Source organism: Physella acuta, unplaced genomic scaffold (genome assembly GCF_028476545.2).
Source record: "Physella acuta isolate Inbredline_101_S28 unplaced genomic scaffold, ASM2847654v3 ptg000662l, whole genome shotgun sequence".
Lineage (NCBI taxonomy): Eukaryota > Metazoa > Mollusca > Gastropoda > Physidae > Physella > Physella acuta.
This window is the reverse complement of record NW_026732181.1, coordinates 131459-191812: the sequence shown is the minus strand read 5'-3', so window position 1 is coordinate 191812 and position 60354 is coordinate 131459. Positions and strand designations below refer to the sequence as shown.

General features: G+C 35.5%; 2 protein-coding genes across 3 annotated transcripts; one reads left to right on the top strand and one right to left on the bottom strand.

Annotated features, from left to right (window-relative positions):
• Window positions 1-13404: 13404 nt before the first annotated feature.
• Window positions 13405-34415, top strand: LOC131948852 (NSFL1 cofactor p47). Of its 2 annotated transcripts, none has more exons than XM_059310547.1 (10): window positions 13405-13555; window positions 22217-22359; window positions 22595-22681; window positions 25417-25494; window positions 27174-27321; window positions 29208-29317; window positions 32162-32299; window positions 33685-33804; window positions 33917-33976; window positions 34140-34415. In XM_059310547.1, the coding sequence occupies exons 1-10, from the start codon at window positions 13454-13456 to the stop codon at window positions 34270-34272; spliced, it is 1119 nt and encodes a 372-aa protein (XP_059166530.1). In that variant the 5' UTR covers window positions 13405-13453; the 3' UTR covers window positions 34273-34415. The 2 variants fall into 2 exon arrangements, with proteins under 2 accessions (XP_059166530.1, XP_059166529.1); XM_059310546.1 differs by having other exon boundaries at window positions 33664-33804.
• A 2414-nt stretch (window positions 34416-36829) lies between these two features.
• On the bottom strand, window positions 36830-49333 carry LOC131948853 (dnaJ homolog subfamily C member 25 homolog). The gene is made up of 11 exons (XM_059310548.1): window positions 49194-49333; window positions 44449-44477; window positions 42782-42847; window positions 42553-42606; window positions 41615-41669; window positions 41398-41504; window positions 40890-41027; window positions 38217-38281; window positions 37908-38103; window positions 37726-37791; window positions 36830-37639 (listed from the first exon to the last, which is right to left on the bottom strand). The coding sequence occupies exons 1-11, from the start codon at window positions 49303-49305 to the stop codon at window positions 37517-37519; spliced, it is 1011 nt and encodes a 336-aa protein (XP_059166531.1). The 5' UTR covers window positions 49306-49333; the 3' UTR covers window positions 36830-37516.
• Between the last annotated feature and the right edge of the window lie 11021 nt (window positions 49334-60354).

The following is a 60354-nucleotide window of genomic DNA, read 5'->3' as shown; positions in this document are numbered from 1 at the left end:
GCAAGAATTTTAATTTTATCTGCATGTATCTTCAAAGACCCTTACGTAAGTACAACCCCTGCACTTTTTAAAAAATAGTTTATTTTGTCTTATTTTTATTTGTTGTCAATTATTTATTGATTTTATGAAAGCTTAATCATTTTTGTTAATAGTAACAGTTAATGATGCTAGATTCAGCCTTTAATTTAGAACCGGAAAGCATATTAGAGCCGGCGTTTGGGGGTGGCGAAAGGGGCGGCCGCCCCAGGCCCCGCGCTTGGAGGGGCCCCGCGCTTCAGCATCGTCACTATTATCTGAATTAGTTTGTAAACTTAAATAATTGTAGCTGAATTCACTTGTGAAAAACTAAATGGTCGAATGCCGACGTTGTTGATTGATGTAATTGAGGCCCTGTTGATGCTAGTGAGTTATCACCCACCTGAACTGGGACAGGCCGTAAATTATAGTCACACACCTCCCTGTGTGAAGGGTATGATCGCCTCGCATTTGACCTGAGGTGACTGGGGATGGGTGGACTAGAATTAGCTCCCGACCTGACCAGGGAGGAAAATTTGGAAATCCCGTAATCAGATACCCTATTGTATGCGGGCCGATGAAGTTTTGTAGTGAACAGACGGGATGCCTGTAGTAAACAGTTAGTGAACGCTAGTCCTGACTTTCTTGTTGTAGGTAGGTGTCGTCTATGTAGGCTTCTTGTCTTGGTATAACAAAATTAACATTCACTGGCGGGCATAGGGGCGGGGTCCTCATTAGGATGGGGGGGGGGGGGTACCAACAGGGTGATTTATTATTTATATTTTTAGAAGAAAGTAAAAGTGTTGTTATGTTGTGTCATCTTAAAGATTCATGCGTTCTCAAACATAATTATTAATTTACCGAATTCATTCAATTTGTTATATACAATAGTTTTCAATGGTGCTGACATAATATAGTCATCGTATTGTCCGTGTCGCACAATTAGTATGGAGGAATGGGCATCGTTGAAGGGCAGAGATATGGTAGTCATTATTAATAAACGCACATTTTTTATTGTAGGATATCCTTTACAATAGTTAGGAGCAATGATTTTGGTTTAAAATATTGTATGGATTCTAAACAAATTTTGAAGTCCATACTGTTTTGATACTTCGGGCCGAGTTTGCTTTATTGTAAAGTTGTCCTGATTTCTCACACGTCTAAAATACCGGCATTCACGGCGGCCCGAACAGGCCGTCAGGAAACTCATAAATAAGGTGTATTTGGCTGACACGTCGTTTTCTCCCTAATTATAGTCACGATTCTTCTCTTGTGAGACCTCGATCATGGCCGGTAATTTAATACTTGTACGCTCTACAAACACAAACCTTCTTCGGTCAGAGATCCAGTAACGTAGTAGTAAAGTAGTACTCGAACTTTGAGATTTGTTTCTTAGGGTTTGGTAACCCAAGGCATAGATTTAAATACTCAGCTATCCTTTAGTTCACCCCACCAGCAGCCACCCACCCCAAAGATTCACCCTACACTGAGCGTCAGTGATTACATTTGAGAATTATTTCTTTTGGATATCCATAAACAGAGTGGGTTTTCACGATTCGTAACCAGTGTTAATTCACGATTCGAGCTAAGTCCAAAATTTACTACACCTCTCATCACTTCGACGTGAAAATTTGGGAAGTTGTTGTGAATATTCCTGGGGAGGTTTCTGCGGGAAAAAAAATTCTAATTCGCAGGGGTAGCGCCCCGGCAGGACGCGATTTGTTTTTTTCTCTATATACGGTATATAAAAATAAAAGTCGATTTTGGTTTGACAGCGCTCACCCTATAGCCTTGAGACTTTATATTGTTCATTATAAAACTCTAGGGAAGGGTTCTGTAAAAAATCATTTTTAATTTCACAAGAGCGGCGCCACAGGAGGGTGCGATTTTTCTCTATGTATGGTATATAAAGATAAAAGTCGATTTTGGTTGGACACCATTCATCCAATAACCTTAAACGTTTGGTGAGTTCATTAGAACACTCTTGGAAAGGGTTCTGTAAAAAATCATTTTTAATTTCGCAAGGGCGGCGAAATTCAATTTTTTTCTATATACGGTATATAAAAATAATAAACGTGACACCGTTCACACGATCGCCGTGAAACTTTGGGAAGATGTTGAGAATATTCCTGGGGAGGTTTCTGCGCTAAAAACATTTTCAAATTTGCAGGGGTGGCGCCCCGGCAGGGCGCGATTTGTTTTTTCTCTTTATGCGGTATATAAAAATAATAAAAGTGAATTGCGGTGACACCGTTCACACGATCGCCAAGAAATTTTGGGAAGATGTTGAGAATATCCCTGGGGAGGTTTCTGCGCTAAAAACATTTTCAAATTCGCAGGGGTGTTCCCCGACAGGGCGCGATTTTTTTTCTCTCTATTTATGATATATAAAAATAAAAGTCGATTGCGGTCTCACAACGTTCATTCGTTAGCCATCAAACTTCAGGGACTTGATTAGAACACTCCAGGAAAGGGTTCTGCTAAAAAATATATTTTTCAATTTCGAAAGGGCGGCGCCTAGGGAGGATGCGATTTATCTTTATTTACAGTATATAAAAAATAAAAGTTGGATGCGGTTCGACACCGTTCATCAGATATATAATTAAAATTTATTATCGTCGGCGCCCGGGAGGGTGCGATTTGCCTCAATACACGGTTTGGTGCCAAGAGTTCCAGAGCTCATGTTCTTCGAATTCGGACTTTGGCCGTTCCACAATGACCAAGTCCGCGGACTGGCCGGCCAAAGAACGAAATCAGGAGGGGGGGGTTGCGTCCTTAACGAGCTACTGATAGTGTTTTAAAGCAAATATTTTCAGTGGCAGCGTTGGTACTGTCGAATTCACAAATTATGAATTACTGAAAAGTAGAAAATAAAACAACTAAATAGCGGCGTAACGCCAAGGGTCGGCTCGTATATATAATTCTCTTCGTAGAGCCATAGAAAACACCATGCAGCTTAGCCACCACCCTCATCCCCACCTGTCAGGTGAGCTGTGGTTCACCCCGAATGTTTACAATCGTAGAGCCGATTTGAATACGTGACGGCTATTAGGGGCAGACAATTTACTTCAAATACTTCCCGCTACTATCGCTATTTACTTTCGAGAACGTCCATATGACCTTCCTCGAGTTTACAATCCGAGTCAACGTCTCTCCATATCCCTGCTATTTAGCGGTCCTTTGGATCATGGCCATTACGAAGTTCTCTTGCCTTTCACAAACACACGTGATGACCTTGTGGTGCCATCTGTTGACAACGTCGGCATGTGCACCAGCATTACGCACCCATGTGATCTCCACACTGGTGTGACGTCACCTGCCCACGCTCCTGTTACTGATGAACATTTTTACCCCCCCCCCCCCCCCCCCGAACGAAATGAAATTTATATAATTTATATAGAAAATATATACTTTTAACAGTGTCCACCCCCCCCCCCCCGAAGAAAGTCTACGGCCCCCCCTCCCCCCCCCCCCCCGAAAATTTTAAGTGCGCCCCCGGAGAAAAAAAGTCTGGAAGAAACACTGCAGAGGACTTTAAATGCACCATTTGTTACAAAACCTTCCGACTCCAGGGATATCTCAAAGCACAGTTAAAAACACACTCCACTTAACGAATGATGCAATGTGAATATTGCCAGCAATACTTCAAAACAATTCGCACTCTTATGAAGCACTTACAAACTAAACATGCACATGTAGAAACACATTCAACAACATTTCTTTGCAGCATTTGCGACAAATAGTAGTTTCTCGCACGCAATTATCTTATTAACCATTTGAAAAAAAAACGGGAATGGTCTCCCCTAAACTTTTTCGAATATTCTTATATAAAAAAATAGGGGATGCGAACTCCGGATATAGACATGAATTTTAATCCATTTTAAATACTTAAACTTTTAAAAATAGAATAAAATCTCGTAGAAAACAGAATTGCACACCAGTGATGGCTGTGAACGCCAAATAAAATGTGCATAATAGTGCGGAATATTATTAGTACTTTATAAATTTACATTAGTTATTTGAGAAATCGGAAATAGCGAAAATTACTACTTCCGGTCAACGGAAATCAGTCAAAATTTGAGAGAAGGCAGAGGATTAGATATTTTACTTACATGTGAAATTTCATTAATCGATCTGAGATATTACTCAAGTTATAGGCTTTTGAAAAATTCAAAGTAAAAAAGTACCACTTCCGGTTATCGGAAATCGTTCAAAAGTGATACGGATCTACGATTTTGATAAAATACTAATATATTAAATTTCAAAAATCATCAACCTAGCTGTAACGGTACTCAAGTTATCGTGTTTACAAACACACAGACACACACACACACACAGACACACACACAGACATACAGACAAGATTGCAAAATTATGTTTTTCTGTATCAGTGAGGTGTAAAAATTTCGATTTTTTTTTTGCACGATTACAAGACTTTCTCCATGCTTCGTATATACGAGAAAGTAAAAAACTCATGCCCTGATGAAATCCTTCTTTGAGTGTGTACATTGCAAACGTTCATTCAAACAGTTGCATCTTCTCGCAAAACACATGCACATTTATCACATTCAACTTTCCGCTGCGTTTCAAGAACACACTGCCAATTCCATCGAAGAACATGACATTGGACTACCTACCGCACAATGTACTTCTTGCAATGCTCTTCATTGGCCATCAGAGGTATACAAATCCGGACATTACACTAAGTGTTGTCATTATTTGTTATTACAAAACCTCTTTAGTGGCAAGAATCCGCTGTCCCGACATTTCTGTGATCATATCTGGGAATACAACTCTGCTTTAGCTTTCGCATCAATTGGCGCCCACATTGCTCAACCACCTGGCAATGGACCGTTTGCTTTCCGAATCCACGGTCAAATTTATCATCAAGTATCTCCTTTGTACACCTATCCTAACACGACCCCTCGATACGGCCAATTATATATCTTCGATTCTACTGAGGCTACCACTCAAGGTTTGTAAAACGATTGTAACAGAGCTTGCAGTTGAATGTTGTTGTTGCAACAAGACAAAATGATACGACATGTTAACCCCTTCGCTAAATTGTACATGCAAATGCACGACATTATTACTCATAGTAACCCTGTTACTACTGTACGAATGGTATTCATGGAAAATCCAACTCTGGACATGAGAAGGTACAACGCACCATCCTGTCAAACTGATGTTGCTGCTATCTTTGTAGGGGAAGACGGGGAACCTCTTGCACAACGCGATATTTGCATATACCCAAGAGGAGATGCTTGCAAGCGTATCTCAGTACTCAATATGAACTGTGAGCCCATGGTGTATCCACTGCTATTTCCTTCGGAGATCCAGGATGGCACATACAATTAGCCAATGTTTAAGAAAAGCAGACCGCGAACAGAACCCGAGTCACACAACTCCAATTTTATACTCACATGTTTGCCATGAGATCTGCATTCAGCATCTTACATTCCAGCGGCAAACTCTTCCAGCAAAATGTAGTCGACGCATATGCCAAAACAGAAGGCGCGCGTTTACATTACCTACGCTCCCATCAACAAGATTTGCGCGTAGAACAATACAGGGGACTGATTGATGCTATCGCTGCGAAGGCACAAGACAATAACATTTACCCTGGACAGTTGATCATTCTTCCCTCTACATTTCAAGGCAGTCCACGGTACATGCAACAGAATTACCTGGTACCAAGACGCGATGGCGATTGTCCGCAAATGTGGAAAGCCTGACTTATTCCTAACATTCACCTTCATCCTGCTTGGCCTGAAATCTCTAACGCCATTTCCCATCATGAGCGACCAGAACACAGACCTGATGTCGTTGCCCGCGTCTTTCATATCAAAGTGCGGGAGTTACTAACTGACATTCTGGACAGGAATATTTTCGGCAATGTAGTCGCATACATTTTCGTCATTGAGTTCCAAAAACGAGGCTTGCCTCATTTCCATATGTTACTGACACTTGATTCACAGTGCAAAATAAGGACCAAAGATGACATAGACAAATATGTCTGCCCTGAGATTCCAAATCCCGAAATACACCCTCGACTTTTCCAAATTGTCACTAAACGCATGGTGCATTGACCGTGTGGCACGCTCAATGCCAGCTCACTTTGCATGAAAGACGGCAAGCGCACCAAAAATGCCCCAAAGGACTTCAACGCCGAGACTCAAGAAAACACACAAGGGTACCCCATATACCGCCGAAGACAGGGCACAGCTGCCATTGTTGGCAAACACGAAATCGACAATCGTTGGATAGTACCTTACAATCCCTGGCTTTCTCAGAAATTCAATGCTCATATTAACGTTGAAGTGTGCGCGTCCAATCAATGTATCAAGCATCTATATAAGTACGTCTACAAAGGACACGACGCTGCATCCATTGCACTTCAGAAGGAGCCGGCCGATGGTGTTTTCCAACATGACGAAATACAAACTTTCCTTGATGTTAGGTATGTTAGTGCTCCGGAGGCTATGTGGCGTTTGAACGAGTACAGTCTTTCAGAAAAATCGCACGTTATTACACGATTACCAGTTCATTTGCCAGAACAACAAGTCGTCTTCTTTCATGAGAGTCAGGAAGAACGAGCACTACAAAGACAGGCCAACAAAAACATCATGCTCTTAGCTTGGTTTGAACTTAATAAAACTGATCCTGAAGCTGTGGAGTTACATTACACTGATGTTCCCCAACATTACACATTCCAACAATCCTCTGGAAAATGGCAAAAGATAATTAGAGGAGGTGCAAAAGTGATCGGTAGAGTGCCTGTTGTTGCCATTAACGACACCGAACGTTATTACCTCAGGCTTCTCCGTACCCGTTCCGTAAGCATCACGAGTTTCAAGCATCTACGAACTGTCAACGGCGTAGAATGTAACACTTTCAAAGAGGCTTGTCAACTATTAGGTCTTCTTAAAGACGAGAAGATATGGCATGATACACTTATAGAGGCATCTAAGATACGAATGCCAGCGTTTTTGCAACAACTTTTCGTTTTCATCTGTGTCTTCGGCGAACCACATAACGTTCCACACCTTTGGGACACGCATAAACTCTCCCTTTCTGATGACTTTCTCAGAACATATTCCACACGCACCGCTTGCTTGTATATTCGCAGAAATAAATGACATGCTCCAACCACATGGCCTCAACCTGCACATATTACACCTACCCCTCATTGACATTCTTCCAATGTGTCATTCATCTTGAACACTCAGGCTGGACACTCCCGCGCTAAGGAACACTACGACAAACTCAACACAGAACAAAAGCACGCTGTTGACACTGTTTTGGACGTTGCATACACAGACTCCCAACCGCGGCAAACCTGCTTCTTCTTAGAACAGGGAAAACCTTTGTCTATAAAACCCTGATCCATACCATCAGAGCCAGAGGAGACATTCAAATTACCGTTGCATCTACAGGAATAGCTGCAACATTGTTACCGGGTGGACGGTATTTAAAATCCCGTTGAAGCTCACTACTACTTCCACATGCAATATCAAACCTATCTCGCAGCACGCGCAACATATTCTGCAATCCAAATTGATTATATGGGACGAGGCGCCAATGACACATACATACACATTTCAGGCAGTCGACAGATTGTTACGTGATCTCACAGGTGAGACGCACCCATTTGGAGGGAAAACAATACTATTGGGAGGAGATTTCCGTCAAATACTCGCCGTCATTCTGGGTGGCTCCCGAGCACTCACTGTCGCCAGTTGCATTAAAAACAACCTTTGTGCCGTTACATGCATGTACTTACACTGACGACAAATATGAGAGCTCTTCCTGACGACAGCATTTTGCAAAATGGCTTCTCGATGTTGGAGACGGGACAATTGGAACACCTGTAACATTACCGTCACATTCTTTCCCTCTTCATTATGATCCCGTTCAACAACTATATGGCGGCCTCGACTTCTCAACTGTCACTTCGGAACAACTCAGTACGCGAGCTATACTAAGTGTCACGAACGAAGACTTCCTGCACCTGAATGAACAAGTATTGAAAATTATCCCAACCGACGAAGTAACTTTCACCAGCGTTGACTTCATCGTCACAGACGATCCCGCAGATGAACTTTCATTCCCCAGGGAATTTCTTAACAGTCTTACCCCTACTGGCATGCTTCCGCATAAACTCAAAATCAAAATTGGTTCAGTCGTCATGTCAGAAGCGTAGCGAGGGGGGGGGGGTGTGGACCGCACCGGCTGACACCATTTAATGGGGTGACACCAAGGCAAAAAAATAGCAAAATATATAGAGAAACATGATAATTTTACTTAATTAATAAGTAATTAATTCGAGTGTTAAATAGTCTTTTAGGAGGTGCAAATCGAAAGTTTGAGGGGGGGGGGTGCAAATCGAAAGTTTGAGGGGGAAGGTGCAAATCGAAAATTAAAAGTTTGTCCCCGGGAAGGGTCGCTACACCTCTGGGGGGTGACACCATTAAATGCCGCACCCGGTGACACCCGGCCTAGCTACGCCACTGGTCTCTGTAAATGTAATGGCACTTGTGATGGATTGGAATCACTGACGAGAAGCCGCGTTGATTGTTAACAGTAGTTTATTCACACCATGAGGAAAAAGAGAGAGAGAGGGCGGAAGTCATGAGACACTTATATACATAACATGTAAGGGACATCACTCAAGATAACAATATAAATATAATACTAATACAGAAGAGTGAGTTCCCTTGACTTCACAAGTCTCACTATATTACATCCCTTTACCCTTAGTAAACACAACACATCTCTCAATAGAACAATTCACAGTATCCTAAAATCACCAATGAGAAATTATATTGATTCATGAACACTATGGTAGATTACATCCTTACAGACAATGCACAATATGTTACAACACAATTAAAATACAAACAATGATGTCAAAGTCCTTTTGACCTTTAAAATCATAGGTCTAACTTATTTGGGACTTTGATTGTCCTGTTTGACCTTCTCAGTGGCTTTTGATTTGGTGACTCAATATTCTGACCATTTGGATTCTCTATCTCAGGAGGTCTAGGATTTAAATCATTAACTCCAGAATTTACATTTTCTGACTCCAGACTACTTGGTTCACTCATATCAACAGAACTTGGTTGTGGAACAAACTGAGTTGGTGTGAACTGTTCAGATTTGGTGGGATTGATAGATTCACACTTATTATCTGCACAAGTTATTTTTAACTGGTCTGCATGTCTACGGACAATAAGTCCATCATTTGTTTTTACTTTATAAGACACAGGTCCTGTACATTGAACAATTTGACCTGGTATCCATTTTTCCTTTCTCCCATAATTTCTTAGATACACATTCTCATTAACACCAAATTCTCTTTCAATGAATGTTTGTCATGATTTAATGGAACTATTTTTGAATTGGCATCTGAAAGTATTATGCTATTATTCAGATCCTTAATTGACATAGATTTCTTTGATTGATCAATTTTCTCAGGTAATCTGATAGTGCTTTCCTGGTAACCAAAAATACTGTTTATGAGTAATATTCTGGACCATATCACTTTGCAACTGTGATCCAGTATTTGAAATGGGTGTATTAAATGGCAAAAATCTTTTTTCTTTTCTTTTGATGTTACCCTTTTAGTTTCTGTAAGTGCTAATGATGTTAGCAAGGTTGTTTGATGATCACATTCCTTCTTACTTAAAGCATTTGAAATTGCCATATCACCATAATCATTTATTAAGTTACAAATACTTTGTTTAGGCAACTCTGACTGATAATGGACTGCATCTTCTCCATCTTTTATATTATCTTCACAAAGGGTTTTATTTCTTATTTAATATGGCCTTAAGTCATCATTCACAGACTCTTCAGGCCAACCATTCTTACAGTACTCATATACTTTTATTAAGCACTCATCTTTTTGTGTTTCTCTTTTAATATCATTCACATTTATATTGGAGTTATCCATGATAGTGAAGAGAACAAATACATCTTCTGGTACATAGCTAAGGCTTTGGTTTTTTAAAGGTAATCTACTAAGACTATCTGCACTATTCTCAGATCCAGGTTTGTATTTCAATTCATAATTTATGCAGTTAGTGTGATAGCCCATCTTTGAATTCTTGGTGAGGCATGCTCAGGTAGGGTTTTGTTTTCTCCAAATAAACCTAGCAATGGTTTATGATCTGTAAAGATGGTGAACTTCCTACCAAACAGAAACTTATGAAATTTCTTAACACCAAAAATGATGCCTAAGCCTTCCCTATCTAACTGAGAATAATTTTTCTCAGCCTGGTTCAAAGATCTACTGGCAAAAGCAATGGGTCTGTCACCCTTCTCATCCATGTGGGACAAGACTGCTCCTGCACCATCTGGTGAAGCATCACATGTTAATATAAGTCTTTTCCCTGGGTCATAGTGAGTTAGTAAGGTGTCAGAAGCCAAAGCCTCTTTTGCTGTATTAAAAGCAGTATCTTGTTGTTTACCCCAGTGCCAAGTTGCATTTTTCTGTAGCAGCTTGTACAGTGGTGATAGTTTACCAGACAGATTCCCTATGAACTTTGCATAGTAATTTATCAAGCCCAAAAAAGCTCTTAGTTGTTGGGTATTTTCAGGTTTGGGTGCTTCTTTAATGGCTTTTGTTTTCTCAGGTTGATGTCTGATGCCTTGCTTGCTTAATATATAACCAAGAAAACTAATTTCTGTCAGCATGAATTGACATTTATCTTTGTTTATCTTTAAACCTTTTTCACCAACTATTTTCAAGACTTTATCTAGTGTTTTAAGATGTTCAGTGTCATTCTTACCAGTTATGTACACATTGTCAAAGTACACACAAACATTTGGAATGTCCTTAAAAATACTGTCCATGACAGCCTGGAAAATTCCAGGGCTGGATGATATGCCAAAACATAGTCTTTCATATTGGTAGAGTCCTTTATGAGTGTTTATTGTCGTATAGACTTTTGAATCTGGATGCAGTTCTAGTTGAGTGTAAGCATGACTAAAGTCTAATTCAGTGAATTTGTCTCCTCCTGCCAAATTCAAAGAAATTTCCTCAATGTTAAGAATAGGGTACCTATTTAGCTCTATTTGCTTGTTCAATGTAGCTTTATAGTCTCCACAAATTCTTACAGAACCATCCTTCTTTAACACTGGCACAATGGGCGTTGCCCAATCGGAATAGTCTACCTTCTTTATGATGCCATTAGATTCCAATCTACTTAGCTCATTTTCAATTTTATTCCTCATTGCATAAGGTGGAACTCTAGCTTTGCAGTATCTTGGATTTGTGTCTTTAATGCTTATCTTCACTGTTCTATCATTTAGTAAACCTGAATTGCCAAAAACACTTTTATTTTCAGATATTACTTTATCTATTGAAGTAAGACTAGATTCTCTTGCATTGTTCAATGAACATATACTCTCCCAATTTAACTTAAGATCACTTAACCAGTTCCTACCTAGTAATGGTGGTCCATTTCCTTCAACCACAAGAAGAGGAAGTTTAACACTTTGACCATTATAACTTACATGAACCATACACTCTCCTATTACCGGAACATTGTCACCAGTGTATGTTGTTAGACACTTGTGACATGGTTGTAGAGGCACTGATCCTCCTGTGACAGCGTCAAAGTCTTTCTTTGTTATGACTGTTAGAGATGCTCCAGTGTCAAGTTGGAAGCTGATGCTCTTACCGTTGATATTAACTAGTACATTGATGGGAGCATGACTTATTGATTTCACAGAGAACAGGTTGAAATCCGGCTGCAAATCAGTTTGAGCATTTTCACTGGTAGAGTGGTTCATTGGTTGGGTTAGGTAGTCTTGGTGAGAGTTAACATAGTGCTGCCTTTGGTTGCGGTACTGTCTTGACTGGCTAGATTTAGCAACAGACGAAGACTTTGCAAAGCAGGCCTTGGCAATGTGACCTTGCTCACTGCACTTATAACAAGTTGCAGACTTGAACTTGCACCGATGAGATGCATGGGGACCTTTGCATCGATGACATTTTTGATAATTATTACTAGATTTAGATCTAGGCTTTAAACGTGCAGGCTGTTTAGCATAAGTTGGAATGCTCTGATGGGGTTGGTGTTTGTTGACTAACCTGCTGTTTACTGCATGGATCTCTGAAGACGTTAGAGATTTTGCCGCATCTGATGACTGCTGGAATGAAGTTGCTAGTTGTATTGCTTTTTCTAATGTTAGATCTGACTCGAGCAGCAACTTTCTTTGAATATCAGGACTGTTTACACCTGTCACAAACTTTTCACATAGTCTGTCAGACAGCGTATCGCCGAATTCACAAAATTCACTTAAATGACGTAAAGCAGCAACATATTCTGATATTGACTCGTTTGGTTGACGAGTCCTACCGTCAAATCTAGCTCGACATAGAAACTTTGATGGTACAGGCGCATGGTGGTCTGTTAGCAGTTTGCTCAGCTCGTTAAAGCTCTTGGTAGTTAGACTAGCTGGTGCGCATAAGTCCTTTAGTAGCCTAAATTGTTGAGGCCCTATGACTGTTAACAAAACAGCTCTCCTTTTGGCTTCTATCGTCACGTTGTTTGCTTCAAGGTAAAAGCTTAACCTATCTAGGTAATCATGAATGATTTCATCATTCGAATCAAATTCTTTTATTTGGCCATACAGCGCCATTATCCTAGAAATACTTAGCCAATATGCTCTAGCAAACCTCTTTTTTGCGTAAGTAGGTGCTCTTTCTAGTGGATTATTTATCCTCGTCGCCAATGTGATGGATTGGAATCACTGACGAGAAGCCGCGTTGATTGTTAACAGTAGTTTATTCACACCATGAGGAAAGAGAGAGAGAGAGGGCGGAAGTCACGAGACACTTATATACATAACATGTAAGGGACATCACTCAAGATAACAATATAAATATAATACTAATACAGAAGAGTGAGTTCCCTTGACTTCACAAGTCTCACTATATTACAGCACTAGACTGACTGTTACCAGCATTCACCGCAACGTACTGGAGTGTAAAACTATTGCAGCTGCTACCGCACAAACTGTCCTTATTTCCCTGATATCCCTGACTCCATCAGATTCAAATTTGCCTTTCACCTTTACGCGCAGACAATTCCCTGTTAGATTAGCCTTTGCCATGACAATTAATACAGCACAGGGCCAAACATTCAAAAAGATATGCCTGTATCTTCCAAAACATGTTTTCACTAATGGACAATTGTATGTTGCTCTCTCCAGAGTTTCTTCCTATCATTCTCTAACAGTAGTTTGCCCAAACCCACCCTATTTGGACAACTGTGTCTAGATTTCTATCAGGAAGTCTTCAGTCACTAAATAGCGACGTATGTTATTTGTTAGGCCCTACGCTGCATCTTGGTCTATGCTACTTTCACTTTCATTTCTTGGTCATGTCGATATCCGGAAACTGCCTGCGCATACCGACTGTAAAAAAATGGCCGATCGTGATAGTTTAGTTGATGAATTCGTAAATGTAACTGGTGTTGACAAAAGTAGAGCACGGTTTTATTTAGAATCATCTGCATGGAATTTAGAGGTAGGCTCTTAAGAATCTTGTTATCAAATTTTTTTAATAAGATCTCTACTCGAGATCTAGTCTAACTATTAACTAGATCTAGATCTAGTCTAGAGTGAAGTTCCACAGCCATCACACATACATGATAAAACAAACACATAATACATAGCAAACTCCCGACTTTTAGCGGACGCTATTTTGTAACCGTTTAACACAGAAACAAACCCAAAGTACTATATTATTCCTCTGCCATTCTACTCTTAATATGTATCAATCATTTTATATTCCTACGCATAGAATTTGAGATATTTATGTTTTAGTGACGTGCTACCTGCAATATTTTTCCCCCCCCTTTTTTTTTCCTGCACCCACCTGAACAATCGTATTTATACGTTTTAATCCAATGTTAATAACTAAAATAAATATTTTACACTTTTAAACGTGTTGTTTATTGTATTATTAATTAATAGATTGCAAAACCAAATAAAAAACATGTTAATTAAATTAATTAACGACACATTAAAATTGATGATGACTCAAGGGACGCAGCTATAATAATCATAACAAAGGGACATAACAAACACTAACAAGACATAATGTAACACAAGCATAGATATGCTTGTATGTAGAGACACAAACTAGATTTAGAAGAAGTAGATCAGGGGTCTCCAAACTTTTCAGTCCGAGGGCCGCATTAACTATCAAATTTCAGTTCGGGGGCCAGTTTCTTCCAGGCATGTCTTTGATTTTTCTGGGCAAAGTTCCTCAGCCATCAGCAACAAACGTTTTTTCCGTGGACAAAAAGATCTCCGCGGGCCGGATGAGAGGACATCGCGGGCCGCATCTGGCCCGCGGGCCGTAGTTTGGAGACCCCTGAAGTAGATGATTGAAATAATTTAAAACAACAGAAAAAAATAGAAATACAGATTCTGGGCTTAGTTTGAAATATAGAGGGCATCTAGAACTAGGCTAGACTAGCTCAAGTCGTTGGTTACGCAGCGATGTGAAACCACCCTAATCGACAACTAAGCTGCGGCCACCCCTATTCACCTCTCAGGTTGCTTTATTAGCCTTATCCCGCACATATTGTAGAAGCTATTTATAGTTAACCAAGTTATAAAAAGCTTTGATTGGTTGGTTTTATTCATCTCATCTGGGACCTAGTGTTTTTCAACGGGGGAACTAGAATCGCCTACGACGTCATACCTCGAAACTTTAAAATTTAAAAACTCGACTTCCAGAAGGAGAAAAACAAAAGAATTTGACCTGGATATATTTAGAAATGGACAGGTTTACAGCAGATATCGGTAGTTTCGTATAAAACATCCAAACAAATATTATACGAAGCGATAAACAGGCGATGGCTGCACCAGTGTTTTAACCGCGCGTGGAACTTTACTCTAGATCTATATTAGATAAATTGATTTACGAAGTGACTACTCGGAAGAAGACTTTTCTCCCCAATGTCTCCACTTAGTCGGCAAAAGATAGCTCTGCGCATGCGCAGTGACCTATGGCTAGGATTAGGGCTAGAATGGGGGATAGGATTAGGGTTGGTGTTACACCGCGTTTACACTTATGACATGTATACTAGACTTGACCTACTAAAGTGTATACTAAACATGTTATGGGTATATGGAACATCTTCTGAGTCGCAGTGCACAAAACCACGCCCCTTTTTATGTTCTGGGTCAAGTTTTTGTCATCGCTCGCTGAGCGAAAACATTGGACATGTTCTGAATTTTCAGATGAGTGCGCATGCGTCCAAAGTAGTAATCGCATCATAGGTCTCGGCTGATTGCAAAATTAAATGTAGATTCTAATGATTTTGAGTTTTTGAGCACATGATTTCATAATTTATAATTTCTCTAGGCCCTGCTAAAATTTACATTTTTATAATTACTTTTTATTTCTTTAATTAATTTCCATACACGTTTTAATGAAATAATGTAATGTCTAAGGCATTACAATTTTGCCTTAAAACCAGTTTAGGTATTAATTACGAAAATATTAATTCATTAAAAAATATAATTGAACCAAATTTATCTCCAATTTTTTCTTGACCAACATATTTTCAGTTTCCGTCTGACATGAATAAATCCATAGGCCCACAAGAATGTGCTCGTGGGATCACACATAATCAACTTACTATAAAAATCAGGCAGATAAAAAAGTCGTAGGCTAATTATTAAGGTTTAAAATGGGACATAATTAACATAAAGAAACGAATTGGGGTGGGGGGATGTCATATACCCTACTCTAAAAACTAGATCTACTTTTTTTCTTAATAATAGACTCAGTATAGTGATAACATGATCTCAATACGTTTAATGAACTTGGCAGATGGAAGTTTTAGGAGAAATCGGGCCTTTACTTTCAGCAAACAAATATTTAGCACTGTTCATCCAAAACTGTTTCTGAAGGATATAGACAAGCAAAGAAGCTGGGGAAATGGCTATAATGGGGTTGAAGTGGGAAAGGGTGATTCTACTGCGGGATGGGAGGGAGGGGTAATAACAGGTGGGTAATGTCTACGACCCGTGGTATTATATACAGCATTATATTTATAACATCTGTCTAGCTCCAGTAGCTGGCATAAAATTTATAAAATCTTGCATGTTCTCTAATTTTTAGATAATTCATTGTTGAATCGTAAGCACCGTGGCTACACCTTTTTCCTTTTAAAAAAAAGCTGTGTGTCCACCATCTTTTTTTTTTTACTTTGATTTCTCTTTATTTTAATTATCTGGGCCTATATAGCAGACGCTCCGGGTCAAAGGTGATGTATATTTTATAAAATGTTCTATAACATGTTCTGTAAGTGTGAACGCTAAAGTATACATGTTCTGTGGAGAAAATTGTTCCAGATAAAAATAACTTTTGGCGGGCTATGTGTTCTGGAAATGTATAGTATACATGTCGTAAGTGTAAACGCGGTACTTGGGTTCTGCGGTTGTAAACACAGGCATGCGCAGTACCATCGAAAACATCCCTGCGATGGCAAGTCGTAGTTTCTCTCCATTGCGCATGCGTATCTTATTCCAGCTAGCATCAGCCATTAATTTATTACGAGGGCCTACTATAACTATAACAATAAATAAAATGGGGCCTAGCCTAAATAGTTAATATTATTAAATAATAGGTCTAGGCCTATTGTTGTGCATACTTTCACACTTTTACTTTCACCACTTTGCATTGCATACTAGATCTAGGCCTAGAAATTTAATAAGAAATACTTTCTTAATACTAGATCTAGTTACTAGACTACTATCTAGTGTATCTAGATTCTAATTCTAATGTATAGATCTACTATACTACTAAACTTAAGGGCCTAGTACTTGTATTAAGATCTAGATCTAAGTAATAAAGTATGGCCTGTTGCCTATTACAGTACTATTACTAGTTACTAGACCAGTGTATCAGCAAAAGTATTGCAGCATCTGATATTCTAATTTATTTAGTTTTTAGGCCTATTCTTATTTATTATTATTCTGACTCTGAGCATCGTGAGAGTAATAAAATAGATTCTAGATATAGATCTAGAAGTTGTGAGTATCCTTTGTAATCCTATAGAGTTGGTATATTGACGTACACTCATGCATGAGTATTAGTAGATCCTAGATCTATCTTTATTCTTTAAGTAGGCCTATATAAGAAGTAGGGAGAATTTTTATACCAGTGTCCGATAATAATATAATGGAATCTTTAAAAAAAGGGGTGTTAGGTTACTGGTAGTTAACTAGGGTTCCCAGAAAGATGCGCAACGGAAAAAAATGCAACAGAAAAAAGCGCAAACAGAAAAATGAGCAAAACGAAAAATGCGCAAAGAGAAATTTTAGCTCAAAGACCTATATGGACTAGATGACACATTTATACATGACTGTTAGGGCTGCTGTGAGAATGTCGTGTTTGACCACGCGATCTACTACCATTTAAAGCATACCACTACCATTCACATCACCCCGATGAAGGCGATTATCGCTTTACACAATGCCAATTATTTTCTTGGTCAATATTTATTCAACTACTATTCTCGTATTAATAAACATAAAACTATCCTTGATATCGACATTCTCCCTAGTCCAAACTTCCTAGCTTGCATACCATAACAACCCGTTCCTATTGCAAAACTTCACTCTCTTTTATCTGTGTCAACAAACATGCATTCATCATATCTCTCTCACCAACATTCATTCGCACCAAAATAATGATGTATTTAATATTATTTAATCATGACACACCTACCTACCTATCTATATACCTACCTACCTACCTACATACCTACCTACCTACCTACCTAAAAAGTATCGGCAACTATCGTTAGTTTCATAAACTGCACTAGACATCTTTTTTTTTAATGAAAATTCATTGACATATGTTACATCTTTTGCGACAGCTTTAATTAGTGCGTTGGGCTTGTATGAAAACTCACTTCAAACTAACTCAATTACATGCTATTTATTTTAACATGACAATGTAAGCGTCACCCAACTGTTGTGATGTGAGGTGAGGACAGGGTTGACAATAAACCAACACGAAGTCTGTATATAATTAACTTCTTTATTGTTTGAAAGTACAAACGAGACCTAGACTGCCTATTAGAGAATCGACCCCCTAACTTTCCTAACCCCACCATTTATACCTTACCTAACCTCTAAATTTCCTGCGCTATATGTCACTTCCCTCCCAATCGTTCGTATTCTACAGAATTGTGTGTATTATTTATTTACATTCTTTAATCTCAATATAACTAAAATAGACTATAGTTTGAAGGGTAATGAAAACATGTAAACAAAAGTGACGCTACTCTAAATCTATGCTAATACTTATATATAACAATCCTACCACCAACCAAAGCATGTACTGAACAGCATAATGGGCAGAATGTAGCCTATATAACAGAAGAGCTATGGTTGTTTTGCATTCGTCCGGTAAACATTTCAGTAAAAGACCTTCCATAACCTTTTTATAAAGAATCAAAGAGAGGTGAAGTTTTATTATAACATCAGGCTTTAACTTAGACCTACTCCAATATCATCTACATTGTTAAACTGATTAACTAACCTTACGTCAAACCAGTTTGAAAGTTCAAGTTTTGTAACAGTTACTAAGCTAGCAAAATGGAAATGTGCATAATCTATATCATCTACACAAACACCCAACCACCTACCTAACTACCCACCCACACATCTACCCACATACCCACCTAACAACCTACCTACCCACCAACCCACCCACTTACCCACCTACAAATAAATATATATATATTAAAAAAAAAATTCTCTTTATGCAATTTTCGTTTTGCTCATTTTTCTGTTTGTGCTTTTCCGTTGCCCTTTTTGTTTTGCACTTTTTTCCGTTGTTCATCTTTCTTATCACCGTTAACCAGTGACCCTTCCCGGCGGCCGGTGACAAACTTGCACCCCCCCCCTCAAACTTTTGATTTGAACCCCCCCCCACGAGATTTCCATTTGCACCCCCCCTCTCAAACTTTCGATTTGCACCCCCTCAACCTTTCAATTTATTTTTCCAACCCATTTTGGCGCCCCCTAAGGTCGGCGCTCGGGGACATATGTCCCCCCCCCCCTCGCTACGCTACTGCCATTAACTAAACACACACCACATGGCTGCCTATGTGAATGTTAACCCTGTCCCTAACCCCAACCCTACCATACGCCTAACCCTAATTTCTAACCATAAAATTAGTTGAGATTACAATACTACTAACAACCCAACACCCCTATTTTAAAGAAGATTCCGTTATTGGACATCGGTATCTATAATCATCCAAGAAGTCTATAGTAGGCCGTTCAATCCACAGCTTCTGGGTTTGTTTGTTTTCATACCATCTCATGGCCTACTAAAATGGCAACCAGTTTTGCTTTCACTACACTGACTACACGGTAGAGGAATAAATTTAAGTCTGTTATTTAAGAATTGTCAGGTGTAATGCTTCGATACCAAACCAGCCTATGTGAATACAAAACTTGAAAGCATTAATTTTACACACATTACAATTAGCTGGTAATAATTTATTGTGTTTATGAGATGTGTTACGTGTAAATGATCACCACTCAATTATGCCATTTAATTATAATTTTTGGTGAAAACGTGGCTCGGGAAAAAGTGTGCAGTGCAAGATTCCAATCATTTGGCTAGATTTATGACTATTTTTTTATGTCATACCTAAAAATAGAATGTTTGCGCTTTCTTCATCAATAATATTAATATACTGTATACTACTGTAAAGTTAAAAAAAAGTGTAGTATAGTGTATAGGCCTCTTATCTTTTGAACTTTTACTTTAGTAGTAGTAGGGTGTGTTGCAGACCAGGACTACGATGTTGCCGTCCGGTTGCTTAGTCGCCGGCCGAATACGTTGCTGACACTGGCTCGGGCACTAGCCAATAAGGCCGTCGTTGTCTAGGGGTATTTAATTAATCTACCCGAGTCAGCTACAGTGAAGTAATCAACGGAACAGGAGACCTTCTTAGTTTCTGCTGTTTATTAAATTGCTGAATGCCTGTGCGAGAGAGAGAGAGAGACTAACTAACCTGCCTGTATTTATACCCCTGTCTTAACCCCCTAGCTGTTCCCACGGGACAATGAGCTCAGAACATGTGACCTAACAAATTATCCCCCCTGGCGCTAACAACCCTGGCTACTGGTCAGTATAAAGACTACTATTGTCCTGTCAGAGCAGTCAGTCTCCTTTGAACGTGTCACCTACTGTCCATCCCTACTGTGTACCCTGTAATTATCTAGTGAATAGGTGTTTGTGGGATTCTGACCTAACAGGGTGGTGCTTAGGATTTTAAAGTTTGGGGCAGCCTCAAAGTTATTTTCTGCCAATTTGGCTAGAGAAAGTTCAATTGCCTAAAATAAAGGTCATTATAATGTAAGTAATTGAGAGTACAAATGTTGCATCATTTTATAAATTAGTCGCTAAAACATCTGTTATAAAATCTGGAATTTTTCCAAAAAAGTCTGGAAAATGTCTGAAAAAAGGCAGGAATTTCTTAAGGACTGTGTAGTGTGCATAATATGAACTAAATGTCTTAAAGTAAATAAATAGTTAGCAATTTTGATTTTTAAAAATTCAGATTTTGGTTTCAGGATTGGTAAAATTATGGGATTGATTTTCAGGATTCGCTTAAAAAATGAGTTTCACCCCTGTATTCTGCATCTTAAAAGAATTATTGTTTAACTAAATCTTAACTATTTTATTGGCTGATATAGTAGCCGAGGCTATAAGGACTCAGTCTTAATAGAGGCTGTGGCGCTCCGTATAGATGCAGCTCTAGACAGTAGTCTACTTTGAAGGCACTCTACTGTAGAGCCTAGCCTAGAGACAGGTATTACTTAGATAAAAATCTAGATTAGATCTAAAATTGGTAATCCCACAGTATAGCGTCAATTATTATTTTGGAATGGTATATTCGTAAAAAAAACAGTTTAAAATAAACCGGTAGTGATCTCCCCTAAACTTTCTTGAATCTATATATATAATTCTCTTCTGGGAGACGCTAGAAAACAAGCTGCAAGCGCGCTCCCTACCACCCCCACCCCTACATGGTCTGGTGAGCTGTGGTTCACTCTAAATATTTACAAACAGAGCCGGGTTTAGTGACGACTATTAGGGGCAGATAATTTAGTTTGAAACGATTTTAAATGTAGGGGAGGGGGGAGTAACTAAGTGGAGTTTACTGTAACGGAGGGGGAAGGAGGGGAGGGGGGTTATCGTCCTTAACGAGATACTTATAGTGTTTTAAAGAAATATTTTCAGTGGCAGCGTTGGTACTGTCGAATTCACAAATTATGAATTACTGAAAAGTAGAAAAAACAACAACTAAAAGCGGCGTATGATATGCCGCGGGTCGGCTCGTATTCTTATATAAAACTACGGGTGATGGCAACTCGGGATATAGACAATATTTGTAATCCATTTTTAATTATTTAAACTTTTTATTATAGATTAGAATCTCGTAGAAAAAAGAATTGCACACTAAGTGAACGCCAAACAAAATGTGCATAATAGTGCTGGATATTATTAGTACTTTATAAATCCACATGCGTTTTTTGAGAAATCGGAAATAGCCAAAATTACTTGTTGCGGTCAAAATTTGATAGAAGGCAGAGAAATATATCTTTTACTTATGTGTGAAATTTCATTTATCTATCTAAAATAATACTCAAGTTATAGGCTTTTGAAAAATTGAAAGTAGAAAAAGTACCACTTCCGGTTATCGGAACTCGCTCAAAAGTTGATACGGATCTACGATTTTGATATAATACTTATATATGAAATTTCATCAACCTAGCTATAACTGTACTCAAGTTATCGTGTTTACAAACACACACAGAGACACACGGACAAGATTGCAAAATTATGTTTTTCCGACTCAGGGAGGTGTAAAACGTCGAGATTTTTTTTTGCACGATTACAAAACTTTCTCTATACTCTGTATATATGAGAAAGTAAAAAAAATGGCATACTGTCACATCATTCCTGAATCCACTGGAATTACTTTAAATCATACTTTGTTTGGCGCTTTCTTTTATTTTTAATACAAACCTTTTAAAATTGTGGATAGATCGATTTTTTGTTTCCTGTAGTTCTATTCTTTATTTAAAACGTACTGTTTCTATTTCCTAATTTAGTTGCAATTTTATTATTTTACAGTTGGCTATGAGCAGTTTTTTTGAAGGTACTGATAATGAAAATGTGAATGAAAGAGATTTTCCTGCAGTTGCAGATGTTTCATTGCCTACAGATACAAGAAACAATCAACCAAGTGCATCTGTGACAACAGACAGTAACCAAAGGTTATTAATTTTATTTCCAGTGAAAATGATGCTTTTAGTATTCATAGGGTCCAAGAATGACAAAGCTTCTTTCCCCCTTAAATAACCATATATCTAACTAATTGAAATACTATGGTCATTTTTGCTTTTATTTGTATTAAGAAAAACAAATGCATTTTTTCATCCCACTACATCCCCACTGGAAACAGGAATAATACTTATATCCTTAATTTTTATTAACATTCTTTTTTTAAAGAATAAAAACAATTAGCTCAATGCACGTTGAATCAGACTCCTCTGAAGAAGAAGGCCAAGCCTACTATGCTGGTGGATCGGATACAAGGTAACAAAATTCCATTTTTAAATAACTTTGATCAAGTTAACTTGTATATAAGGTACCTCAAATAGATGTTAAAAACTTTTCTAAATCTTTTTTTCAATGCTGTTATGTAAAGAACTCACAATACCAAGTTTGTGGATAAAAAAATATCTTTGAAAGGTTTTATCTCTAATGAGCCGATCCGGGTGAAGACTTCGTAAAAGACACAGTTGTCCAAATGGGGTGGGTGGGTACACACTGCTGGGTATGCCTCGAAAGCAAGGGAGGGGGCAGGAGGGGGTTTAGAGAGTCAGTGTGCATGTGTGGTGGGCGACGTAGAGGTTTTTCTTAATATTTGTTTTATTTTCTACTTTTCAGTAATTAATTATTTGTGAATTCGACACTACCAATGTTGCGACTGAAAATATTTTGCTTTAAAGCACTATCAGTAGCTCATGAAGGACGATTATCCTCCCATTCCCTTCCCGGTGTCGTCCGTGACGACAGTTTACAGACGGCAATGAGAAGATCAAACAGAACTTGTTACATCCCCTTAGTTTCAAATCGTTTAAAAAATAAAATTATCTGCCCTTAAGAGACGTCACTAATTCGTCCCGGCTCAACAATTTTAAACATTCTGTGTGAACCACAGCTCACCAAACTGGTGGGGGTGATAGTGATATGGTCTGTTGCACATGCCTGGAGAGCAAGGGAGGGGGCGGGAGTAGAGTTAGAGAGTTGGGGTGCGTCCCACATGGTTGGGTGACAGAGAGAATTTTATATCTATATATATAATTCTCTTCTTAGAGACGCTAGAAAACACCAAGCTGTAAGCGCGCTCCCTACCACCCCACCCCTACATGGTCTGGTGAGCTGTGGTTCACGCTAAATGTTTACAATCTTAAAGCCAGGTTTAGTGACGGCTATTAGGGGCAGATAATTTATTTTTGAAATGATTTTAAACTTAGGGGAGATAACTAAGAGGAGTTTACTTTCACGGGGGGGGGGGGAGTGGGGTAGGGGTTGGGGAAAGGAAGGGGATTATCGTCCTTAATGAGATACTGATAGTGTTTTGAAGCAAATATATTCAGTGGTTGCATTGGTACTGTCGAATTCACAAAATATGAATTACTAAAAAGTAGAAAATAAAACAACAGTATTTCTGTAGTTAAGTGATAAACTATATATATACTAGCCGACCCGCGGCATATCATTAAAATGTCTGGCATTGTTTTTATTTGTATTGAATTAGATGATCCCATATACTGTTTTTTAAATTACAAAAATCTCTAAATAAAGCAATTTTCAGTAAGTCTAGGGCTATACTAAAAACATAAAGTACAATGTGGCTTGACTTTTATCAAAATGGTTAATTTTGGTTCAAATGTTTTTACAATTACTCTTTCCAAAACTTTAAAAATAAATATAACTCCCTTTCTAATTTCAGTTAATTTGTTTAATTTCATTTTCCATCAAATGAGCTAAAACTTTCAAATTACATTAGTCTAGATCTAGGGTCTCTATTGAAGACTTAAATTATTTTACCTTATCTATCTTTAAGAATATAAGGCTTAATTTAAAATTGAAAGCAAGTACATCTAGTGATTACAGAGCTTAATATTAAAATTAAATTTCATTTCTGTGTTTTATTCAATTGAAAAAAATGTTTAGATTTTTAAAAAAAATGTTTCTAAGGAAAGTTTAATTGCAATTAGACAAGACTTCCATTGTTACATTAGGGTAACAGAAACTTCTTTTATTTAAAATACTAGCTAAATTAAAGTATTAACTGTTACCTATTTTATCCCAAGTCCTCAAATTAATTTTTTTTTTTAAATTGTTAAATTTTTGTCACTGAATGAAGGAATGACTTTCAATTATTTTTTTTAAATTGAATACTTTTATAAGAAACTTCCAGTAAACAAGACGTTTGCAATGAAAGGCCCAGTTTAAATATAAATTTGACAATAAGGCAAAAGCCATAAGAAAAAAAAACAGATTCTTTTACTAAGTGAAGAGGGACGGGTTTAGTACATCCAACAAAACTGAAAAAGGAAATGAAAAAGCATTTGTTGAATGTAGCAACAGTTTTAATAAGAAATATATTTCCAAGGAATAAACAATTAATCTAAAGAAATACTTTTGTGAAGTTAAGTTTGATGGAGCATGATCCACCTAGAGCGATTAGAATGGAGATTGTGATGGGTTGGTTTTCTAAACTAAATCTTGAGCCATTTTTTATTTCTACTGATTTCTCAACTGATGTTAACTCTGTGACCCCCTCTTCCAAATCTTGTTTAGAAAAGAAAAACAACACCTGCAATTTTTTAAAAGCATAAATAAAACTATCAAAATTTCCAAAACAATACAAACACTCTTAAATGTCACTAATTCTCATTCATCTTATTCCATCACATGTACCAAAAAGTAAAAAATACTTTCAAACTCTTTACTGTTGAAGAAATATTTTTTTAAATATAGATATTATAACTTTGCGACTACTATCAGAAAGACATTATGAACTAAACAATAGCTGATAAAAAGAATGAGCTTTCTAAAAATGCTAATGGTAGTTTTGTATAGTTGATCAACTAGACAGAATTGAAATATACTTTTTAATTTACCAGCTTTTAATAATATACCTTTTATCATAGAAATTTAGAACATTTAAAGTTAAAGGCTGCATGTGCTACCACAAGAGGTTTAGGTGAATACTTCTATTTGCATTTTTATATAAACATACTTAATTTTACCCTCAGTGGACAGCAAGTTTTGGGCCCTCCAAAAAAAAAAGATTCAAATAGGCTTGTGGAATCTCTCTTCAAATCAGCCAGAGAGTAAGTAACTTCTCATAAATAGCTTTAATTTTTGACTGGACTATTTCCTTGCTTTTAATAAAGCTGAGTACATGTTTTAACTCTTAAAATTTAAATGTTTTTAAAATATAATATGGATTGTTAAATGAATGTAATAGTAAGAATTGGTATTCCACTTACTATAGAAATTGTAGCTCTTTCTGAAACAACAGAACCTATGAAAATGTATTGTTAAGAAAATGTTTAAAATAAAATGCAAAATTTTCTTAAAATATCATGCTATATGATACCATGATAAAAATTATCAGAATCTGAAGGTTTGTGAGAAATAGGAAATAAAGTGCCACTTTTTTGTTATTGGAAATAGCTTAGAAGTTGATAAAAACATACTTATAGGATCTAATACTAAAACATTGGGGAGGAGGGGGGGAAAGGGTGTAATTTTGTGAAAGAGGACAGGGATGACTCACGTGAGCATTTCAAGAAAGTGATTTTAGAAAGAGGATTTTAACCTTTTTTTTTTTTTTTGCGTTTTTAAAATACTGGTTTTGTAAACTGTTATAGAAATTGATTTATACATAAAATGTTGACAGAGCTCTTAGATATTTTAGAAAGAAATCAATGTTTTAAATGTTTCATTTAAGGATGAGCCCTCACTTCAAATAAATTAAAATATTTATATTAGATATGAAATTCATCCATTTAACTGAAATGCACTCAATTTATTGAACCTGGAAATAAAATTAAAATACTATTATTCCGTGTGTTGAAAATGACTCAAAATTCAAAGTAGCCCACTAAAGCAAGTTTTACCCAAATTGTTTGAGTTGTTGAGAGGTTTTATGGCTGATTTTATCTTAGTAGAGAAAGAGTAATTTATATTTTTTTGCTGGTGTTTTTTTTTTTTGGTAAGTTATGTATAAGCCTTAATATAGGGCATATATATATATATATATATATATATATATATATATATATATATATATATATATATATATATATATATATATATATATATATATATAAAATTTTAATGAAGACTAACATGGGAAGTATTGATATGCGAGCAGGATCACACTGGTGTACACTTTGTGATGACGTTTACTTAGTTACTACATCATTTGGGGGAGGGTGTGTATGATGTTATTCCACAGTGTGTCAACTTATTGTGACAGAGTAAAGTGTGATTGTGTGTAGGTCTACTATCCTACATTACCCATTATTTTTTATCAAGTTAATCAGAGGTTGCAGGCTATCATTAAAAACTATTTTTTATTGTAGGGTGAGTGGGGGGGGGGGGGGGGGGGGGAGGGGGCTTTAGACAGAAAAATTCTCTTAGTTGACTGACTGATTGCTACCCTTGTCTCCACAACACAAACCACCTCTTACCTGTTTCTTACTCGTTGCGCTGGCTGTGATGACTACATCTACCTGAGTTGTTATTTAAATATCTTATTTTCACTTTGATTATTTAAGTTTAGTACTAGATTTTTAGAGCCTAGTTATAAAAAAAAAACGTGTTTTAAATGAAATACTGTAAATTAATTGATAACATTTTCGATCGCTGCCCTTTCTCACTTCTCCATAGCATTTCCTCTCTCTCCCCCCCCCCCCCCCCCCAGCTTTTCTATGGTTTCATTATTTCTTTTTAGCTTTGATAAAGGAAATTTAAGTATTTTCATATCTTAATTCTCATACAGACATGGTGCTGAAGAAAAAAAAGAAGATAGCCAAATGCGACAAGGAGGAAGGGCCACATTTATTGGCGCAGGTTATCGACTTGGTGAGACACAAGATGATACAACTGTTGTAGCAGGGGCTTCACATCCATCCAGATCACGAGCACAGGTGTTTACTCTCAGTTGCAATGAGTGATTTTATTACTTGACAACTTCGCAATAATTATGCAGGGATGTGACTTTTCCGAATTTTAGCGGAAATCCGATTTTTCCGTTTCAGCTGCAATTTTCCTCCGCTGATTTCATTTTTGCCGAATTTTTCCGACGATCTTCAATTTTTGCCGAAGTTTTAAAAATTAGGAAAAAAAATCGAAAATGACATCTACGGAAACGGCCGACTAGCGCATTCCATATTTTCGTATTTAAATTGAGAATTACAGTACTTAGGTCAAGTATGCACATTTCTTTTTAATTAGACGATTGCGCTAGGTCTGACGGTGCTAGATTAAGATGAAACATAGATCTAGGTCAAGATTCAGAATTTCTGCGGATTTCAGTATTTTTCAGAACGCAATTTTTTGGTCCAAATTTTCTGCTGATATCAGTTGAATATTTATAAAAAACACGGGAAAAGTAATCTAAAATAATGCCTTTCTTCAAATGAAACTCGCATCTCCCAAGCCTGGTAATCTAGCTATCGATATAGCCTAATTTACCTTTCTGTATTTTTGTTCACCCAAATCTACAGTTTCTCTCTTATTTTATTTAGCTATCTAAAATGTATATTAAAATCCTTGCAAAATGTGACAATGAGGACTAGACTTACCCCCCCCCCCCCCCCCTTGTAGCAGCCGTGGCTCTTGTGACCTCACCTTGACCCCCAAGTACGTGTTTGATACTACTTGTGGGGAAAAAAATTAAAATGACGTCACAGTAGTTTCAAATAGCTGTTCCTGCAATACCTATGCTATATGCCTATAGATTTAAAAAAAAAAAACGAACTCAACGTGACTCCGAAGAAAAAGTACGATATGGACTGTTTTTAATAAGGGGTCTTCCATAAATAACGTCACACTCGGGGGGGGGGGGGATCTGTAATTTTGTGACGTGTAATGAGGGGGAGGGGGTCAGATAGAGTGACGTCATATTTTTTTATTTTAAAAAAGTAATGTTAGAAACTGAATTTTAGCCGCTATTACGCGTTTTAGAAAACTTTTTAAAAATTGTAATATAAATTAATTAAAATACCCTACGTTGGTCGAGCTCAGTCAATATTTTAGAAAAAAAAAAAAATAAATAAATAAATTCAAATGCAATTTTGAGGAGGGGGAGCGGTTGTTGGTTGAGGTGTGACGTCATTTTTGAGGGTCGGGGGGGGGGGGGGTCTGTCTTTTGTGATGGAGAGGAGAGGTAAAAATCGTAAAAAAAAAACGTCATTTATGGATGACTTCAAACAATTTACAGCCATTCCAAAAACAAAAATAACGATGTGGTTTGTCTATCGAAATTGTTAACTTTGGTTCACATATCAGACCCTTTCTAATTTCAGCTAATCTGGTCAATTTCATTTTCCATCACAGGAACCAAAAACTTTCAAATTTCAATTAATCTGAATCTAGGCATTTTACAGTTGAAGACTGACATTTTTACCATGCCAATCTTTAAAAGAATATAAGGCATAATTTAAAATTGAAAACAAAAGTGTAACTAGACTAGATTAGTACACTTTAAATTAGCTTAATGTTAAACTTAATTGCCACTTTTATTACATTGTAAATGTAATTTTTTTTTAAAAAGTTGTTTATAAGTTAAACATTAAATTGCAATTAGACAAGACTTTCAATGTCATTGTAGAGTAACATAAACTTCTTTTATTTATAATATTAGCTATATTAAACGATTAATTAGAACAGTAATGGCGTGAGGGTGCTTTAACTGAGATTTAAAAAATGGATAAAACAGAGTTCTTGTCCGAAGAAAATTTCCTAATTTTTTTTCCTGGTCTGGTCACATCCCTGATTATGTTGGTTGTAATTAATTTGTTTATTTGTTTAGGTTGGTAAAAAATTAAAATTTTGGAAAGATGGATTCAGCATTGATGATGGTCCACTCCGAGATTATAATGATCCAGAAAATAAAGATTTCCTTGACAGTATATCTCGAGGGTATGTCTTTGTGTAAAATTAACCTTTTTCATTCAGTGTTTATGAAACTACCTCCACATCACCCTTAGGTGTCACTTTTCTTGGATATCCTGGATTCCGGATTTGAGAATAACATTTTTTTTTCACTTTCCGGATTTGCAGTTGAGTTTTAAAATTTCTGGGTTTGCATGTAAAAAAGAAAAATCAAGGCCATTAAGACTTAAAAGTTTTTGGCATTCTAGAAATTTTTTTTTTATCACAACCTCAGAGTATTTTTACAGCTAATTGCTTGTTATGCCATTGGTGTGTGCGATGAGTGTTCAATATCCACTACTGAGAAAATTAAGAATTAATTAACATTGGCGTGATTTCATTTATTCAGCCACTAGTTTAGCTTTATTAGCACATACTGGATCAAATACTTGGTAAATAGAGAATCAAATCTGTTTAAAATTTAATATAAACTATCCTTTTTAGCAGGCGACCATTTTAGCAACTCTTGAACTTACTTAACCTTGTCTTGTAGTCAGGCATGGATCTTGATGTAAATAAAATTTATAGAATGAGTTGGATTGCGTGTTTTCAGTCTTGTTTGAAATTTATCTCTCGCTCAGATTAAGGATTACTAGTAAAATTCTATCAAAACTGAGAGTAAAAAACCCACAAAATTTGCTAATTCTAGTGGTTAGGGATGTGACTTTTCCAAATTTTGTGCAGATTTCCAAACTTTTCAGAATTTGAATTTTCTGTCTGAATTTTTCTGCTGGTCCTTTTAATATCATATTTTTGCATACAAAAATAATGGAAGAAAAAGTGTTCTAGAATATTCCCACTTCATAGAGAAAATGCACATACCCTGAGCCTGGTTCCATATTTTCATAGTAGTAGAGGCCAAAAGTATGTAACAGAGTGACATTTTTTTAGTATTTATGCACATCATACAATTATATAACATGACGTTGAGGTTAGGAAAATATTTCCTTTTACAGTTGGCTTTATTTTACTCAATGTCGGAAGTGCTAAAACATTAGCAGTTGTTTTGTATTGTGGTTTACCTGCATTGAGTATTCAACATAATATGATTCAAATATTTATACAAGTATTGAAATAATTGTTGATTGATTTTCAGGATTAACCTAAAAAATAATCCTGGCACTTTAACTGCTTTTTTTTAAAATTGTAATATTTATTGATTGTTAATTTTAGGAATAAAAGTTTTGTCTTTAACCCTTTATTTACGGAATTATGTTCTGAATGAGATTTTTACTTAAACAATGTGTTACTATATTGCTTTTGGCACATTCAAAGCACATGTCGAAGGAAATTTCGTTTCATAAATTTTTAATGGCCCAAACAGATATTGGTACTTATAAGTACCGTCAGTAATCTAGGACATTTTTTTTTCAAATTTTTTTTTTTTACAAAACAGGAACAAACGATACAATTTATTAACTAATAACATGGCAATCATCATAACAATCACATTTTGTAATTTTCACACATAAATACAGCACAAAAGTGTATTTTGAGTACGATTTTTACTGGATTTTCTATGGGAACAAATCTTAGACCTCATACACAGCAAAAGTAGTCGACATGTCATGCTCCCTCAATCTTGTCTGTGGTCTTTCTGGTGTAGCAATGGTTGCCGGAATGAATATGCTTTTTCTGGAAGCTTCCAATAACTAGTACAATGAGCCGCATAAACAAACAAAAGCCTAGTCATTCAGCACACAACTACTAGTAATACTAGTATAATTGTAGCCTACTAGAATGTTATGACAAGTCTACACTACAGTGCAAAGTTCATAAATAGAAGTGAGCTCAATGTGTTTAGGATAGCCGTAGTGGATTACTCTTTTCTGTTTACTGATTAAAATTTACCTTATAGATCTATATTATATGCAGAAGTATGGACTATTACTAGTCTACAGGTATACATTACGTAAATGCTAGTTATTGTTGGCAAGACAGTTTATTGCAGTAAATATAACTAACAAATTAAATCTTACTACTAGAACTAGGCTTTGGTATACAAATGCAGTAAACTAAACCTTGTAAACGAGCCTGCAACTGATACCTTTATTCTTGTTATTTTTTACTACTAGAAATTAACATGAAATTACAATATTTCTTAGGTAAACCTTATGCAAACCTTCTTATAAATGTGTAAATATCATTTTTTGAGTATATTTCGATAATTTATTATCAAGACAATATTTATGTAACTCCTCCTAACAAATCTGCCATTTTCTAAAAATCCTAAAAAAATGTCCGTGTGCCCTGACGGTACTTATAAGTCCACTTGTAAACATCGATCTAATACAAAGACAGTTTGATCAAAATTGTATAACTAGAAGTTAAACGCGTTTGCCTGACTATTGAAGGTGCCAATAAAAAATATTTGGGGTTGAAAACTTGAAAAATAAGGTAAAACAAAGGGAATTCAGGAACGTGTGTGAGAACTGTACAGAACAATTGTGAACTACCGACATAGCAAGACATTGAAAATGGCGCCACACCATTAATTTAAAAAAAACATTGATACCTCCGACTACCGGCGACTCAGGGGAGATAATACTATTAATTACCTCAATAATTTTTAAAATTCGTATTAAATTAAAAATAATACAGGCACTTAATTAAAGTGGTACTTATAAGTACCGTCAGTAGATAAAGGGTTAATCCAATTGAAACTTTCATTTATAAACTGGATTAAAAACCAAGGTTTCATTTTGTATTCACCACAGGTCTTTTGCTACAAAAAGCCTGTGTATTTTAAAAAGCCATACTAATATAATATAACTAATATATGGTAAAACGCATTTCATAAATTCTATCAAGTATTTTCTACACATTTTATAGAGAAGTTCCACATGATCTGATAAGAGAAGCAAAAGGTGGAGAGGTCAATCTGGATATGGAAGATCATAGAGCAGAAGAATATGTCAAACCAAAACATTCAGTGAAAGCATTTTCTGGTGCTGGTCATATGCTTGGCAGGTATTGATCTTTACTTTTCTTATAACATGATGACTTTGCTTTCCTGGTTTCCTCTTTCATTTTGATGACAGAAATGTAACTTTTTAGGTGGAAATCTAATTTTTCTGTCTGAAAGAAATTTTTTACAGAATAAAATTAGGAGTTTTCAGACTCCAAACTAGTTCTTGAAAAATATGTGGAAGCTTCTTGCAAAAATTTTTCTAACATGTCTTCCACATTCTTTTTATACCAAAATAGGTTGTTCTGTTTTTACAATGACTATTTTATGTATATTTGTCTACCAAGGTCTTTAACATTTTGCTATTTTATGTGATGGCTTAGTTAAATGGTATAGTTAACAATTGCTAAAACAAAAATCTTGAGTTTGAATCTCGGGCTTGAGTCTGTGAGACATCCCTGAGTCAAAATTATTAATGCATTTATGCAGGACATTTAATTTTTGTTACGGTAGCCAGTTTGGTGTTATGTACCCTCCACTGGTGTTTATTTCCTCTATCATTGACCACTATAAATACTAGTACTACCTTCTAAAATACCTGTTTTTTTAAATAGATATATTTCTTAATTGCATGCTCTGCATAAATGGGTTAACATTCATAATAAACCAGGAGTGATCTCCCTAAACTTTCTCGAATATTCTTATATATATATATATGTCTTTTTGCTTTTTTTTTTTTTGAGAAATCGGAAATAGCGTTAAGTAATAACTTCTGGTCAACGGAAATAACTCACAATTTGAAGGAAGGCAGAGAATTAGATCTTTTACTTGTACGTGAAATTTCGTTTATCTATCTGCAAAGTTGTAGGCTTTTGAAAAACCAAAAGTAGAAAAGTTCCACTTCCAGTTACTGGAAATCGCTGAAAAGTTGATACAGAACTACAAATTTGATATAGTATTTAAATATGAAATTTCATCAACCTAGCCGTAACGGTACTCAAGTTATCATGTTCACATACACACACACACACAGACATACGGACAGAAATTGCAAAGTCCAGTTATTTAGACTCAATTACGCTTAGAACACCGACATTTTAATAAATCTGGATTTAGAATTTTTGCCAGATTAAAATAAGTCCCCTATACTTTGTATGTGATGAAGTAGGCCTACTTCAAAACTGTCAAAATTTCATGCGATTTTTATGCACGATTACAATACTTTCTCTATACTGTATACGAGAAAGTAAAAATAGATTGACTAAATTTGAATTTTTTCAAGTTTTTAGGTATTGTTTATTATTTCACTATTCAGTGAATCAAAGAAGAATAAAATTTTCTCTCATTTAATTTAATTTAATTTAATTTTCTATTCCCTCATTAATTGCATCCTTCCTTTCATGTTGCCGTGAAATTTCGTGACCAGTGATGAACCAAACTCTTTCAGCCCCACCCCAACAGTGATTCGATCAACACCTCAAGCTGGGGATAGATTACCTCCTACTGTTGAGATTGATGCTGATAAGCCAGTTACAAACATACAGTTAAGATTGGCTGATGGTCAAAGGTGTGTTTAATGATCATGATACAATTTCATGGCTTTCTTACAGATATAATTTGATGTTTTTAAGATGAGTATACTCTAGTATTTACAGTTTTCAAATCTTTCAATTTTTCAGAATGGTTGTCAAGTTGAATCATTCTAACACAATCAGTGATATCAGGCATCATATTATACAGTATCCTTTTTAAAAAATTTCTTTCTTGAATACAGGGAATATGTTGCTGTACAAGAAATTGGTTAGTCTAAATTTCATATATAATATCAAGCTCTATTACATTTTTTTAATCTATCACTTAAAATAAACTAAAGTAAGTCACGTTTTCCTTAATGTAATCTAGATTATACCCACAATATGCTGAAAGAAGTTTTAGTTTGATGACAACATTTCCCAATAAGGAACTTGTAGATGAGAGTCAAACTTTGGAACAAGCCAATTTACTCAACGCCGTTGTTGTTCAAAAATTAAAGTAGACAGCTGGATTATTAAATTGAAACATTTTGTGTTGTAATGTTGGATTTGTAAATTATTTATTTTTCAACAATTTATTTTTCTAGAATGCTCTGTTTGTTAATCCATAAAGCAAATCAATAAAATACCTTAACTGAAAAACTTACTTTAATATAAGTTTTGCTATTGCCTTGTTTTTAAAAAGTATGACAATTACAAATGAATCTTTAGCATGCAACTAACTTTGAGCTTAAATATTGATACATGCAAATACAATAGTAAATTTACTGTATTTTTGTGATTAGTTTTTAAAGAGCCTCTGTTACTCAATAGAATCAGTTTTAAAAATTTTTCCAGTGTTACAAAGAAAAGGTAAAATAATGAACAATAATCTTATAACATGGGATTCTTTCTTCATTTTTAATTTTAGTGTTGGAAGGTATCCCCTCCAACACAATTAAGCAAGAGTGTCAACTGGTTATGCGCCATTGAAGCCACTGACTTCGATTTCAGCCTGCTTTGCTTTTTGGATTTGCTTCCATAGCCTTTGTCCAACCAATAACAAAGTACAAGGCAGCAGTTGTTTGATTTTGGAGTTTTCTCTCCTAGAAGAGTGGCTGTCACCAGCTAACAAGCCTCATTTTCCAGAGGGTTCGAACTTCAAGACTTTTCGGTTTAGCAACCATGAGCTTTACCGACTCGACCATACCCACCATGGGATTAATTACCCTTTGTATCTTTAAAAGCAAATAAATGAAATAATTTTAAAATAGTAAATTTATCAGGTACAAATAAGTTTTATTTTTATTGGTTGATCATGTGTTTAAATTTGCTTGAATTAATTCAGTTACCTAGAGTAATCCATGACAAACAAGTTTAAGTATCCAAAGTTTGCAATATGATATACTCATTAAAAAGTAGAGTTTTGTTGTTTAGAGAAAGTTTTATTAAATAGGCGCCTTTATAAAACAACTATTTCACAAACAGGTTTACTCATTTGACAAGGCGATGATAATACACATTTTTTGTTTTTTAAGACCATCAGTCATCATCCAGTATAAAGTTCTTGCCCTCTATCAAATTGTAATCGTACTAAATTTTAAAAAAAAATCTTTTTAAAAATATGACAAGCGATAACATTATATAGTTGTAAAAGGCTGTTTGAGAACCATCAATTACACTCATTTTCATATTGAAAAGCCATTTGAATTATTTTATCAATTGAAATTTTAAAAAAAACTCACAGGGTGAGTAAAATAGTCACAGCAATTGTTTTCCATGATAAAATGCACATTAGCAGTCTATATAGTATAGCCTAGTTGTTAATTTATATTAAATATAAATTCCCTATCACCACAACAGCAGTATGTTGCTAGTTAAATATTTCAAGCCTTAATTAAACTGGAAGTCATTTTGCACTTATTTCACAAATTATTCAATTTTAGTTGAAAAATATGCTTTCTGGCAACACAACCATTTGGAACCAACTTTTCAAGCCAATGTAATTTAACCCTTTGAGCCTGCCAGGCCGGTAAACCGGCTTCAATATTAGGCATATATGTCCAAATAGCCGGTTTTCCGGCCCGATGATCTAGCGTCATATTCCTAGCGGCCGGTATACCGTCTAATTAAATATAATTAGTGGAAGACTGACTAAAACTGCGCATGTCTTTTTATTGCTGGATTATGATTCTAAAAATAGATTTTAGGAAAAGTGAAAGTGTTTACATTTCGTAGCAATGCCACCAAAACGAAAAGCTGAGCCACAGCCATCAACTTCAGCACATAAAGTTGGTGCAAAAGATGAAGCAAAAGACCGAAATATCAACAAAAGTAGAATGACTGCATCTCAGGCAATACAACTACTTTTTGATTCTGATGAAGAAGATAATATTCCTGGTCTATATTGTAATGATAGTGACATTGAATTTGAGACTGAACAGTGACATTGAAATTGGCAGTGACAAATGAAAAGTATGTTCTGATGTATGTGGTGCTGTAAAACTTCAGTCTCTTTGGCGTGTTGATAATAATTTTTCGGCTACAGATTCAACATTCAAACCAGTTGAAAATGTTGGTGTAAAAAATATTCCAGATTCTATATCAGCTGACTCCAGGTTGGTATGGCTAGGTATCAATAATAACAAAACAATTACTAAATTGGTTTCTTCTGTTCTATCAAAACAATAATGTGTTCATTTTATTGAAATTGTTCTGTTCATATATTTTTAAAAAATAAAGAATTTCAGAATCTTGATGCATTGTTGTTTGATCCTGAGTCTGGATGCCAAATTTGGCTTGATTATCTCAAACGGTTCAAAAGTTATAGGCAAAGTTAGAAGCAGATAAGTGAAAATTGGTTTGGCCCTGGGAGCTCAGGTAAAGGGAGAAATTAGGTCAGGGAGGCCAGGGCTCAAAGGGTTAAAGATAATTATAACACATAATATCTGCTTAAATATTGCCAAAACTCTTAGACGATTTTAATAAAATCTATGGTTGATAAAGAACTATAACAAAAGTTTTATTGTAACTTGTGTTGTATATTAAATTTTTAATTGCAAAAAAAAAAACAGCAGAGACATGACCTACACCCCCCCTACCCCATGACCAACATCCTGCTACAACACTGTCACCAGCCATCCTGCATGCAAAATAAAAGATAATAGAGTTTAGGATACCCATAAATTACCAACATATTTTGTAATTGCAACATTTAATACTCTGTTTCAGATACATTTTTAAAAGATTTGCAACTTTGCTAATATTTATTATAAAATACATTCATTATGAATGAAAAATTCTGATAGCTAAGGCAATAATACAGTGAAATCATTTGAACTTCTAAATGGTTATATAATTATGTTCTTCCAATCTATTAGAATTTAGAATTCCCTTTTTAATATGATTTTTGCATAATTAAAAAAACTGCACATCAAGACAGCTCAACTGAAAATAAAGAGAAACGCTATTAAAATAATTACTAATACTAATGACAGAACTATGACAACCAAGGCAATAAAAATAGTGTTTTGTAAAAAAATCTATTTAAAAAAGCATATTTCCCTTACTTTTGTTATGAAAATTATTTTTTTATTAAATAAAGTTTAGAACTTAATTTCCTGATCATTTGGTTATCACACTAACACAGCTGTACTTAATTGCTTTAAGATTCGAACATTGTTTTAGAGCAAAGTCAAATGGATAAAGAATTTGATAAGACTATTTAAAACATGCTTCTGTCTGCTGACAAGTCAAGCACTCATAATCCTATTCTGGGCCAAAGGTCATCTGTCCAGCACCACCCTTTTTCATATATCTTCTGTACATTTTGTATCTGGCACTTTCTGCTAATTTAGTTTTCATTTCTTCTTCTTTTAGTTCCTTCCATTTCTGAAAAACAACAATTTTTAAAAAACTAAACCAGAAAAAAGAAATTTTAAAAAATATATTACAATTGGAAAACAAATTTTGCTAACCACAAAATTTTCTTTTATCCAAAGTTGTTGTCGTAAGTAATCTTCTATATCACGGTCTTCCACACCCTATTAACAGAGAAAAACATCATTTGCTAATAGTTTCATTATAGAAAAGATACTACAAATTTTAATGAGAGTACAAATACATTTTATTTAATCAATTTTGTAAACTAAGTACTTACATCAAACTGTGTTTGACTAAAGCCTAAATGCTTTCGGATAAGATAGAGCTGTTCATCTTTCCCTAATTCGTCGCCTTTAATGTTGAATTTCCAGATCCATCGTAACCACCATGCAATATACATGGCTATATGATATGGTAATAAGAACAGCTGGATCCACAGTACATCAGTCACTTTGGGCTTGCTGTAGCCACCTCTAAAAAATTAAGTTTACCGCTGTATGATAATGATTTCTTCCCCCAAAGAACTATTTAGCGATACATTAAAATAAAAATGGAAAAAAATAATTGAAAAATTGCTTAATTATACCGAATATCCATCTTTTCTTCAATAATTTTTCTTATAGTCATTTCCTCTTCTTCTTTTATCTCCTCCTATAGAGCAAATTTAAAACATAAAATACAAATTATTTTGTAAAGAATCAGAAAAGTCAGTTGTTATAGCACTTATTTAAGGACATGGGCGGGTGTACTTTTCGTCATAAATCCACTAAATCATCGATTTCCCATTTTTACTTGATCTATACAGAATAACCATCGTTGAATCTAAAAATGACATTGTTATGACCCTAAAAACAGTATTTATTTATGAAAAACCGGGTTCAATGTAGTGTGTACAGGGTCTTTTGTTTAATTTCTTGGTATAAATAGCCATTTTTCGACCTAGAAAAGTACTATTAGGCTTCGCGGAAACCTAATGTGTTTCATATCAATGGAAAGGCCGTGACCTCCTTTCTTTATTTGTTCTAAAATTAAATGACCAATCAAAATACCTATTTTAATGTGATTATTTTTCTACGTCATGAAGTTGTTTATTTTACTCAGTCGGGTTTTTCCGGTATGCAAATTTTTGACCTCAATTTTTTCATTGGCATACAACTGCGGAAGCTAGTTAGCGATTGGTCGTTTCGCTTCGGAAGTAAACATTCCCTTAGTTTCAGCGCGTTGCTAAGTTTGATCTAGTTTTGTTTCTCTAAGCTTCTGTGAAATATTTACATTATTTTAACATATAATTATTTCAATTAAATATACTATTAACAGTTTAGACTAGTTTGTGTGAATTATCATAAGCAGAGAGACGATTTAATTTGTTTCTCTTTCGATAATGGGTAGAACAAAACACTCGCTAAAAATAGATACACACATCTAACTAATTTACTAAAACTAAAGCTAGGGCACGTCCGAATGCAACTGATTGCAGCTACCTCTACTCAATCTAGCACTATTCAGACAAGCACTGGTGCAGATGTAATATGCACATTTACTAAGAAACTGCGGCAATGTAAGACACAGTTTTTACAGACAGAACAAAGCACTGTTACATCTAGTACTGGTAGTGCTAATTGTAAACCACAGCCATGCAGAATTATTGTCGAATGTGATTTGTTTCTTGATGTTATCAATATATTTCCTCGCCCACTGTGATGTAGTGGCTACTATTGATGAAAAAAAGTGTAATGGGTTTGCTTCAAGCATGGTGTGGCAGTAATAAAAATGTTGTAAACCGTAAGTATACAACTGCAAAAGAATCCAGAACAAGGCCTTTCACAATAAACAAAGACATCGTCTTATCATAATTGGCTTTAGGCATGAGACCATGCAAAATATACTGCTGTTTCTGCGATAGCATAATTCAATTTTGGGCCCAGGCATGCTATGGCATTGCTGTCAAAAGAAGGAAACCATAGTCGAAGATCCAGTGAAGGACGCCAAAAAAGACGCCATAACAACAGCTTTACTACAGCTCTAGGTAAAACAAACAGCGCCAGAAAAAAAGAAAACTAACAGCTGAACAAGCTCAGAAGGAATATATTCAGCAGCACCATACTCCAGGCTATAAATGTGGTCGATTTTAGTGACATACAGCGATAAATTTTCATTTTTTGCAACTTTTTGTTAGTTTTTTGCGTTTTTCTCAGTTTGATGTTTTTCTGTACAATTGTTGAAATAACTTTGTTAATAATTATCAGAACTGAACTAAATTTGCTCCAGTTATTCTTTATATATGTTCAAATAAAACTGATAGAACACTTTTGGAATTTTTGTAAAAAAAAAAATTTTGTTGTTGAAATAGTGAAAAAAATTGGACGAAATAATGAAATTTTTACAGTGATGTTTGAAAAAAAAAAGTAAAAAAAAAAACTATTTTCTTTTTTGAAAATGTAATCTATCAGAAGTTTTAAACACATGTGTCTGCAGACTATATTAAATTTTCATGAAATTTGTACAAACCATTTTTGAGTTATTTCCATTTAAAAATCGTCAATAAAATCCAATATGGCCGCCGTCACCATGGCAACGGAAGATTTTAAAAATTTTAAAAAATATTTTTATTCTTAACTCTTTGAGTTATAACTATTAGCCAAGTATTACATATTTAAACTCGGAAATAAGGAAGTTGGTACTCATCACCCGCCCATGCCCTTAAAGGTTTAAACTTGCTTTATTTTCTACATGAGTATCTAGAAATAATTTTAATATAATAAATTGTATTAAAAGCAATCAGCACAGTATGTTTTCATTCCATTCCAACCCTATTATAATTGAGTTGACACCACTCCCAGCTAAAACTATTTGCTTTCAGCCCAATAAGCAGCTTGTAATATATTAAACTCTGAGTAATTATTATTATCTGCCCATTATCAGCTACCACCTTGGCTTGAAGATTTGTAAAGAACATTTTATAACACCAGCTCAACTGACAGAGCATTGTTATTTCACCTTATGAAACTGAATACAAGAATCTATAAAGTTTAACTGTCTAGATATCTACATAAATTTAATAAGATATATTCTTGCACTTCAATTAAAGTTGCACTAAGATACTGAGATGAATGAAATAATACATAAGAAACGCATCAAAATTGAAGTTACAAGGTTTGACCACAGTTACTCTAAACCCTTTAAATTTTTTTGACTAAACCATTTTGACTTCTACTTAACTCTACATTATTTATAATATACATAAAAAATAATTCAGTACCTTACTTCGTTTGTTTTTCTTCTTTGAATTATTTAGCAAGCCTTCACTCTTAGCTATTTCCACAGCTCTTATTCGATACTTTTGGTCTTTACATAGGTAATTTAATGCTGTTGTGTAATTATTCCAGGCTCCATAATACTGAAATAAATATTTAGATTCGTTTTTTTATGAAATCTTACTGATAGGTTTAACGACATACAAGAGAAACTCACAGTTAGTCATTAGTATGACTATGCACATTTAAAGTGTAACGGTCAACTTTCGGCATTGATACTCACCTTTTCTGTGTGAAACAATTAAAAACAGAAGTACATGAATTTAAGTCAATTTGGAATTAATTTGCCTTGTATATTGATAAAATTTGGTTTTAAATTTTGAACTTTATGTTGAGGTTCAAACAATAATCATTTTAATTTTTCACAGAATTCCACCTGGCCCCATGCCCTAAAACTTAGTAGCACATCCTTGCTCTACACAGACCAAAGAAAACATCATGTAGCAAATTTACCTGTATGATTGATATAACTGTAATGGTGACAGCAATAACAATCCTAACATCAACCTTAGGTGCCACACGCCTCCTGTAGTACCGGTAGTAGTGAGAGTAATATTCATCTGCAAAATGTGGAGCAAATGTTTTTTATTTGGCTAATAACATACCAGTGTAACTAGAGGCTACATTGAAGCTGTGTGAGAATGGCGATGGAGCATGCTAATAACTATACCTGGATTATCCAACATATAGTCATAATCTGTTCTCTGTTCTTCATCTCTAAGGATCTAAATGTAGAAAGAAATGTGTCTATAAAATACCATAATTACATTAATTAAAAGCTTAAAAAAAAAACATTTTAAAAAATTTGAGGAAATGATCTTCAATGTAACTAAATTTTGTGAAGTGTCAGAAAAAAAATATATATCTACATACTTTAGGTAAATAAAATAGCAATAAATTAAATTACTTTATTGATTGTATTTGTAATTACTTAAAACATAAATCGTCAGTTTCCCAACTGGAATGTGGAAGCATGAAAAAAATTTTCCCTAATTATTTTTAATACACTGCTATGCCCATAATTTTTTTTGCATACCAAGCAAGTAATCCAACTTTCATTAAATACAAAGCTATCTGATCTCATTGCATGTTTTAAAAAGCAGCTTTAGCATGAAAAACATATGCATGGAATATTACAATTTTATGCAAGGAATATCTTATTTCTATACAGTTTGAAATAGTGTAAGGGTAATTAAATAGCAGCTCACACTGAGAGATAAGGCCTCAAGGACAACTATTCACCAGGGAAGGGTGGTGTAATTGTTCTGGTAGGACATGGTTTTCAGCTCAGTGTCTTCAGCCATTTCTGCTATATGGACATTGGGATATACACATTTGATAGCCCTGTGTCTCTAAACAGCACACTGGGACTAATTCAGCCTGCTATAAAATTTTACACTATATTTTGGTGACAGGGATTTGCTGGTTAATGCTGCTGCAATGTAATAGAAAATCATACCCATCTCAGTTTTTTCAAATCATGTTACCATGAATCTTAGGGCTATGTTAGTTGAAGGGTTAAGGGGAGCCAAGAATTTTTTATTTAAGGTGACAAAAAGTTTGGAAAATCCTGCTATATTATATGATCAGAAAAAGTCAGCACCTTACCTCATAAGCATTTGCAATCTTCAGAAACATAACAGAAGCTGCCTCTTTGTCTGACTGAAGCAACATAAAAAATTGGATCAATCATTCCATGATTATCTCTATTGTAAAGAAAATGACATTGACTTTTTTATTATTATTTTGCAACACTTTAAAATATCTTAATTTCAAAGTTAAATGCTTCTTCCTTGAGAAGAGGTTTATGAAAATTTAAAACAAAATAATATTTTACCTCTGTTCTGTGCATATCTGGATGCCATTTCTTTGCCAGCTTTCGGTAAGCTTTTGTAATCTCAATCTAATTGAAAAAGTAAGTCTTTATTAAAAAAGAAAGAAGTAAAAATTGTGAGGAGACATTTTTGAACTAGTGACAGAGTTCCCAACAACTAGAATTTAAGTAAAGAAGTGCTAACATTGTTACCATTCAAATAATTGGAGTATTGATTAGCCGAACATTTTAAATTTGGTACCTAGGAAAAGCTGATTGAACAAACTTAATGGCACCTATCACTGGAGGAATGTATGCAGCATGCCCTAAGCAATCATTGTTATAATCTGATTAATGTTTTAGAATTTACGAGACATAACTAATTTAAGTAAATAATTTGAAAATGAGAGTACAAACTGTATTCAGCTAACATTTATAGGCCTACCAACACTGCAGTTTAAATAGGTCAAGTGACCTTCAATAATATGGATGTTTTTAATTTCTGATACAACATGCACATGTTATTACATCATTAGATTATATACAGATTATATATAAATAAAGAAATGTATGTGTTTTTTTATTTATACATTACTACCATGGTCCTGGCAGTAGTGTACAGTTAGGTGTCCCGAGTTATCCATGGTTATCTTACCACCTGGGATCAATTGATTGGATGTCCAGAACTGGGTGTCAGGAGTTCTGTTCTACTTGAAACAATGATCTCACCAGGGGCACACACACACACACTCTCTCCCCCAGTCTGGCAGTATGGTAATTCCGCCCTAGTCGTGAGCACTATGGAGCCTACGTTCCCTTTAAAGAGTGCAATACTATGCATATGATGAGCTACTACAACCGCTCACTAAATTGAATCAGGTGTTCGCTGGTGCCTTGGTAGTGTGCAATATGGTGACCCAGGCTATTCTGTCAGCACTATGACGCCTACATTCATTTTAAACAGTGCCATAGACTATGGATAATATGGGGTATTATAGACATGACTAAATTGAATTAGGAGTGACCGCCGGCGCCCCGGCAGGGTGCTATTTGCAGCCCTGGGCTTTCCTGTGAGCACTATGGTGCATACATTCATTTTAAAGAGCACCCTACAATATAGACATGGTGGCATAGGGCACTCAATAATTAAACCAAGCCAAGGGATGTACGCTGCGCCCCTGTGCTCCATTGAGTGCCCTAATATGTTCCTGACACCTGGGCAGTCACCTCAATTGCACAGAGTGATTAACATACACTACATTCAAGGGTAGTAGTGTGAGCAAACCCGTGCGCATACAACTATGTTCCAAGAAATATAACATCTGTTTTATTTCCATTGAAAAAAACTCAGTTGTAGAAAACAAGGTCATGTGTTTAAAAATACAGTATTGGTAACACATTAATGAAATCCGCTTGAAATATAGTATCAGCCTTCTGAGACCGCAGCAAAATGCTGGGGATGGGGACGCTAGTATTATTATTAAAGACTATGCATTCATTTTTATTCAACTCTTTTTCTGTTCATTAGTGTGGGTTTACATCGAACTGTATTAAGTTGTGTCAGGTGTTTTTGAAATGTTGTGTTGGGTAGTTTAAAACATGCTTTTATGATGGAAAATTTTAAGAGAATACTTTTTACAGAACAGAATATATGCTATAGATATATTAAATACACAATAAAGTATTCTAACCTTCGTAGCATCTCTGTTGACATCAAGAACTGAAATAAATTAATGTGGAAAATTGATTATCTATTAGCATATCATTATCAGTAATGACTACTATACTATACTACAAAGTCCAGATTTTTAAAAGCCACATTAAAGTTCGAATTATGAAGTCATTAGTCAATAAATTCTAGAACCATCACAAATACAACACCTTCATCAGCTACAAAGTTGATTTTAAAGTAAAGCTAGCACATTTTGGCTATTTATAAGGGCTTTAAACTTGTTTAATTTTTTGTTTTGTTGTATGCTATTGTTAATATGATAATATTATTAATTGAATAGTAGGCCTATACATTGTCACTGTCGCACATACATAGATCTAGAAGTACATAACAAAGTAGATACTAGATAGTAGATCTAGATTTACATGCTGACTATTACTTTACTTTACTTATTTTACTGACAGTAGAGTAGACAAGTAGGCCTACTGTCTTTTAACCCCTTTTTTTTCAAAGTGTCTATTCACAGTCGTGATCGTTTTTGCTAGAATTAATGTTAAAAATACCCTAAAACGCATGAAGATGTGTGGTCGAGCGGACATGGGTAGTGGCTGTTGTGCCAGAAGGTGCGGGTTAAAACCCATCAGATGCCTTATTGCTATGACTCTCGATGTATGTCTCTTATTTTCAATATATTTTTTCACAGTTATTCATGGAAATGGAAGGGTTACTTTTGTTAATTTTTTTTTGGTTTGTGACGTAATTGTTGGCAGGTCAGGAAAAAAAAAGACCTGTCCTTTAGATTTTTGCTAAGAGAAAAAACACAAAAGTGTGATGGAAACTGTGAATGATAGCTGATGGAAAAGGACATCCTATTTCACTTGATATTTATTCTATGTGAATTTTTAATGGTAATTGATAGTTGAATAGCAATGTGAACAACCAACCAAACCAGAGGCGTAGCGACCCTTCCCGGCGCCCGGGGACAAACTTTTCGATTTGCACCCCCCCCTCGAGATTTTGATTTGCACCCCCCCTCAAACTTTCGATTTGCACCCCCTCAAACTTTCAATTTATTTTTCCAACCCATTTTGGCGCCCCCTAAGGTCGGCGCCCGGGGACATATGTCCCTCCCCCCCCCCCTCGCTACGCTACTGAACCAAACTGATGCTTAGGCCTAATTAGTATTATTTATTTAAAAACTACTAGATCTATAAGTCTAGTAGGCCTATAGATTTAGAGTGCATAATTGATCATCTATGACCTACGTACGTATCCTGTAGGAGATATGTCTGATATGAGCCTAAAAGCTAAACTAAACTTTAGGCCTAACCGTAATAGCTTTTTTATAAAAAAAATAACACGATAAAAATAGTAGGGCCTACTGCTCTCTTAATCTAGATCTATACCTCACTCCCCAGTCACAATAAATGCTTTTATTATTATAAGATATTATTCCCAGTTGTATTTAGCATGAAATGACTGAATAGCCGCATTGAGGCTATTCAGTGTCACAGTCGGTTGGGAATAGCCCCAGAGGCCTTTTTATTTGGTAATCTATCGTTTTAGGTATGTAAAATCGCCCGTGGCTAGTAATGTACGAAAAAGTTACCTCATTGTCAAGGCTATAATTGTATATTGTGATATATTTGTGTCAAATAATATAGGCCCTAGATAAATGAATAATAAACCTAAATCAATGGCTAAATATATCAATATAAGCAAGAAATTAACTTTAAACAGCAGTGTTTGCGAGCAGGATTTGCTATATAAAAAGCGGCCATCTGTAAGTTAGAGTGGCTTCCCCTGAATCTTACGCTATTAGTTTACAATAAAAAAAAATAAACAAGATGGCTGCTATAGTAAATGAGCATGGTTGCATCTGTTGGAAGCATCGCTAGTCTTCATTTATTACTGAAAAGTTTTAACTCAGCTGTTTAAAAACAGGTACATAATCAACATAAATGAAACAAGGAAACATTTTTTTCAAAACATAAATCCTCCTCAAAATGTGAAATAATTATTAAAATTTAAGGAGTTACCTGTTTTTCACATTACTAGTCGCGGGCGATTTTTCGTACCTAAATCTAAAACGATAGATTTATTTATGTTTCCAATGACAAGATTAATTCTTTTTTTGTAACCTGCGCCAACCTTTGGTGTTTAAAAAAAATTCGGGCAGTTCTAATATTTATTTATTTTTAGATCGCGTTCGAGCACTGGATTTAGCCGACCGACGCGTTCCGCGCAAATGCGTCTAAAAAATGCAAAAAATGACTAAAAATGTTAGGTTTACGTTAGGGACTTGGATGACGTAGATTTTGAGGCACTAAAAATGAGAGTTTTCTGCCCATACAGACTTTCGTCAATTTAGCCGTGCGGTCGCGGGTGAAGATCGGAAAAAATTTTTTATTATAAATCGCCGATGCTACTAATAATTTGATGACTGATTCTAAAAAACAAATGTTACGGTATTTTTGTTTTGAGATTTTGTTGAAGGTGAAAATGGATATTTGGAGCCAAACTTTTGCTAAGTAAAACTCTTTGTACCATAAAAACTTACTAACAATGTAGGCCAATAAAAAGCCCTCCAACCATTATCACCATTTTTCTTTATGTGTGTAAATTTTCATAATGTTAATCGATAGCAAAGTATTTTTTATAATTATTTTTGAAAGTACAGGCTTAAGCCATTTTACGACTACCGGGAAAGACAGAGGTTGAAACTGGAAGTGTACTTGTGTTGTTATCTTAATGACGCCATTGCTCTCAATTGAATTGATTTGTAAATCCACGAATCTGACTTTAAAATCATTTTAAATTACAGAATTATAGTTTATATTTGATATTGATAAAACTTTGATTTTTTGTTGACTTTGTGCGCATTTTTTTCTATTTAGATTCATTTGTTCGTTATTTTGAGTAAGCTCTAAAAATAGATTTCTGCAAATTTTTTCAAGTTGAATTATGAGTCTATCAGATGCTGCTAGAGGAGCTTACACTTTTCGGACACACATAGCGAAAAAACGCAACGTAAAAATTTGATGCGGTCTCATTCAGTAACCGCTTAACATAGAAAACAAAAAAAAGTATCATATCTATCCGCAACCATTCTACTTTAATAATGTGTGTGTCATTTTGTATTCATACGCATAGAACTTAAGCTATTCTTGTTATAGTGACTGGGGGGTCTTAACGTGTGTTCGAACACATGTAATACAGTTTTACATGTGTTCGGACACCTTTACCCGTCATCGGACATAGCACTTTTTGTTCATTTAGAATAATTTAAAGTCAATTTAATGAATAAAAACATATATTATATGCATTTAATCATTTATATTGTGTTATTGATTGTTTGTGAGGTAATTTTAATAGTATAAAACCTTTTTCCCACACTCCCAAAGTTCATCCCATTCAGCCATTGCGGCTCGCGCAGTACGCTGCTAAGCCAGCCAGGTCACATGATTCCCCCTCCTCTTTCGCATTCCACTGCCTTCTTGACCTTATTTTGACCCTTTCCCTTCAATAACCAGCCCCTTTTATGCTCTAAATTCTTATTTAATAATATTTTTGTGTTGCTGTCCGATCCCATGTAAGGTCAAAAAAGTTAGCGAACACCCCTTTTTTATTGTTCAAGCACGAAAAAACCCATTAACCTTGACATTTACGATGTTCCATACATATATAGAAGCTATTTATAGTGTAACCTTTTAGCTAAGCATTGATTGGTTCAAGTTTTGCCCCTAAGTCCAACCCTAGGTCACTTCATCCGGCTGGTGTAAAAATAGAAATGTGCGTACCATGCAACGTTAAAAAATTTCTAAAAATAATTCTTGAGAAAGGAAACGGAAGTACTTGACACGGAAGTGTTCTTAAATGAACAGTTTACGTGCAGGCGCCGTGGTTTCGCGTGAGACATGCTAATTAAAGTTTCTATGAGCCAAAAACCGACGAAGTGTTCGGTCCTACGTAATTTTTGGTGTGTGTCCGAAAAGTGTAAACTCCTCTATTACATTATTATTTTTTTATTTTATATAGATTCTAATTAAAATTCGGTAATCTATCGTTTTGGGTACGTAAAATCGCCCGCGGTTATTAATGTACGAAAACGTTACCTCATTGTCAAGGCTGTAATAGAAGTATATTGTGATATGTTTGTGTCAAATAAAACTAGATAAATGAATAATAAACCTAAATCAATGGCTAAATATATCAATATAGGCCAGAAATTAACTTTAAACAGCAGTGTCTACAAGCAAGGTTTGCTATATAAACAGCAGCCATTTGTAAAATAGAGTGACTTCCGCCTGAATCTTGCGCGTTAAGTCTATAAAAATAAAACTTTAACAAGATGGCTGCTATAGTAAATGAGCATGGTTGCATCTGTTGGAAACATCGCTAGTCTTCATTTATTACTGAAACGTTTTAATTCAATTGTTTAAAAACAGGTACATAAATGAAACAAGGAAACATTTTTGTATTTTTAAAACATAAATCCTCCTCAAAATGTGAAATAATTATTAAAATGTAAGGAGTCACCTGTTTTTCACATTACTAGTCGCGGGCGATTTTACGTACCCAAAACGATAGATTACCTAAAATTCTCTCCAAGTCCCTAACCGCCCTAACCTAATCTACTTACTTAGTACTTAAATCTACTTTTGTAACTTTACTATTTACTATTTATACTAGATTCTATTATTTACATATCGTTTTAGATCTACTGCATACTAGATCTACATACTACATAGATCTAGGGCCTACCGTCATAGCAGTTTTCTTCACCACAGTACAGCCCGGCAATATAAGCTTTGACGCTAACAAACATACACCAATAGACGACTAACAACATCAGCATTGTTGATGTTGTAGCCATGTTGGCAAATTCTAATTTTAAAAAGTAGCAGAAGGAAATAAAAAGTCTAATTTTATTTAGACAGGGAAACAAATAAAAATTAGATGCAGGCCTTTAAATTTAAATGTAAGGGTCGCACACAAATAACACACTCTTTCAACGGAGTGGATCTAGTGGAGAGGGGAGACATGTCGGAAAGGGGCTTGCAGTGGCGTCGATAAATCGGGTGGCACCCCTTTAGGCACCACAGGTGACCAGAAAAAAAATGCACAACGAAAAACTGCGCTCTAACAAATGCGCAACGGAAAAATGCGCAAACAGAAAATTGCGCACACATAGAAATGTGCACACAGCAATTTGTACACACAGAAAAATGCGCAAATATGAAAATAACGCAGAAAATGTAGGTATAAATGAAAGTGTATGTGCAGGTGTAGGTTTAGAGATGCAAATAACCTGTAATGAACACCCGCGGTGGACAAACTGCCTGCGGACAATCCCTGACTGCAGAGTTTCTTCCAGGCATCTCTTCGGGGGGGGGGGGGGGGGGGGGGGGCGAAGAAAGTTTACGGCCCCCGAACGAAATGAAATTTATATAGAAAATATATATACACTTTTAACAGTGTGTGTGTGTGTGTGTCCCCCCTGAAAATTTCAAGTGTCCCCCCCCCCCCCCCCAGGAGAAAAAAGTCTGGAAGAAACACTGCCTGGCTCTGTTCAAACAACTTGTGGTCTTATTACCTTTCGTCGAAAAGTGTCTATGATCTGAAAATCTTAGCAACTGATGATTGATTGCTCTCAATCTTACCTACTAAAGGAATGCGACTGCGTCAACATTTTGACTACACACAAAAATAAATGAAGAAAATAATACATTTAGATTTAAGAAAAATTCCTTTAGAATGTACACTAAATTGTTTTCAAATAGCAGTGAAAATTAATAAATAATGACAAATAATTAATATTTGATCCATGGCTGATGTGAACAAAACACAGATAACAATGCCGTTTATTAGTGCGTTTGGTGCCCATTTTCCGAGGGACATGGGTATTTAATTGGAAAGTTATTTTTAACACTACAATTGAATAGTTAAAGAGATTATTTAGTACAAATCACTGAAAACTCAAAGTAAGAGAAATGTGAACCCAAGTTCTTTGACAGTTAAACATATGCAAACAGTTTTGACCCAAGGTCTTTGACAGTTAAATATATAACAATAACTAATCTTCGTAAACTTGCAAGTAATTGTTTGATTAATTTTTTTTAAAGTAATGTGAACTGTATAGGTTAGTAGAGTATTGAGCGATGCTTTTTGCACACTTTTATTTAACTTGCTTCCTCGTTCATATAACTTGTTTCTTTGTTGTGCTTTTGCCTGACGTGCTTCGTGATGGGTCGAAAATGGCAAGCCAAATTTCAACCACTTCTAACCGACCAATTTCTCTGAAACTTGGCACGAGGGTCAAGACTTGATGATAATGCAATCTGATATTAAATTTGACTTAATTGTATGCTTAATTAATTAAAATAAAAACACTTTCCTATATAAAATACTAACCGCGTTATTTTCGTGTTCATTTGATGAGTGCGCATTATTTTTGGTCATGCAACTTTTTGTTCGAAAAATTTTAAAGTACTAAAATGTATCTTAATTTTTTTTTAATAACAAGCTTTTATGTAATAATGCACTTAAAAGGAGAAAATACATGATATTCTTTAAATAAAGGCCTATTATAATACGCTACTAATAAAATAACTATAAAGAAAAGCGTAGATTGTTTCAAGGGCTCTATTTATTTACTGAAACAGCTCGGGGGACCAAGGGATGGGGACAAATGCTTGTTGTTGGTGGATTTGTCCTACCAAAAAACAAAGAGGAGACCTCTTCTACTGGGAATGTAGCCTATGCCAACATTTAGCTGCACATGAAAAGGCAGATACTCTCTGCAAAGCTTGAGCTAGCACGATTTTCTTAAATGGTTCCCGCACACTAAGAAAGTGTAGTGCACACAACCATGCCAGAGGCGTAGCTACGGGGGGGGGGGGGGAGGGGGGGGGGAGGGCGGCCGCCCCGGGCGCCGACCTTGGGGGAGGGGGGGCGCCAAAAGGGGTAAAAAATAAAAATTAAAAGCTCATTTAAGCAGCAGTTTTGAATTATAAACTGTCAAAGTTAGAAAGTTAACGGCCACAAGCCTTTACATGCTGATGTAACTGTTTTCCAACTTGATTGTGTAATTGTAAAACAAACTCATAAGAAACAGTGACCAGAAAAAACTGCTTTCCAGATTTTCCTATGGGGGGGGGGCGCTTTTTCGAAGACAAAAATTGGAAAAATTTACACTGGATTAATGAGTTGATAAACTTTACCACTTATAAAAGAAACCACATGTAGTAAATCGCATAGTACGATTGTGTACCATTAAAAAAAGAGTAAGTGACGTATAAACCCTGTTCTACAACTTAGTCCAAGATGGTGCGAAGGGAAGGGGGTGTTGTTGGCGCTTTTTAGCCAACAAAAATTGAAGGTACCGAACCCCACCAGTTTCATACGCGCATTCACCAAACCCTTCTTAGTAGATGTATCGTCCATAATGACAAAATCAGATCGTAAATCATATGAGTCAGTTTGAGTCTTGACCTCCGCGGAAACCCGGAGACTGAATTACCGAATCTCTCGGGTTCGATGGAACCCACTGTTTTAAACTCTTTTGATTTTCTTCTTTTTATTCGTTTCGTCTTCCTAAGGAGCATATGCGTAGACAACACTTCGTCAACTCACTTGATTTTTATCAAAGATCGATCCTTAATAGTCCGACCTCCCCCTACTCTATTTCAAACGATTTTCTTCGTGACTTATTTGGTCCTTTCCTCTTCCTCTTTTCCCATGGACTTTACACAAGCACCTGTTTAGAGGGTTTATTTTCTGTCTTTCTCATATTGTGTCCAAACCACCGCCTTTTCATTCTCCACTGTCTGTAGCCTAACTCCGTGCCATACAGTAAAAGAGACTTCATATTTCGCTGTACATGCTGGTTGAATGCTTTTCAATTCCACATTCGCTTAGAATGTTAATATACATTTTACCGCGGTTAATTCTAATATGAACTTCATAGGCGGTGCCACTATAATTAAACGTTTATTACTGCTTCTTCGACCAGTGCACTTTATTATGCATTTTGTGTTGACTGTGTGCGAGAAAGAAGCGCACTTCTGCAAAATCCAAGACTTCCAGCTGGTGTGTCCGTTGGATTCCAATTTGTTTCCTCTAGCTTGTTTCTTTATACAGTCATCCAGTCAACGAAATACCAATGTCGTATTCCAATGAGTACAATAAATGTGTCTGATAATTTGCTATTGTATATCAATTGTATTACCTAAATCTAACAAAGTTGTAATCCAACTAGGTAACATATCATAACAGAGACTGTTCCAAAGATAAAACATATATATATATATATATATATATATATATATATATATATATATATATATATATATATATATATATATATATATATATGTAATATAGTGAGAATTGTGAAGTCAAGGGAACTCACTCTTCTTGTATTAGTATTATATTTATACTGTTATCTTGAGTGATGTCCCTTATATGTATATATATTTTGGTGTCTCGTCACTTCCGCCCTCTCTCGTTACCATCGTGGAGTTGAGGCCAATAAACGTTTTATATACAATCACATGCTTCTATCGTCAATCTATTACATATATATATATATATATATATATATATATATATATATATATATATATATATATATATATATATATATATATATATATATATATATATATATATATATATATATGGGGGCGCCAAACTGAAATTTCGCCCCGGGCGCCGAGAGGGGTCGCTACGCCTCTGAACCATGCACCATAAGCCAGTGAAGTCATCGTTCGTGAAAAAATGACACAGCTAAAGACCATTGCTGCCATTAGCCAAGAGCTACCAACTCAAATGGTAGAGGTTTCAACGTCTGACATGAGCACAAGGGTTGATATGCCATCAAAGCAGGCATTAACAACGCGAATTAAAAGGACTCAAAATAAAAACCATCCAGTAGAGCCACATACATTAGAAGATGTGGCTATTCCAGATGACCTGAGGTTGACACAGTTTCTGTTAAAGGAAAGCTCCATAATCAATGACAAGTTGCTAATATTTTCTACTGAATCAAACGTCCAAAAGCTTGGCGAGGCTATGTATTGGATCATGAATGGTACTTTCAAAACTACTCCTAATATTTTCCTACAAATCTACTCCATTCATGCCCCAGTAGGTTACGAAAACTGCAGAGTTTTACCGCTTGTCTACATTTTAATGTCTCGAAAAACCGAGGCTATGTATACACAAGCATTTCAGGACCTCGCAGATATCGCAGAAAAAAATGCAGATAAACTTATCTCCACGGTTTATTGTCACTTACTTTGAGAAAGCTGCAATCAATGCTTGCATTGAATTCCCAAGTAAAGGGTGTTTTTTTTTTCATTTTAGCCAAAATATATGTCGAAAGCTACAATTAAGGGTTGGGCTTGGCACTTCTTTATGGTCAGGATCCACAGTTCTGCCTGCTGATGCGGCAAATAGCAGCACTGGCATTTCTTCCAAGTGCAGAGATTCCGGCAGCATTTAATGAATTAAAAAAACATTTTCCCACCAAACACAGCTGAGTTAGTAAAGTGGTTTGATGAGACCTACATTTGTGGTCGAGTGAGGTTGTTATACACAAGAGAGGTGAGGGTTCCACCACTTTTTCCACCAGAGTTTTGGTCTGTACATGACAATAATTTACATGGGATTACTAGGACCCAAAACACGGTTGAGGGGTGGCACAGGAGGTGGCAGGTAATTGTAGGGAAGGATCACCCTGGAGTCTTTTGTTTGCTAAAAAACCTAAAGCAGGAACAAGGTAGAGTTGAAGTAGAGATATATATTGCTTGGATAGCCAGCAAAAAAGCGAAAAAAAAAACAATATTTACAGAACGAGGACAGGATAACAAATGTAATTGCAGAAAGGGGAAACAGAACTACACTTGAATTTTTACGTGGCGTAGCGTACAATTTGTCATACTAGACCTTATTTTTTTTTATTTTGTAATATAGGCCTACCTTTATCATTATGTAACTGGTTTTCAATAAAAATTAAACATTGTTGTTTTATAAAACGTGTCGGCCTTTTGTCTTGTCGGCCATTGGATGTCGGCCTTTTGGAAGTCGGCCTTTTGTCTTGTCGGCCTTTTGTCCATGTCGGCCTTTTGTCCATGTCGGCCTTTTGTCCATGTCGGCCTTTTGTCCGGATCCCCCTTGGGAGCCCTTAGACTTGGTTACATGGTTGATAAACTCAGATAAACCACTGTTCCCGCCCCTCCATCGCTACAGTTCTGGGGCGTCGTTTAAGAAAGCGCTACTGTAATTTTTGAAACTGAATTTACTTCGCACTTTAAAATTGCATTTTAAAATGTAAATCTTAATACGTAACAAAGATCGAGCTATGAACCAAACTGCAGCTCAATTAATTTGCAGATTGCAACAGCTGCTTTAAGAAATAAAATTTCAATTTGAAATGTGAGATGTCATGTAGATCTTTTTATAACAATTAATCCTACTAAATCTACAGTCAATTATATAATATTTAAATATATTTAAGTAGGGCCAATATGTAGGGCCTATATTTATATCTGCTGCCATTGGTCTTCATTTTAAACAGTGTATTTAATAGTATGGACAGATCAGGGGTGGTACTAATATTCCGGGGGGGGGGGGGGAGGGGGGGGGCATTCCGTTTAGGGAAACCAAATTCGACAATAAAGTAATATTTTTTGCCACCTTGATAGATAAGTAGTTGTGTAAAAAAAAAAAAAAAAAAAAAAAAGATCTACTACAGCAGTGATTGTTGTACAGTAACAAACACGCCAGTAATGAGTTTGAGCATATTTCTGTGTGGTTGGTTGTACTACGCGATGGAATACGTTAAATTATAAAATTAGGAAATGATTTAGTTTAAAATTTAGTGAGACAGGCTACTAATATATATATACATTTATATATATATATATATATATATATATGTGTGTGTGTGTGTGTGTGTGTGCGTGTTACGGTCAAAGCCCGAATTCGGCCAATGCGCGCAATGGCCAATATCGCCTACCATTGACCGACCAAAGTCCGAAACTTTACTTCATTTCGGATTTTGGCCGGCCGATCCGCGGACTGGCCATGATGGACCGGCCAGTCCGAATTAGAGATATTCTGGCTAGGGATAAAGTCCGAATTAGAAGATCATGAGCAGATTTTGAATTTTTTTATACCGTAAGGATCATAAAATTTAAGTCTTTGTTGATTATTATTTGGAATTACATTGTTATTTTTACACTTGCAGCGATTTGTTGTGCACAAGGTTGTGCAATTGCAGTAAATGTAGCCTTGGCCGCCGGTCAGTGATTGTGAAGATGCAATGGTTCGTAGTGATTTTCCTCAGTACCAACGGGTGACAATGAGAGCAGTGTTTCGTGAAGAATTGAAAACTCACTTCTAGCATATAGTTGTTTTAAAACACCATGTTCCTTTCCTAGCTTGTAGAAAGCGCCATCGACACTCACGCCAACTGCAATGACGCTTCGGGGATCACCGCGACCTCTGTCAACATCTGGAATACGGATGCGACCAGTATCTTTCACTTCAGCTTGTTTAAATTTTGTTAGCATTTTAGCACCTTGAGTTTGCAAGGTAGTATGAGCTGCTGACCTGTTGTCCACGGTTTCTTGTTTATTGTGACATATTCTGCGAGTACTGTTCCCTCCATACCCTTCGTCTGCTTCATTGGCTATTCCGTATATTGAATGGACATCGTTGCCACATGATCCACAAGAATGGGCTGCATTACAATATTTTTCAGAAACTACACAGAATCTGTTGGCTTTGTTATTGTCACGCAGCTGGTCTGGACGTTCCGCCACGGAAGGAGGGTGCAGGAGATGTGTTAGCCGAGGATGTCGTTGCATTTATGGCAACCTCCATTTCTTGTTCAATGTTCTCAAGATCTTCCTCAGTCTCAGCAGCGTTTCTTCCAGGCATCTCTTCGGGGGGGGGGGGGGGGCAAATGCCCCCCCCCCCCCGAAAAAAATTTACCGCCCCCCCCCAACGAAATGAAATTTATATAATTTATATAGAAAATATATACTTTTAACGGTGTCCGCCCCCCCGAAGAAAGTCTACCGCCCCCCCCCCCCCCCGAAAATTTCAAGTGCCCCCCCCCCCCCCCCGGAGAAAAAAGTCTGGAAGAAACACTGAGTCTCTGTAGCTAACTCATCGAGAGCCTCTCTTGGTAGATTTGAAGTGCTAAGTCCCACTTTTGCTTTGCATCCAAACAAGGCTTCGTATCGCGATTGTTGGATTCCTTGATGAAAATTACGGTTTTTCATAAGACTCTCAGCCCAATGAGATGATTCTTCGGGCTTTGCCAAGAGAGCCGGCCAATGCGCACATTGGCCAGCCAATGCGGGCTTTGGCCGCACTTCGGGCTTTGACCGTAACATATATAACATATATAAATGTCAAAGCCCGAATAGCGGCCATAGGGGGGGGGGGAGGCGTTGTTAAATGTTTTGCTTAGGGCGCTAAATAACCTGGCGCCGGCACTGCTAATATCAAGATACTAGAATGTTTATCATGCAGTTATCTAATATCAAGCTACTAGCCTTGATTATCAAAGTGTCTACTTTATAAAGGTATCAAACTGATCATGGTAGTAACCTTACACCAAGACACCATGCTGACATTTTGGCATACAAGTCATACTTAGAAGCCTGACCTATGTCAAACCTAGCTATCATTACCAGAATAGGAATATTTCTAGCATTTTAAGGGCCTGAAGTTTTTATGTAATCTCATTTTTCAGAATGCTATCCTCACTTATTAACTGATTTCTTTATTTATCAGTGTGATTTATTCATGGTTCGAGTATGACATCAAGAGAATATATTGAATTTATAAGGTACTAATCAGAATTTTCATTTTTACTTGTCAAGGGGACAGTCTGACAAGTTTTTTTTTTTAACTTGACCTATTAAGGAAACAATAGAGGTAATAAAAATTTAAGCTAAACATAACAATATACATTTTATAGTTATCAAGGATGACATTTCCAATTGCAGCGTAAGATTATCAAAATACCAGTTTTAGATAAAGATAAAAGGATATATATACATATATAGGCCTATATATATATATATATATATATATATATATATATATATATATATATATATATATATATATGCTTAGGATATTGTACCCTATCATCACCTCCTTCCCAGAGAAATTATCCCCCTGGGTAATTACCCATCCAATTATACAAACATGAATAAAGGGAACAATTTTAGACATACATTTTTGAAGTTTTATTTTGTTAGCATCAATCCCAATTTCTAACTCAATCTCTATCTCCAACCCTAACCCTAACCTATCCCTAAACATAAGTCTATTCATATCCCTTAATTATCTTTAAGTTATCCCTATTAAATCTCAATCTTTATATGACAGTAAGTGGTGGTGTACTACTGTAGATTTTAATGGGTGTAATGATGGGGGGGGGGGGTGTAAATGTCAGTGGGGTGGCGAGGTTGACAGAATAATGTCCTGCTCCCAACTTTCACAAACATATAATTAATATATATATAAATATATAACCTATACACACATAAAAATCTGGATTCTATGATATACTCAATTTTTAAAGTTAAAGCAACAATAGGTGTAAGTTTGGAAGTCTATAAGGTTTATACCCCTTATAGCACTAATTCTATACAACTGATTCATATTGGAAATGTTTTTTATTTTGTTATAAAGGCAAAATCAATAGCAGGGTCAATATATGTCATGTAGTACAACATAAAATAATGTACAATTTAAAAAAAATTAAAACCAGTTAGGATTTTGAGCAAATTTATCATTCCAAAATATATCATTTAAGTTCCTCTCCATTTATAACAATTAACATGGTCAAATTATATAGGTAACAATCACAACAATGGAACCAATATTTTATCAACAGTTACGTTAACAGTAAAGCACTTTGCTAATAATGAAAGTTATTGTGCAAACACTAATCTCCGTAATATATAAAAAATAAATAAATAAAAGATGGAGATCACAAGAAATTGACAACAACCAGTTGAGAGAATTTAAAAACAACATAAAACACAATAAAACAGCACACCCCATTAAAGGTTGAGCCAAAAAGACCAAGTTAACACCATCCAAATAAGTTTCAAATTATGCAGAAATAGTATCAGAAATCTCCACCAGGTAGGACATTTGACTGAGGTAAGGTTACATTCCATTAGTATTAACAAGTAAACAAAGTTAAAAATTTATAAAATCAATTCTACTAAGGTACCACTTGAGGTGTTGAATTATTTATAAATATAAGAAAGTGGATTTGAAAGTTAATCAAACCATTAAACAATATCAACTGTACAAACAATATATAAATATATGTGAAGCTAATAAAATCCATGAAAAATAATAAAACCATTATACAAATCATTTACAAATTTTGTAAGAAAAATAGATTGTAGAACAGTTATTTAAAAACTTTATTACTAGATTAACTATTTAATGAGAAATATGGTTTAAACACTACCTGTTTTTTTTTTATGGTTGTTTAAAACAAATAAAAAATCAAGTACATTATATGTGTACTAGAAGAAGTTGAAAGTTTTTGTGTAGGCATGAAACAACTTGACAGTGAAATGCTGCTTAAACTAAAATACTAAGATAAAAATAATGCTAGAAGTAACAAAAGCAGCAGATATGATTTCAAAGTATTTTAACAACATCAGGTAAAAAATGATTAATACATAACTTTAGATCTATATAATTTCAATGTATTTTAAAGTAGCCTAAATCATTAGAATATTGCAAATCAAAGGAAATGTTTAAATAATATGTGTAATAAGTTACTAATCCATAGAGAATAAAAAAATTCAACTGGGATGACTCTGCCCTGTTTATAACATTTAAGTGTTGTTATTTTTTTGAACACAGCATCATTAAAAAAATATGAACAAAAATCACAACTACTGACTTTTAGTTTCAAAATGTAAAAATGGGGTACTTTGAAAAAGAAAGTTTAGAAAAAAAACACACACCTGATAAGGTATTAATGTGTCCAGTTTATTATAAACTAGCAGCAACATGGAGATTATTTGGGCAATAAATAAATAAAGACCAATAACAAGTAAATAAAAGTTGGATAATAATTTCATCACCCTTAAGTGTTGGAGTGTTTTAGTACTGAATTTTTTGCAAACAGATTTTAGGGAAAATTGTATCCTTTAGAGCCTTTAATGACCGTCAAGTTTTTTGCAATATTATTAGTTTGTTTCACACAGTTGTTATGAAAAAGTCACTATAGTATGCTTAAAATTAGTCAAAAGGGGATGACGTGGCCAAGTGGTAGAGAGTTAGACTGTTAACCCGTAAGTCAAGTTTGAATTCGGGTTCAAATCAGTAGAACGTCCCTGAGTCCACCTGATGGGTACCTAACTCATGTTCAAAAGCAAAGGTGTCTGGGGATAGTGCTGACCACATTATTCCCTTGTATGCAGAGGGCATTGAAACAGATGAACTCTACTTCATCTGCACCATGTGTCATGGGCACGAACAGGAAAAGATGATGAATGAGCCAAAAACATTGTTGTTGTTTTTTTTTAAATTTTGAAAGATGATTAATGCTTTTCATTATTTTTTAAAGCTTATAAAGATAGAAAAAATGAAGATATTCATATCTCAAATAGCATTAATATATACTCAATAAGAATAAGCATAATTAAACTAAAGTTTAAAAAAAAACAATCTGCTTTTTTTTTTTTTTTAAAAGTTTAAAAAATGAATATCAGTGTTTCTTCCAGGCATTTCCTTCGAGAGCGAAGAAACAGAATTAAATATTAAATTAAACAATTAAATAAATTAAAAATAAATAATTAAATTATCAGCGATTGGCCCCCCCCCCCCCCCCCCTGAAAATTTAGTTGGCTCTCCCATATAT

Excerpts from the sequence above, each read along its gene's own strand:
- LOC131948852 (XM_059310546.1), top strand. The coding sequence starts at position 13,454 with ATGGCCGATCGTGATAGTTTAGTTGATGAATTCGTAAATGTAACTGGT. Across the intron at positions 22,682-25,416 it reads GCTGGTGGATCGGATACAAG|TGGACAGCAAGTTTTGGGCC; the intron begins GTAACAAAATTC and ends TTTTACCCTCAG. Across the intron at positions 25,495-27,173 it reads CTCTTCAAATCAGCCAGAGA|ACATGGTGCTGAAGAAAAAA; the intron begins GTAAGTAACTTC and ends ATTCTCATACAG.
- LOC131948853 (XM_059310548.1), bottom strand. The coding sequence starts at position 49,305 with ATGGCTACAACATCAACAATGCTGATGTTGTTAGTCGTCTATTGGTGT. Across the intron at positions 38,282-40,889 it reads AGAAAAACAAACGAAGTAAG|GAGGAGATAAAAGAAGAAGA; the intron begins GTACTGAATTAT and ends TTTGCTCTATAG. Across the intron at positions 38,104-38,216 it reads GAAGAAAAGATGGATATTCG|AGGTGGCTACAGCAAGCCCA; the intron begins GTATAATTAAGC and ends TTAATTTTTTAG.